Here is a 71763-nt window from a genome sequence, read left to right on the forward strand (position 1 = left end):
CAGAAGTCTCTGATGTTAAAGATGTGGAAGTTGTGGAAGATGTTCAGTCCCCAGACTCCCTTAACAAATGTGTCAGTTTAGTGAGTTGTTGAGTTGGAGACACTTTATAAACTCTGTGAAACTCTGTCTCTGACTCATTCTGCATTATTTGGACCTTCTTGTTAATTCGGCATTAAATTTAATACATGAAGCCGACTATTTACCACAGCAGCACCAGACTCCCTTAACAAATGTAGTGATTTTAAGAGTTGTTGAGTTAAAACACACTTTATAACGTAGTGAAACTGTGTGTGTGACAGATTGTAAGTCATTGTGTCCTTGTTGTAAATTCAGCATTAAATCTTTCAGCTGAAGTTGTTTGTCTCCTTGTAAAAAGTGTCAGTTTGTGGCAGCATGTCTGTACCAGCCTGTCTGCTTCTGTGTCTAAAGTGCTAAAGTCTTACCTGCCAACATTGATCAGCTGTTTGAACACACTGTTTACACTGATTTCACCATTTACACTCCATTCATGAAAGAAGAAACATGTTATTGATCTAAACATGTCACATGTTACAAAGACACTAAACAGTAACAATATAGGCTACTTCTTTGTCCCCGTGGAGAAAGTCCCCAGACTCCCTTAACAAATGTGTCAGTTTAGTGAGTTGTTGAGTTGGAGACACTTTATAAACTCTGTGAAACTCTGTCTCTCACTCATTCTGCATTATTTGGACCTTCTTGTTCATTCAGCAAATGTTCTACACGAACTTCTTTCTGTCTTTGTGTTAAAAACAGCGTCAGTCAGTCCCAGTTGGTTCTCTCAGGAGATGGTTGAGACCAAAATCAGAACATTTTATTTTGAAGAAGGTGTTTAAAATCCTCCAGCTGAACCGAACAGACCGATAACTGCATTGTAGATTCAACACGGCTCATCTGATAGAAATCACCGGTCTTCAGGAGAACATTTATGGACGAGCTGCTCAGAATAAATATCCATCGGGAAGGCAAACAGGGAGGATTCCCACAGATGACGAGCGGCTGATGTGGACGGACGCGGCTGCTCTCGGCAGTAAATACATTCAGAGCTGAACGCTTCCTGAGGGAAGTCTGAGGTCTGAGAGCAAACACATCTCCTCATTCACATCATTCCATCCCAGCAGTTTCTCATGCATCTCTAAAGGAGACTATTACTGCCATGTGACCTCTGACCTCTTCACCACAACGACAAACATGTTGCTGAGAGTCCTGCACTGATTCATCACCACAGCCGGAGGAGCAGCAGAACCAGAGACCGCGTCTTTCAAATCATTAAAACGCATTAACTGATCAGCAGGCGAGCAGCATGTTTGTGCTACATGCTAACGTGAGCGTGATGATGTGACACCGCTAACATGTTCAGCAGATGTTCAGCATCAGCTGATGTTTTCTGTCAAGGCTCTGCTGGAGATTTTCTTCAAGTTTCTGCGTGTGTTGGTCACAAATTTGACTGGCAGCATATTAATTTAATACATTTGTCGGCTGATTTTGATTAATTTGATACTTTCACAGATGATTCAGTCACATTTAAAGGGATATTCCGGTGTAAATTTAATCCATGGTCTAAATCACCGTGAAACTGTGTTAGACTCCCTCTCGAGAGTTTTATCAACCTCAGAAACGACCGCACGACAACAATACACTGCAGTAAATGGATCCAAATATAAACCGCCACCAAAAAGCCACAAATAATGCTCAGAACAGCACCAAACTTCAGCAACAGTACAAATAGGGTCTCAGCACATAGTCCGGGGCATCTAACCTCCGCTAGCTTAGCTGGATTTCTACTGAAAAGCTGACTAAATTTACCACTCTTCTGCAGCAGCTTCCTGTTGACGGGAAGTCCCGACGAGTCGATTACCGAGTGCAGTAGAGTTCCGCGGCTCATGGATGAAAATGTATGATTATGACTCCATGGAAAAGCAATCAAAGTTCATATGTGTCTTACCTGCCAGTTTATAACAGTTATTATCGAGAGCGGACAGGGAAAAGAACGGAATTGAGCATTTCTAACCACACTCGGTAATCGTCGCGTCGGGACTTCCCCGACCCGGAAGCTGATGGAGGAGAGTTGAAATCTGTTTTTAGCTTCACAATAGTTTCCCTAGCTAAGTCATTTCACTTTGTCAGGAGACAGATTGTTTGCAGATTTTTTGAAATCGACTGAATATGAAGCGAAACTTGACAGTTTTGTGCAAGCAGCTTTCATTTTTTTTGACTCTTAAACATTTCACCTCATCATGAAAACGTGAGTCTCACCTTCTCACCGTGTTCACAGCTGGAGTGGATCGTCGTGCTAAATGCTAACGTCATGTCATCGTCTGTAACCGCTTTATCGCAGGTCGCAGGGTTTTTGTTGCTGGAGCCAATCACAGCTGTCTCTGGGCGAGGGCGAGCTGGGATTTGAACCAGCGAGCTTCCGATCACTCTAACGTGATCTGCTAATGTGAGCATGATAATTCAGATGTCACAGACTGACACTGTCTTCTGCAGATGTTCTGGAGATTTGGTTTAAACTGCTCGTTTTACTGCTGAGACATTTTGTCCCCTGATTGTGATTAACTTCATAATTTTGCAGCTGATCCGGTCTCATGTTAGTCATCAGATCCAGTCGCTCGGCCGCGTGGCGACTGTTTTGGCGTCGGCCTCGCCGAGACAAACGACGGCTCTGTCACTGACTTCAGATATAAAGTGATTTCGGCTCCCGACAGCTTGGAAACACACGCTGCTGTTCAATCCATCCTCACATGCAAACGGACGCTAAATCACCACCCTTGTGTTTAGCATTTTGATGAGCCCTATATCTTTAATCAGGCCCGCGTGTCACGGGGAGAAACACCGGCTGGAATAAAGCGTGCAGGCCGCGGCGCTCTAAATCTGACAAATGAGGCGCCTGTAACTTCCCCGCCTTCATAAAGCTGCCATTCACGCCTAATCTACAGAGCCATCGACACACGCAGCATTACCTCGCATAATTGACAGCCCACACATTACGCCAATGTCACAGAAATCATTTTAATTTTCTCAGCGAGGGGCTGGAGGTTGTCGCCAGATCTTAATTGTTCCTTTGGTCTGACGCCCAAACGTCCAGGAGGATTAAGACGTGTTAGCGGACGTGACAGAGAGAACGAGACAGGACGCGGAGGCCATGTTGGCGCCACGACTGTGAGGGTTGGTATCGCTCACATCTGACACAGCACCAGCGCCTGGTGTTCATTATCAGAACACGGCGGTGTGCTTTCACTCTCTGTGCTGATCTCCTCGGATGTACGCTGCACATCGAGTCTTTGTTGGGTCTGATGTCTGCAGAGGCCTTCAGATGAAGCGACCCGCCCTGTGGGAGCCGTGCTGGAGGTCTGGCTTCACTTCATCTTCCAGTCTCACTGCCAACATTAGCGGAGCTGCAGCTGCTGTCAGACGCTGCAGGGTTTTTTTCAGATTTCCTGCTTGAACCGACCTTCATTTTAAAAACACACAGTGAACTTAAAGATGGTGCTGATGCTCACAGAGTCGGTGGAGGGACGTGACCAGCAGGCGAGAGAGTTCAGGTCCAACTCGCCTGCTGCAGCTGCAAATGTTTTAGGCTTCACGACTCGTAAGTTGCACCACATCGCAACGCAGAGACGAGGGAGTAGAGAGAAGTGAAAACACACACACACACACACACACGCACACACACACGTTTGTTGTGTTTGGCCTCCGAAAGCAGAGCAGAAGAGAAACACAGCACAGATGAGATGAAACCTGTCAGAACAGAACCGTCCCTGGAGTTCATCACTATATATAATCTACTCTGAGACCAGTCAGCTGATCATCAGACTCACTACGAGGGAGGAACCAGCACCAGAACCAGCGTCGGACCCGACCAGCAGTCGTAGAGGTCCAGGTCTACGCTGCAACGTGGCTCCCGACGTCACTAACGTAGGAGCGATGTGGGAGCAGAGATCATCTCCAGACTCATGTCGGATTTCCTGAACCGGACCAGACTTCTTCCTCCTAACGACTGCTAATCACGTTAGCATGTGGGTCACTGCAGACACATGTTCTGCTTTTGTAATGTTTATGCTTTTATTTTGTCGGCTGCTGCAGTCTGAGTACTGGAAGGACTTTCAGAATTAAAGAGAAGCCGTGTGAAGGGATATCTGTCGCTGAGACACAACCAGATCATTCTGTATTCAAACTGTTGAATACAGGAACGAGTGGCTGTTAATAAGCTGTGGGAAAAATAATAATCACATAATTTAACAGACTGGTGTTGGTTCAGTTCAGGTATCAGAATCAGAACTGGGACGTAACATGGCATCATTAGTAACAGTAGCAGGAAACTTTCTGTTTCAGGTCTTCATAAACTGAATGTTTCTGACGGTTTTGGTTGTACAAGACACTTTTTTTATTCAAATCTTTAATGTAGAGACCCGTCGCTGCACACACAAGAACAGTTCAACTCAAAGTTATTTGATCACTTCTTTACTCGACTGATTGATCAACTGTTCACGTCCTTCAGTATTTTATCAGAAAGACTTTCCGGTCTCAACACATCAGAGCCGTCGACCTCTGACGCGTCTCTGAGCAGAGAAGTGATGCTGTTCTGCAGCCGACCCCGACCTTTGACCTCTGACCTCTGACCTCTGACCCCTGCCCTCCCGGTGGAGGAGGTGATGAGGGGAGAGAAGAGGAAGTGAGGTGTCACGTTCCTCCAGCAGAATCGCCCTGAAAACGATCTGAGGTGAGATCAAAGACAGCGAAGTGTTCACACCTGCAGCTGCTCCGCGGCGCCTGCTGAGCGCCATCAGCCCGTTTGAAGTGCAAACATCAGCGTGTGGCGGCGGCAGAGAGCCGGCGCTGCAGAGAGCCGGCGCTGCAGGGCGACGGAGGGGCGCGTTGGAGGACGGCGGGGGTGTCGGCGGCGGGCGGGTGCACCTGAGGGCCTGCAGGGTGCGACACACCTGTAGAGCCGCCGGATCACCTTACTGTGAGTCATCGCGCACGCCGACGGACGTCCTGTGTTTCCTCTGACAGCGCCGGCCTCAGATATCAAGGACAGGAGGCTTCGTGGTTTTTGTATTTCTCATGTTACTTTTTCTTTCTGAACATGACTGCAGGAGATTTTCCCTCCTCGTCACAGTGGAAGCACCACGAAACACGAGCCGTCTCAACGCCTACACAACCTGCCAACATGATGACAGGAAAAACATCTGCTCTCCAAAAAGTTTTGGACTCAATGTTTATTCAGTTTATTCAACTTATTAAACAGCAAATCAATGAATGACTGTCTCAGAGGAGCCTCTCAGGAGGGAAACGCTTCAGAGACGAGCTTAACCGCTGATTTTAATTCCAAATGATGGACGGGGTCGAGTCTGCAGGCGCACACAGCAGGCGGCTGTGGCTGAAGGTAGAGCCAGCATCTTGTTATCAGAAGGCTGCTGGTTCGATTCCCCTGATGTGCATGTCTGTACGATACTGAACCTTAAACTGCTCCAGATGTGCTGGTCGGCCACAGACAGGTCAGCGACTTCACGCGACTTTGGCAGTTTTTAAATGTGTAAATATCTTCAGGATCTGCCGTGAAATTAAAGCTGAAAACTGAATTTTAATCACAGAACATTACGGAGGTTTGACGAGATCGTTCTTCAGGTTTTTGGGTCCCTGCTGTCAGAATATTACATTTCTTTTTAAACCTGCGGTGTCTCTTCTGAAATGTGATCTCATTTTGGGAACAAATTGAAAAAGACCCGTCTGCCTTTTTCTGAAATTGCCACATTCTTTAATACTCGCACTCACAGATTAACTGTAGTGACTGTAATTGCAGAGACTCGACCTGCCGACCTTCAGTCCAACAACAACACACAGTTTGGACCTCGACAGACTCGCCGCCGACAGACACAGAGAGCACCTTGACTTTACGCCGCGCTTCATCCTCGAGGCTTAATTAAACTCCGAGAAGCGCCGCAGATTTAGAAAGTCCACATCCAGCCGGTTGACAAACACCTTTTATGGCCTCATGAAAGACAATTAAAAGCGCCTGTCACCCCGCGGCGCTGCAGATAATTGCTTTGCCAAAACTGATCGGTGGATAATTCCTTCTCAGCCGGAGACGAGCGGCGCCGCGACAAACCGAGCCGGCATCAGCGGGAAAACAAGCCGGCGAGTTCATCCGATGTGGCCTTGAAAATATAATCTGTTACACACACTTGCGTCCTGGCATTTCAGTGCTGAGACGCTCCGACTCTAAATGAGCCAGCAGGTGGTGAAAGTGTTTTTCATAAATTGAAAGAGCAGCTCGAGCTTCTGTGAAACCTCAAGGACCAGCCGAGGATCCTGAAACCCACGACTCCTCAAAACTCATCTGTCTCTCTTCATACAAACCTTCACATCTCGTTAAGACTGAAACTCTTCAGCTCAGACACATAAACACAACCCAAGACGAGACACATTCAAGGGACAGTTCATCCAAAACAGAAAAGGTTTCTCCCGTCTGAAGCTAAACTGAAGGTTTCTGCTTCAAAAAGGGTGTAAATGATGTTTTTTCACATCAGTTTTGGGATCTCGGGACACGGACGAGCTGTGCAGAGACACTTTACGTGTGTTTGGTTGTTATTCATGTTTTAAATCAAGTCGCAGAAATGTTTGGTGGACTATAAAAATCTCCCTCAGCATGAGGGTGAGGAGATAATGACCCGCGGTCCTCACAGGTGCAGAACTTGCCTGAGGAAAACCACATTTTTAAGTTTTCTCCAGTTTCAAACTCCTCCAGCGACGACCGTCTGTGCGTCCATGAGAACAGTGTAAACAGGAACTACTGATGGCTGATTCGGCCGAGTTTGAATGTTTTTTACATCATGATATCAGGATGTTTAGTGAGATGATTGTCTTGTAATGTATCGATCATCACAGAACCACCGTGTCATGATAACATCTTCATCCTGAGTCGTATCGTGAGCTACTCGGGCAGATAACGACTCGTTTCCATGTCGGGGTGACTCATCTTCTTTTAATTTGCTCTCTCTCAACCTATACAAAAGGTTGTATAAAGAAGCTGTGTGTCTCATTAATCATCATCTGTGGAACAATACAAGGAACAAAATGAAACCAGTTACATTTTTACTGCAAAACAAATAAGTGGCAACAAATCTCAGTCTCAATCTCATCACAGTCATGATGATAAAAATCCCTGAGAGGCAACAGACGATTTCAACTGCTGCTGTCATGAAAATCCCCCAAAAATCAGATTGTGAAACACCAGAAATGTTTGAATGTCTCAATATTCAAAACTAGAGTGTAAAAAATCTCCTTCAGACACAAACTTTAATTTTGTTCTGGGAGGATCTGACGTGAAGAAATGAGAAACGAGCTCGGCTCGTCGCTCTGACGTCCACAAACAGAAATACAAATCAAATGGTGTTTGTAATAACGGAGAGACGCCCACCGCAGCACGGCCTCGTCTTTAATAAAGGAAGACGTGCCATCAATCAGCAGCATCTGCATGGAAAACACTCAGAGGAGCTGATGTGTAGAAACCTGGGGGTGGAATCAGGTCTGAGCCAGAAACATGATGAATGTGTTCTCTGCTGCGCTGAGAACAAACTCTCATCGCGGTTGTTGTTTCTGCAGGAAGCAGAGAGAACATTGTGTCAGCTCTCATCTGTTTGTTTCTGCTTCATTACCGCGTATAAAACGCTTGTTAACCAGCGTCCAAACACACGACTTCACCCACAATCCACACAGACTCGTCCTGCCGGCAGACTGCAGACCGAGCTGGTTAGAAAATACAACACGGTGAAGATAAAACGTAGTCCTGTGTTTTATAACTTCATACTGGTGCAGGACAGGGATCAAGGTCTCTGACGAAGAAGAAGAAGAAGAAGAAGAAGAAGGAGAAGAAGAAGAAGAAGAAGAAGGAGAAGAAGAAGAAGAAGAAGAAGGAGATAACGAAGAGGTGGGAGACAAAGAAGAAGAACATGCTTGTTTCGTTCTTCTTCTTCACGTGTTCTTGTAAACGCGCTCCACCTGCTCCGTCACCTCCGTGTTTCCGGCCTCACCGCAGCAGCTGATCAGTGTTCTTCTCCGTCAGCTGCTGGCTGAGCGCGTCAGCAGGGTGTAAACTGTAAACGGCGTCGACATCACATCAATATTCATCTGTTAATGTCGCCGCGTCTGCTGACATCTTAATCACGCCTGTTGCTGAGTGTTTGTCGAGCGGGTGAGTTTCTCTCCGCTCCGCGTCACGATGACGGGTTTGAGGAAAACGTGTGAGCGCCGAGCAAACAGGAAGTGCTCTGAGAGGATCTGCAGGAGCAGAACGTGTTGTAAAGTCAGCAGGATTTCAGTTCTCTTTCGTCCCGACTGTCCTGGAACACAACCTGACCGCTCGGCAGACAGTCTGCAGGCGACACCGCCGCAGAAACAACACTGAAGCTGAACTCCTTCACTTCATAACGGCACGCCGTACCTGCCGGGCTCATCCGGGCTCGCCGCCAACTTCTGCTATTTTATTACTGAAAGTGAAGCAGTGGGGCCGAGACGATCCAGTGAAGGGAAACATCGACGTTAGACGAGCCTGAGCTTGTTTTTCACTGTCATCCACTTTGTTTTTTATCTCATGTTCGATGAACGAGCTGCTTGTTGCAGTCGAGGACGCCTGAACTGAGACCGAGTCAGGACCAGGACCAAAACCAGTCCCAGTACCACACCTCAAACTCCTGAAACTGATCTGAAACATGAAGACAAATTCATCCTCATATTGTCGAACATTAGAGGCCGACTGATAAACTGGTCTGATATCAGTGGATGAGAAACTCTCTGGTTTTTATGTAACATGATGCAGAAGAAGATGCTCGGGCTGATTTATCATTCTTACATTTCCAGTGAAGTTTACTGTTTTATTTCAGTCTCAAGTGTTTATTGTTACACTGTAAAAATATCTGACCCGTCAGCTTCATGACAACAGGAGCCAAACCAGTCCAATGATCCAACATCCAGACTGAGATAAACAAAAAGCCGGCGAGAGAGAATCCAGACAGCTTCACTGTGACACAAACACAGAGAGGAGACAGAAACACAGGACGGAGGCAGGACAGACGTAACTGAAAAACAATCAGCTTTCAGTTCCATTGCTCCACTGAACGTTTCATCAGAACCGCGTCTCAGATCCGGAGACGTCGCGTGGAGGACGCAGCAGAAGCAGCTGACGGCTGAACACCATCGCGTTAATGTCACAGATTCAAACTCATCGATCTCGTTTGCTCTCGCCGTGTTTCCACCAGCAGCCGACAGGACGTCGATAACCGACCGCTTCCCGCCGAACATGACGTCTCGTGTCCGGACGGAGGCGGTCCACTAATGATTGTTTGTCCTCTTTGTGCCGCTGGTGATGATTTAACCTCTGACAGGACCCGCTGTGAGGACGCCTCGGGGCCTCGGGGAGGTTTGATCCGGCTCGTTCTATTTTAAACTCATCTGACACAGTTTATGTTCAACAGGACGTAAAATCAAGAGGAAGATAAACACCTCTCTGATTCTGTTTCACTCAAAACTCATTTAAACATCTCCGAACAAAATGTTGACTTCTCTCAAGACTCGTCAACGAGCCGCTCGTCTGGACGCAGCAGCACATCGTCAGATTCAGTGTTTTCATATCATGCTCTGAACCACGTCCTCCTGTTTGGTTGACAGAAACTACAGCTGCTGTTTCAACATGAACTTCATATTTCTCAGGAGTTCTCAAAGATATTTTCATCTCCAGCGGGACCGTGATCCACCACAGGCAGGAAGTGTGACGGTGGAGTGAACAGGAACCACAGAACAGAACCCGGCTCTCTCTGTACGTTAGCTGGTGCCTTCAGGGATCCACAGCTGACGTCAGGAACGCTCCGCTCTGCCCGACCGCTCCACACGCTACGTTTTACAGCGCAGTCATAATAGCGGAGAATAACGGCGTGCTATGAATGCTCGATGCTTCTCCGGGGCTCTATTTTCCCGTCAGACCCTGAACACAGCACCCTGCTGCGCCCTACAAAGTGCCACATGCCATTTTGTTCTGACTCTCTAAAAGCCTTTTCTTCTGTTTTCTGTGAGAGCAGCACAGTCAATTATCTGCCATCGAGTGCAACGCGGTGATTGCTGAGCTGAGAACTGTGTGAATTAAACTCTCCGTGCTGAAAATGGAGGTGTTGGGTTTGGTTAGTGACTCGGAACATTTCCATTTTTGCCTCTGCAGAATGTTTGCATTGTGCTCCGGCGTGTCGGAGAGCACGGATCAGCACCGCCGAGCTCGTCTGCCTGGAAAACTGCTTCATTCGTCGATGCAAACAAATGTGAGCAGAGCAGAGGAGGAGTTCATTAATAAAACAGCAGCGAGGCGGGTTCATCCAGACGCCCCGGAGTGACAGCTAACACATCGACATGACTGCTGTTTTTATCTTCTGCATATTTAATAAAAGCTGAAGAGGAAGAACTCCATAATGAATTCATGAGTCGTCGATACTCAGGATGAACATCGATCGACTCTCTGAGCAGTGACAGTGAGCGGACGGTGTGACGGGCTGAACGGTCGCTGGTGTTTTTGGGGGAATATTATGACGATCTTTCAAAAAGAGTTTCCTCGTTCTTTAAGTTGCTCCTGAGGAAACGTTCACATTTATGACCATATTTATCAGAAAACAAACATTTTCCTGTAACCTCTCATTTCACATTTTATGGTCATTTGTGATTCTGGTTTCTGCGTGTCCGTGTGAGACGACGGTGACGCTGACGTTACACCTCAGTGTCCATCCACACAAATTCATCAGCTTCCTCTTCTGGTTTGTCCATTTTTTTAAAACACAGGGTGAAAATATCAGTAATTCGTTTGGACGAGGCCTTAAAGTGACGACTACATCAGTCAGCTCGGCGTCTCCCGAGCTGATTCCAGTCGCTGGTCGTCACCTGGTCGTTTTGGAGGATTTTTAAAACTGAACTAACGTGAACAGGAACACAAACCACGTGTGCCGAGTGAGTCTCGTGTCCTGAGGTGACATTTGCTTCTCTTGGTGGCCTTAGCTAGCTTGGTAGCATCCAGCTAGGTGAGCTTGATTAACTACCTAGGTGGCTCGCTTCAGCTCCGCCACTTTGCATGCTGGGAGTTAGACAGAGTCAGGAACCGCCAAGATGGCGACGCCCGCTACCAACCTGCCTGAGCTTCGTCCAGGTGATGTCACGGTCGAAAATGTATCATAAATCAATATTTTCAAAGTTCAACATCGAGGCACCAACATACAGACATTTATAATATCACACAACACACATTAAAAGGTCTTTTTATCATTTAAGGAAGCTGCAGGCGCCACAACTTCTAATACTCGACATGATAAACATGAAAAGATTGTTTACCAAAAAAAAGCTGATTGATTCCTTCAAGTTAAATCAGAATCTATACAAATCACTTCTGAGGCCTGAGCAACATGATAATAACATGCAATAAATAATCATTCACACAGCTGCATTATCACAGTGAACTCCCACTACAGCAGATGAAAAGCCTCCTGTACGTCCGACTGCTCGTGTCATCGATATAATATTGATTTCAAGGCAACATGCAGGAATATTAATGTGACTTCTGTCACCGCTCAGTCGGCAGGAAACTAATGATGGAGCACAAACAGCCGACGTCTGAGAGCAGGCTGAAGCTTCTCCGTGTGGACGAACGTCTGCAGCAGAGTTCAGATCTGATTTTAAGAGGCGGGGCCTACGAGCACGATTAGTGACATCACAGACAGTCTTGAAGCCGGTCCTGGTCCAAAAACCAGCAAACACAAGTGAGACGTGGACAGCTGAATCCTCCAGTGAACAAACACCTCGAGGAGACATTTTGTGTCAATGAGCTCGAGTTGTGAAATAAGAAAAACTAAATCAGATCATTTCTTTATGTCTTAGTGAATGTGTGGAGGAGAGTGTGATCAATAACACCATCGGTACTCTGGGAACCTCTCAGGGGAAGATTTGAGTTGGATTATAGTTTAACAGATTCAAGTCTTTATGTGTCAATAAAATTATGTTGAACGTGACGTTTTCAGACTTCGTGTTTCGTCCCAGAACAGATGCATCGTATTTTTCAGCCGATACGATAACTGGTGATTACCGATAAAATAATCAATAATAGAAACATTTTGACCTTTTTCCTGCACGGCTGCGTGTCAGCGAGCCTCACAGGTCCAGTGACCTGCGTGGCTCAGGTCTACGTTGCGCGACATCAGCGTGTTTGTTGTTCTTCTTCTCTGTTTTAATTGGCTGCTCACGAAACAACATTAAAGGTGCATACCGCCAGCTAACCAGGGCTGAGGGCGGCTTGAAACAACGGGATTATCAGACTGCGGGATGCACGTCTGACCCGCGTTCTGCCACGCTCACCAATCAGACCAGTGCGACTGCCTATACGCCCGACAACAACAACAACAACACGTGAAACACAAGTATTAAATTTGTGGAGCAGAAAAGAGACGTTACGGTGTGCGACCTGTGGAGGAACAGTCGCTCCATCAGCCAACAACACAAACTTTACCAGCTCTTAAAAACACGTCACAGACACGACATGACCAGCGTGCATCACAGAAATCAAACTCGCTGCATTAAACCATCTGACTTTGTGTTATCGGCTGTAATAATCACTATCTGCAGAATACCGATGATGGAACTTTGTCAGTTATCGGCCGATAGTTAATCGGTCTGATATATATCGAGCAGATATCGCTGCAACATCACAATAAACTCTGGCTGTAGCAGATGAGAAGCCTCCTCCAGGTCACAGACTGGAATATTAATGTGGTTTCTTTCAAACAAACAGTCCTGAGAGGACAGCAGAGTGATGGAGGAGCAGCAGGAGCAGCAGGAGCAGCTGGAGGCTCTGATATCACTACAGGCTGTGATGTGGGGCTCCTGTGAGGAGGTGATGGAGGTGATGGAGGTGCAGCAGCAGTTCCTACCTGTGCAGTCCTTCTTCCCTTTGCACTCTCCGCTCTGAGGGTAATAAGACGCCCGAGCCTCCGGCAGGTGGAGCAGCGCGGACAGCAGGCAGGCGGACACCAGGTACGGGACGACCCCGCCGGGACACCTCCCTCCAGCCGTGGGGCCCGACACCATGATGAAGAGGAGGATGAAGGAGGACGGAATCACTCAAATCTCGATTCAGGTGGAGGAAGAAAAAAAAGGAGGCGTGCAAACAATGTGGTGTAATCCGACAGCGAGCAGCCCGGCTGCCTCCCGCAGGAGAGACGCGCAGTGTGCGGGGAAGATGGAGGAATGTGCGGGGAGCTGCTTCAGGAGGCGGTCCGGTGAGTCCAGAGAGGGAGCCGAGGAGGCAGCGGCTGCATTCTCCCGTCCCGTCCGCCCTCCGCACCGAACCTCCGCACAGAACCTCCGCGTCTTCTCCTTTTTTTTTTTTTTTTTTAGCTCGATGTGAGCCACGCAGCGTGTCTGTGGCGGGTGTCGCGCCTCGCAGCTGCCCGCTTCGTCCTCACTGCCGGTCGGGCTGGTTCTCGCGGAGCTCCGGCGGTGCGGTGCGGTGCGGTGCGGTGAAGAGGCGCGTCAGAGAGCCGCGGTGCGTAAAAAGAAGAGCAGCAGCTGCAACCACAACAAAGACCCGGACCAGGAGCGGACAGACAGGCTGGTCACGTGAGGGGACGCAACACTCCCCTCCACCTCCACGCCCCCGCCGCACACGCACGCACGCACGCTCACGCACGCACACCTTTAAAAAATAAATGCAATATGGAATCAAAATGTCAGAGAGAGAAGAGTTTAATGCAAACATGCATTTTATAGTTATTAACATCTTCTTTATCTTCACTTCATTAACATTCATTCAAAGATGAAGTTCACCAGGCGGCACCAGAATATCAAAGGGGCTCTGTGGACCCTCATGTGTTGGAAGCCGGTCCTTAGTTTCTGTTAGTGGACTCTCTGGACTCTGACCCGGGTCCTTCAGAGAGAACTCTGGTCCAGCCGCAGTGTTTCCCTCACAGGCCCGTCCAGGTCTAATCTGAGACCCGCCCAGAAAGAATCTGAATTCATCACGCAGCATCGGTTCTGGCATCAGCAGTGTTTCCCACACATTCATTTATTATCCAAAAATACCAACATGAGCCGCCACATATAGATTTTCTACAGTGGATTTAGTAAAACCAACGAAGAAGAGAAGCAGAAGCATTTAACACGGTCGGCTTTGACCAGAACTTCCTCTTTAAAGAAAGCTCTCGGGAGCTGTTAGCCCTGGGCTACGAGAGCTGTTAGCCCCGGGCTAGGAGAGCTGTTAGCCCCGGGCTACGAGAGCTGTTAGCCCCTGGCTAGGAGAGCTGTTAGGGGAGCTATTAGCCCCGGGCTAGGGGAGCTGTTAGCCCCGGGCTACGAGAGCTGTTAGCCCCTGGCTAGGAGAGCTGTTAGGGGAGCTATTAGCCCCGGGCTAGGAGAGCTGTTAGCCCCAGGCTAGGGGAGCTGTTAGCCCCAGGCTGGGGGAGCTGTTAGCCCCGGCTGTTAGCCCCAGGCTAGGGGAGCTGTTAGCCCCGGCTGTTAGCCCCAGGCTAGGGGAGCTGTTAGCCCCAGGCTAGGGGAGCTGTTAGCCCCAGGTTAGGGGAGCTGTTAGCCCAGGGCTAGGGGAGCTGTTAGCTAGGGCTGTTAGCCCCAGGCTAGGGAAGCTGTTAGCCCCAGGCTAGGGGAGCTGTTAGCCCCAGGTTAGGGGAGCTGTTAGCCCAGGGCTAGGGGAGCTGTTAGCTAGGGCTGTTAGCCCCAGGCTAGGAGAGCTGTTAGCCCCAGGCTAGGGGAGCTGTTAGCCCCAGGCTGGGGGAGCTGTTAGCCCCGGCTGTTAGCCCCAGGCTAGGAGAGCTGTTAGCCCTGGCTGTTAGCCCCAGGCTAGTGGAGCTGTTAGCCCTGGCTGTTGGCCCCAGGCTAGTGGAGCTGTTAGCCCCAGGCTAGTGGAGCTGTTAGCCCTGGACTGTCCTCAGGAAATCCACTCCGCCCGGGGCTCAGAGGTGCCAGTGTGAAACAGGGCTGAAGATAACAGGAGCAGTACGACATCTTGTGTCCTGAATATAAAATCGTGAAGTGAAACATATTTCCCTGTTCTGGTGCTTGAGGGAGAAAACAGAAGAGCCATTTCAAAGATTTTAAATCAGTGATTATTCTTCTCTTTCTGTAAAAAGGGAGATGTCATCATGCATTAATGCGCGTGCATCAGTACAGTCACGGTTGGACCGGGAGCCTCTCAGGGGAACTCTGTCGATGGTTTATAGTTTATAGAAAGATTAAAGTCTTCATGTATTAACTCTTCTTTACATAAAAACCTGCAACTGTTTCAGAGTTTGTGTTTCGTCCCAGAAGTCAAACAGAGGATTTCATCAGCACTGTATCATCATGTGCAGGTTCCTGAGCTGGTTGTTCAAACAGGACCTAACACGACTCATTAAACTCTCCACGTCCACTGGATTAATATTTACACAGCTCAGATTGGCTCTCAGATCCATTTTGGACGCCGTTGGCGCTCCACCAAGACGGACTAGTGGACTAATCTGTCCCGCCACCTCTCAGTCCAGCTGCTGAGTGTGTCGTAGATGTGGGCCTTCTGCGGTGCTGTTGGACACGGTTGGTTCCACGCCGGCGGCTCTAACAGCTCTCCGGGGCGCTATCACCGCCTGCCAGACAGCAGAGCGGAGCGGGCCGGTTCTAAATCACTCACAACGCCGCTGATTAGCTTCCTGGACGAGGTTAAAGACCTTCCAGAAGGTGTGGAGGGAGCGACCGCCACAGAAATAAAGAAGTAGTCCCTGATTTATTTGACCTGACTGACACTGAGCCAGAGATCAGAGACGCAGACGGAGGCTGGCAGTTTAAAACCCCGATGACCAACCCTCATAATGAGCACGGTGCCTCTGAGCAAGGCACTGTGGTGCAGAGGTTCATCATGATGACCGTGTCCTGAAGAGAAAACAGACTTTTATTATGGATTTCAACATTTTTATTAGAATCTGTCTATTGATTGATTTGTTTTTCTGACTATTGATTGCTTTTGTTGTTATTTGTTGTTTTTTAATTATCTTATATTCATTTTTATTGTTTTGGTCGTGACACATCATTTATACATGAGTCACCAGATTTTATCTCATCTAATGTTTGTACAAATAAAATACACAAAGAAAAGAAATAAAACAAAAATACTGACATATATAAAACATTAAAACAGGATATATAGATATATTATTAAAGTGTAGTGTAATGTTATATATTTAAGTATTATATAATAATAAATAAATAAATAAATAAATAAATACAATTAATGTTTATGTAATATAAAACAGTATAGTGTGTTTAAATATATGTTTAATGTGTATAAATATGAATAAAAAGGATATAAACATTATATATGTATAATATTGTGTATACTGTATATATACACACACACATATAGTATATATATGCTATATATGCTTATAAATATATATATGTATATGTATATATATATATATATATATATATATAATACAGTATAGAACCGTGTTGTATGTCTTAAACATATACATATTTATACAAGTGAATAAATATGATATTTACCGTATATATAATATATTGTATAATTTATATATATGTAAAATTGTGTTTTTATATAAATATGCATTTTTCTGATTACCAGAACTTTTTTATCTGGTTGAAAATAAATATATTCTCATTAAAAGTCTCTGAGCAGCAGGTAATCTGTTACATGCAGTCAGTTACTACCAGCTAAAGTAATCAGATTAATGCAGACGAGTAAAAAGTATAAATATGCAGTAACAGATTATTTAAATACTCCAGTACAGTACAAGTACCTCGAGCAGGAGTTTAACAGGAGCTAATAAAACCCTCGCTGCTCAGTGAATTACTAATGAAGATTCGTTTTGTTGTGCCGGAGACGGTTTTGTCTTAATTTCTCACTAAGCTTCATCCACTTTGCTGGAAGTGTTTTGGGGGTTTTAACTGAAGCCTGACGGTCGTCCGGCCGTCGCTGTCAGATTATTCGTCCCACCATATGTCTCAGCTTACTGCGGCGCCGAGCGGCCCGGTTACATATTCCTTAACGGGTTATTAACGGGGCTGACGGGTCTGAATCGTTCCCAGGACAGATTTAGGAAAGGGATCTTTTCGTATGTTTTCAGGTTAATTTCTCTTTTCCATCAACAGGAAAGTTACTGTTTCTTTACTTCAACACATCTCAGAGAGAAACACTGAACTCTGTACTCGATTACATTTGTCTGACAGCTTTAGTTACCTGATGCCTTCCAAACACCAGCAGAACATATTCTTGTCATGTTTTGGGTTTTTGGTTCAGTCATTTCCTGTTTTATTTTGTAGGATCTCTCCTCACGTGCCACGTGTTGCTCTACACTTCCTGTCTTCGTCTGTTTCCTGTTCACCTGTGTGTTATCATTCACTCGGTGCTCGTCGGTGGTTCCCCTCGCTCTCTGTTGGATCGTCTGTTTCCGGTCATCACAATTAATCAGAACCAGAATCATAAATTCCTTTATTAATCCTGCAAACAGTGAAATGTGTGCATCACAGCAGCCAAACCACAGTTCAATATGACAATAAACAATAATAGTAAGAAATAAATAATATAATAAGAAAGTAAGAAGAAGAGCCGGAGCAGAAATAGAATCCTATAAACACAATATGTACAAGTTTATCTTACTTTAGTCTTTTGCTCTTGATTTCTTGTGGCCTGACTTTGTTTTGTGGACACCCTGCGTTACATTTTGATAGAATTATTTCAGTTCTGGTGATTGGGTTCGACTGCAATGCTCTATTTACTTGCATGAAGTGTTTCACAATATTTATTAGACTTCTAATATAGTGCTTGCTGACAAACATCTCACAATATCACACAGTAAAGGTACGGTTAGGCTGCTGCTTGGAAACTATCTTATATTACAAAAATAGCTCAGTGAAATGTGTTTCTGCAGACATTCAGGATAAAAATAACCAATCTAGTTATAGAATCTGTCTTCTTTTTAACTCGATGTGGTTTTAGTTTTTCAGAGGCGTCGTCACGCTGGACGCCTCGTCGTCCATCCACACAAGTGAGGACATTTGTGTCAAAAAAACTAATAAATAAAATATTAATAAACAACTAATGTTTATGCAAAAAGAAAAAAAAATGTACAGTGTATGATATTTGACTTCATCGCCACCTGTTGGTGTTTTAGCCTTCTAATGCGTACTGAGATGTTTTGTTGGACAGGATTTATAATTTGTATAAAGAAGTGGGAGAATATCTGCTTTGAAAAATATGTATTAAAGTGTGGACGAGGCCAAAGACTCGAATCTCAGTCTTGATCCGTAACAACTGCGTCACTCAGGCTGAGCGAGAACAGATGCTGATGACGGAGGACCAGCCAGTCTGAACGGAGGTGATGCTGATACTTGAATTATTCTTACATTCACTGATGACAGATGCTTTTTTTCTGATTTATTGTCCCGGTGGAGACGCGTGAGAGGAAGGACGGTCGCTGTTTCATGTCTTTGTGATTCTGGACTCTCGGCTCTGACGGCTGTTTCCACCTCAGCTCCATCAACGCACCTCTTCCTGAATACTAAGCTTCCGAGCAGGAGCACAGACGGGTTTTTCTACCGTCTGTGTTTTGGTTTTTTTCCCTCGTACATTAAGACACAAAGCCTTTGTTGGTGGGCTGCCTGCCTGCTGTAGTGGAGCGTATATGAGGGGACGGAGGGGAGGAGAGAGGGGATGTTGTGGGGATTGCAGGGCCTAAATGGAAAAGAGAGGGGACGGCAAATCAGCGATACTAATTTGATTAAGTTCCATGATAGTTATCTCTAATTGGCTTACTGCGTTTGTTGCGGATTGGCAGACGCTGGGAGTCTGTCGTCTCGCTGCAAGGACGAGCAGGAAATCGTTCTGCAACCAGACGAGGAAGAAAAACTCACATGTTTTACATACGTAGAAAAATACAGTCCTTCATTTAAAACACTACTGAAATGTAATTAAATTCGCCCTGATTTGAATTAATATCCAGAACATGAAACAACTAAAATATACAGACTCAATTAGTCTGAAAAAGAAACGTCATGGAAGCAAAATAGCCTAAAACCTCAACATTGTAGTAAAATATTAAAATCAATATGCACAATTGACTTTATATCATCGGGAGGAAGAGAGGAGGACTTTATATCATCAGGAGGAGGAGAGGAGGACTTTATATCATCAGGAAGAGGAGAGGAGGAGAGGAGGACTTTATATCATCAGGAGGAGGAGAGGAGGACTTTATATCATCAGAGGAGGAGGAGGAACTTATAGTATAAGGAGGACTTTATATATCAGGCAGGAGGAGAGGAGGACGTTATATCATCAGTGAGGAGGGAGGACTTATAATCATCAGGGATGGAGGAGAGGAGGAACTTTATATCATCAGGGAGGAGGAGAGAGAGGACTTTAATATCATAAAGGAATCAGGGAGGAGGGGTGAGAGGAGGGACTTTATAAATCATGCAGGAGGAGGAGNNNAGGACTTTATATCATCAGGAGGAGGAGAGGAGGACTTTATATCATCAGGAGGAGAGGAGGACTTTATATCATCAGGAGGAGAGGAGGACTTTATATCATCAGGAGGAGGAGAGGAGGACTTTATATCATCAGGAGGAGAGGAGGACTTTATATCATCAGGAGGAGAGGAGGACTTTATATCATCAGGAGGAGGAGAGGAGGACTTTATATCATCAGGAGGAGAGGAGGACTTTAATCATCAGGAGGAGAGGAGGACTTTATATCATCAGGAGGAGGAGGAGAGGAGGACTTTATATCATCAGGAGGAGAGGAGGGGACTTTATATCATCAGGAGGAGGAGAGGAGGACTTTATATCATCAGGAGAGAGGAGGAGGACTTTATTCATCAGGAGGAGAGGAGGAGGAGGAGGATTATATCATCAGGAGGAGAGGAGGACTTTATATCATCAGGAGGAGGAGAGGAGGACTTTATATCATCAGGAGGAGAGAGGAGGACTTTATATCATCAGGAGGAGAGGAGGACTTTATCTCCTCAGGAGGAGGAGATGAGACTTTATATCATCAGGAGAGGAGAGGAGACTTTATATCATCAGGAGGAGGAGATGAGGACTTTATATCCTCAGGAGGAGAGAGAGGACTTTATATCATCAGGAGGAGAGGAGGACTTTATATCATCAGGAGGAGAGAGGAGGACTTTATATCATCAGGAGGAGGAGAGGAGGACTTATATCATAAGGAGGAGGAGGGGACTTATATCATCAGGAGGAGGAGAGGAGGACTTTATATCATCAGAGGAGGAGAGGAGGACTTTATATCATCAGGAGGAGGGAGGAGGACTTTATATCATCAGGAGGAGGAGGGAGGACTTTATATCATCAGGAGGAGAGAGGAGGACTTTATATCATCAGGAGGAGAGGAGGACTTTATATCATCAGGAGGAAGAGAGGAGGAATTTATATCATCAGGAGGAGAGGAGGATTTATATCATCGGAGGAGGAGAGGAGGACTTTATATCATCAGGAGGAGAGGAGGACTTTATATCATCAGGAGGAGGAGAGGAGGACTTTATATCATCAGGAGGAGAGGAGGACTTTATATCATCAGGAGGACTTTATATCATCAGGAGGAGGAGAGGAGGACTTTATATCATCAGGAGGAGAAGAGGAGGACTTTATATCATCAGGAGGAGGAGAGGAGGGCTTTATATCATCAGGAGGAGGAGAGGAGGACTTTATATCATCGGGAGGAGGAGAGGAGGACTTTATATCATCGGGAGGAGGAGGACTGGATTCACGTGTTTGGCTGAGCTGTTCCCTCGGTGAAGAAGAAATAATATTGCAGTAACTTCGTCGCTGGACTACTTGAGCTAATATTCAATCAGTGACTGTATGAAGTCCTGCAGCTGAAGAGAAATGAATCATTCATGAGCAGCAGAGTCTCCCTGACGATCAGAGACCTCCACCTGAGACGGCTGTTTTCGGGGGTTTTAGCTGTGATCCTGATCGTGGCGTGCAGACTCTAATTTCCTCCGCCATCTGTAGCCCGGGCTCTTCTGCAGGCGAGGGTCGACCCCCTCCGTCGCTGATAACACGGGAGGGAGGAGGAGAGATAATCCAAACCATCCTGCAGGGCCGGAGAGAGGAGGGGAGGTTTAACCCTTCGCTAATCACCACACAACCCTTTAACTGCTGGAGAAAGAGTCTTAACGAGCCATTTAATCTGACAGTCCTCGGCGATCCGGCCGAAGTGACGCTCGGCTGAAAGTCCAACAACAAGAGACACACAGAGGGTCAGGGAGGTCGTGTCCTCAGTGTCACGGGACGCTTTAATTCACTTAGCAGGAGACTGAGAGGTTTTTAACAATTGAGATTTGAGTAACTGTACTGAGACGAGCTGTGTCTGATTCAGATCAACATGGTTGTTTTTCTAAGCTTTTGCAACTGAACCGGATCTTTTCTCGACCGTCACCAAGTTGATTTTCTGCCTCACCACAGCGAGAGTTGCAGCTTAAAGAAATTTAAAGCATCAAAATATCCGACGTCTGCAAATTAACCCAATCTCCAGAATAAATGTCGCCATGTTGGTTCCTGTTAAACCTGAATGTTTCTTCTTCTTCCTGTTGCATCTTCACAAAGATCTTTTTTATTTCTCTCTCTTGTCACAACTGTGTTTCTTCTCCGGTTAGATTAAGGCACAAAAAACACCTGGTTATGGATTAAACTACCTGTTTTAGTCCTGGGTGGGTCGACTTCCTGTTAGAATAGCTGGTTTTCTCACTGCAACAGCAGCTGGAAACGTCTCAAGGTGTCCTCAAAAACATCCAGTGGTGAGACTGGAGCTGCGGTCGGCCTTTAGGCAGCCATGTTGGACCCTTCACTCCTCGTCCCGTTCAAACAACAAGGAGTCGTCACAGTCGTCCTCCTGCGCTGCTTTACATAATTAACGACTGCAATAACATTTTAATAAGATGAGAGATATTAAAGAAAGACCGTAAACTGTGAAAAATGACCCGTGAGTTCACAACATGAGTCAGTGATAAAAATGCAGGAGAGATTGCGAGTCACGAGCCTGTTGGAGAGAAGAGGTTCATCAGAATCAGTGTTGTTATCGCCAACGATGACGATCACAAAATTATTTCGTTGACGCCCCTTTTTTTCATGACGATAACGAGACGGTGACGAGATAAACATGGCTCTTTCATGACTAAAACTTGACGAGAATGGACGTAAATGTTAGTGGGTCTTTCAGAAATTCAAAATGCACAACATTTCTGCTGTCTTCGTTGTCCGCTTGTTGTTGTAGCAGCAAGCTAGGAACGGTCGCTACTTTCAAATTAAAAGCCCCCCACTAAGAACCCAGTTCTAAACTCCAATGGGGTGCAATGTAAAGCTCTTATTTTGAAGACGAATTTGTTGTCACTGTTCACAGCCCAACTTCGAGCTTCACGTCACGTCACATGTTTACACCTACCCTGAGATATATGGACGTATTTTAAATATAATTCATAAGTACTGGAGAGTGCTGTTAGAGAGAAACCTTTTATCTCCATATTTCAACTGTTTTTTCATGAATTGATGCCCTACTTCATCATCAAGAGTGTCACACATGAGTTGTGAAAATAGCAGATCTGCAAGTTCAACACATTGTGAGCTTGTAGATCTTATTGACTTAAATTAATTTGATAAAAGACTATACTCCTTCTTTTGTTTTTTAACTAAAACTGACTAAAACTAGACTAAAACCTGTTTGAGTTTTCGTCGACTAGAACTGGACTAAAACTATCACATGTAGAAAAGACTAAAATTTGACTAAAACTAAAAAGCTTTTTATTCCAAAAGATTAAGACTAAATCTAAATTTGCTGCCAAAAACAACACTGATCAGAACACATGAGATGAGGAAGTGAGCGAGTCCAGTTTAATACATTCACACTGAGAGCTGAGGTTAGAATAATGGCCGTCACGTTTTTCATTAGAACGCGTCTCCAGATGTTTCAGAGTGAAGACTGGAGATAAAATGGCGCTCGGATCGTCTTTTTGGAGAACCTGACTCTCTCATCCTTCCCCGTCAACATCCGCCTGAACCGTCTCGGGATTTAAACACAGACGATTCGACTTCAGCTGGGATTCATTCGCCCCGCGGCCTCGTTTTTCTTTTGACTCGCACGGCGCCTGAAAAAGGAAATGACTCCTTCCTCCATCTGTCAGCGAGCTAATTGAAAGTTGAAAGCGTGAATCCGTTCAAAAGAAGACACGCTTCCGTCTGCAGACAACCTGTCCGATCACGACAGTCGACGAATCTCATTAAAACAGAGAAAATTAAACGGAGACGAGTCGCAGAGGACGCTCGTTTGTAACCTTTGATTTGATCCTGAGATCTAATTACAGGATGTGATGATGAACAAATGAAACTCCTCTGTAACATTCAGACTCTATAATGACTCTGATTACTGTCAGCGCCTGACGGATCGTTCTGCAGAGAACATTTACCTGGTGAGCAGGTGAGAAAACAGTCAGTGAAGCTTAAAGTCAAACATTTTGGTTTTATTGACGTCACTTTCACAATAACTGTCTTTGTGTTTTACTCGAGTAACTTTCTCCTCCTCACAGCTTCAGAACAGCCTCGTTACTTTAGTTTGATGCATCTGAGGTGAATTCTGGATTCTTGTTATTTCCCACCATCAGCAGACTGATGTGGACCTATCAGACGCAGCGAGACGAGACAAAGACGTAAAAGCCGTAAGAAGGCGTAAACAGACAGAGAGGGAGACTGGAATGTTGCTCGGGACGCTTTACCAACCCAACATGTGTCTATTTGACGTCCTGGGAATGACACTCAACAATCAACTGTCTTTGTGGTGCGTTCAGGAACAGCTGGGACAAATCCTACTGATTCTACCTTTAACTTTAATAGTCTTTGAATTCTATTAATATGACGTGAGCTTCAGTTAGCTTTGACCACAAATGTCCTTCAGAGGGAGACTTTTTACTCTGATACTCTGAGTACATGTCAGAGCCTGTAATCTATTACTTTACTGGAGTAAACAAGCTGAATCAGTACTTCTACTTTTACCAGAGTCTGTTTCATGAAGTGTCCAGAAGAAAAAAACTTATGTGGACTTCTGACACCTCAGGAAAACATTAGAGGTAATATTTAATATTTCTATGGAGAACAGTGATCGTATGTTCATTCTGCAGTTATGTTAAATCCAAGCGTTCATATTAAAATAAGTCTAAAGCTGTTATTTAAGACCCTCTCTCTCTGTTTGATGAGAAAATACACTGAGTATTAAGAGATAAAGCCGTTGAGTGGACTCTGTTTGCTCTTCTGATCCAGTGAATGAAAAGCTGCGTCTGTATTCTCGGCACAAAGTCAAACACGTCTTGGACTCCGACAGGGTCGTCACCTCGTCACTCCTTCTGCGACAGCCGAGGGGAAAACCAGAGGAGCGCCCGGTTTGTGAACCTGAGAAATGCATCCTTGCTTTGAGGAGTCGACGTGGTTCTGTTGGCTTCATCGGACCCTGATCTGACGGTTTGAAGCTGCCGGGATGAGTCAGCACCTCAGAGTCCGAGGCCGTGGTGGTCTGCCTGAGAACAGTCGATGGCTCCCTGCGGGTCGGGAGTGAGTTACTGCCCCCAGCGACGCAGCTCGAGTGTCTCGGGGTTTTAATCATGAGTGAGGGCTGATGGGCCGCTGGGTGCAGCGTCAGCTGTAATGCAGCCGTGTGGTTCACAGAGAGCTGAGCTGGAAGACAAAGCTCTCGATTTACCAGTCGATGTTCTATCCAACGCTCGCCCTCGGTCCTGAGCTGTGGAGACGAACTCGTGTTTGTATTCAGATGCGTCCCAGAAGTGTTTCTCAGCACATAGTTGCATCCGAACAGAATAAAAACACCCCGTCACCAAAGCTCAGGACACATTTCATTTTATAGAAACTCACTTAAACTCACTGGGAGGCGTCAGAGCGACCTCTGACATCTGAAGGGAGGTCGACGGGGTTCTGATCGGGCATCTGATGAGGACGCCTCCTCAGGGCCTTCCCTCGGAGGTTTCCCTTCTTGTCTGTCTGGGAGTGAACCTCAGGATGGAGCAGGAAACCACTGGAGGGAGTTTATATATTTCATCTGACCTGGAATTCCCTCAGGATGTTTCTTGGGAGAGGCGGAGCGATCTCTGCTCCAGCTTGCTGAGATTGACGATTGTCGTTACGTCGTTCCACAGCAACGTATTTAGCATCTCATTACCCCAACACAACACACACCTCTAATGTGTGTTTCTGTTTCCTCTGTCCACCTCGGCTGTCTGTCCTCCAACGCACCCGACCTAGCGCAGGCTGTTTCCCATCATCCTCTGCTGTCCCTCCCCGTGGGGGTGTACAGTGCTCTCCGCTGCGCTTCATTGATCATCATTCGGACTCCGGCTCAATCAGCCTGTCGATCTGTTAATGAAGAGGACTGATTTGAAACCAGCAGATTTAATCCTTCAATCACACCAGCAGCGGCCGAACCTACACACACACACACACACACACACACACACACACACACACACACACACACACACACCAGCACCACCCAAAACCTCCTCCACCCCGCAGCTCCCTCTGGATCCTCCTCCTGGTGACAATCGATTTAGCTGAGCCACGGATCAGGGAGCAGCCTTACCAAAGCCACTCTTATTGATTGAACCCCCCCGACGTGCTCCGAAGTCAATTCAGCGTTGACCTATAAGAAACAAGTCGCCCACGTCGTAATCACGGATCAGAGAAATATATATTGCCTGGTGATGACACGGTTGGAGCGCTGCACCAGCGGCTCAGAGAAACACCGAGTGCTGCAGCTCGGTGATAACGGCCCCTCGAAAAATATTCAACAACACTGTCTCTGAATGTGTCGGGCCCTCGGGGATGTTTAGTTTGGTAAACTGAATCAGAACCAGACTCACTCTGGGTTTGAGAAAAGCCCCGTCAGAGTCTGATGGATGACGACGTGTCAGAGAACAGAACAGAAACACAATCAGGTTCCTTTATGATCCTCAGACAGCCTGTAAACACCGTCATCACACTGCAGCGTGGAGCGCCGGGCCCGTCCGGGTAGTACAGCCGCTCGGCGGTGAATGCAGATTCTTGAAGATATTTTATTTGGCTGTTTTCTAAGCTGCCCACTGCGGCTGCTGTGCTGCTTGTGTTTAATTACTCGACTGTTGACTCTGAGCTGAGCGGAGGTGAACGCAGCTCCACTTCCATCGTCACTTTACTTTGTTTACGAGGTTCATTATTAGAAGGCAGGTCAGCTCAGTTTTAAGTGTCTTGTCAACATGACAGCAGCCTCGACTCCTGCAGGTCCGTCCAGTCCACAGGCTGGGAAACCAAACTCCATTCTGAAAGCAGGTGTTTTAAGGCCGGGCAGTAAGATCTGTAGTTGCAACTTTACAACGGCTCTTTTCTGATTCGCTCTATTCTCCAGGCACATGTGTTATTTACTCAGTGACATCATTACCTCACCTGTGATGAGGTGTTCTGTCACAGTCGGACAGGAAGTGACTGGTCGGGTCTTCTCATTTTCATATTTTCAATTCAAGAGAAGCTAACACTGACGTTGGAGAAGCTAATACAGATGATATCCTGCTTTAGAGGCTTACGCTTAGTTAGCCTGCAGGAGAAGCTAACACTGGCGTTTGCCTACAAACGAAGCTAAAACTGTTGTTAGCATCTTTAACAGGCTAAAACCAATATTAGCTTGTTTGAGAAGCTAACACTTGCCTGCTGGAGAGGCAAACACTGTAGTTAGCTTGTTTGAGGAGCTAACGCTGACATTAACCTGTTTGAGAAGCTAACATTAGTGCTGTAGAAACTAAAGCCTCTGGCTCAGTGATGCTAAATTTAAACGTGTGTCTCTATAGGTCCACTTTAGCATGCTAACCAGCCAATGACAAGAGACGTGAGACAGCTGCTGAAGGAGACGTTGAAGTGTCACTTTAAAGCACAGATGTGTCCTGATTAAATAAACGTTCAAACACTCAGAGCGCAGTGACGTCGACTCGCTCGTCAGGCCGTCAGTCGTGTATCTGGTGTCTGACGGTGATCAGAGGGGTTGATGAGAATCTGCTCATCTCAGATCAGCAGACTTAACGACACTGACAGCTGCAGAGTCACCGCTTATCTGCCAGTCAAGGACTTTAGTGTGTGACTGCTCGCTCTGACAACATGTTCAAACTGAAAACTTTGAGGAAACATGAAGTCAGGTCAGAGACACAGTGTGTTTGTTCAGCAGTTGTTGAGAAAACAGAACATTTCAAAACAGAAATGGAGCAACACAGTGAAAGGTGTTTAAATGTCACAGCGCGACAACTTTGCAGAGTTTATCACGTCTGCCTCCGTCCTCATCAGAAGAAACAACCAGGTACCACACATATTTATGTATCTCGCTAGATGGCGACCTCTAGTGGACGTAGTTATTATTGACAGCAAAGGAGGAAGACGGGCGACATTGTGTAAAGTACATCAAAGTCTCTGCAGGGAGCTGGGTGGGGATAAATGTGGATAAGTTAAACCACGTACTGCACTAACAAGGCCTGTTGGAGACGCTAACACGGCAGTTAGCCTGTTGGAGAAGCTAACACGGCAGGTAGCCTGTTGGAGACGCTAACACGGCAGTTAGCCTGTTGGAGAAGCTAACACTGCAGTTAGCCTGTTGGAGAAGCTAACACGGCAGTTTGCCTGTTGGAGAAGCTAACACTGCAGTTAGCCTGTTGGAGAAGCTAACACGGCAGTTTGCCTGTTGGAGAAGCTAACACTGCAGTTAGCCTGTTGCAGAAGCTAACACGGCAGTTAGCCTGTTGGAGAAGCTAACACGGCAGTTTGCCTGTTGCAGAAGCTAACACGGCAGTTAGCCTGTTGGAGAAGCTAACACGGCAGGTAGCCTGTTGGAGAAGCTAACACGGCAGTTAGCCTGTTGGAGAAGCTAACACGGCAGGTAGCCTGTTGGAGAAGCTAACACAGCAGTTAGCCTGTTGGAGAAGCTAACACGTCAGTTTGCCTGTTGGAGAAGCTAACACGGCAGGTAGCCTGTTGGAGAAGCTAACACGGCAGGTAGCCTGTTGGAGAAGCTAACACGGTCGTGACATAACATAACTGAAGTCACGTACATGACGTAGGTACACGTCTAGTCGTAGTTACACAAGCAACTTCGCTTTTTTAACCCAAACTTTGGTGTTTCTAACATAACTTCTATATTTCGTCTGCATGGCCGCTGCAAAGCTGCACTGCGACTCACCTGGAGCTCCATCTAAGATTACCTAGCTCACCTGTCTTGCTCCCCCAGTAGTTTTTAACAGGTGACACCAGGATGTGTTTTGTTCACGACAGGTTCCCTTTGAATAATGAATCCCAGGAACCTAAACCCCAGTTCATGTGCTCCTCCTCAGCTCCCCCGATCACTGCATTTTAATTAATTTAAGTGTAAACGTGAATTAAACAACAGAACCACACACTGTGAGCGGACTTGAGGTTCTGACATTTGGTGTGTTTTGAGCCCGTTTGCAGGACACGTGAAGCACTCAGTGATCTCAGGAACGATTCTCCATCCGTCTCCAATCTCTCTCTCACTTTGTCTCGACTCTGATGATCCGTCTTGGTGACGAGCTGCCCGTTAAAATAACAGACGTGTTTCACAGAGAAACATTTTACTGTGTGTCTGAGAGTTTCATCAACTTTCCTTTTAAGGCCTCTAATATGATGTATGTGATGAAATGTGCATGACAGGATGTGATGAAACTCCTGCTCCAGATGTCTGTTTAGAATATTCTTCCCTCTGTAGGAGACGGGTCGAACACTCCCTCCTGATGTTCAACACGACAGCCGAGTGTGTTGCTGCTTTTTGTTTCTCGCTGGTTTTATTAATGTGAATAATAAACCTCATGGTGAAGCTTCAAAAGCTTCAAAGACGAGAGAAATCTGTCAGAAGTTTCTTCATCAGCTGCTGAGAAAAAAAATCACTTTGTTAAAAGCTAAAATGTCTCAATATGAAACCTTGAAGCAGGTTTGTGTTTGTGCTTTCACAGTTGGGCTGCCGGGCCTCAGTTTAAATGTGCAGTCATGTCATACGTCAGGAAGCTTAGATTCTACTGATTCTGTCCGGGAGGTTCTGTTCCATTTCAAGATAAAACCACATCAGAAAGGTTCAACCAACAAACACACAAGCTAACAAACTAGCATGTCTGCAGCGTGCGTCACACTCCGTCCACTGGACCTGTTTCAGTCCAGAACACAGTGGACCCGGTTTTATTCCTCCAGCTGGTTCAGACTGTGACATGTTGTGCATTTCAAGGATAAACAACATAAAGAACAAGTTTCATTCTTCCTCTGATCCAGCTTTAAAAAGGATTAAAAAGCTTTTCGTTAAACTTCTAATTTCAGCTCTTCATGTCCGACTGCCACCATCCAGAACCGTCCAGAACCATCCAGACGCCCGTGAGTTTGTAACATTCAGCGATTATTATTCACACTTCACTGAAACAGTTACATATTCCTCAGAAGTCGACAACTTGTGCAAACAAAGAGAAGAAATCTAATAAAGAAAAAGAGTTTTTCTGGGTCTGATTGGATCTGCGGCTCGGTGCAGGAGGAGGAGGAGGGGTAGTGAAAATAAATAGCTTATACGACAGAGATTTTGTTAAGTAGAATTAAAAGAAATCCACCTTCTGCTATTTATTTCAGTGATCACTGGGGAGCTGGAAGCTGAGCCTGATCCTTCAGCATCGACTTCGACTTTGACTTATTTCTCGTCTTCACGAATTCACGAAGCCTCGAAAACAAGAGATTCAAAAAGAAGACAAAGTCAGAAAGAGTGAGAAAGTTGAATCTCACACCAGAACACGACTGGTTCTGTTTGGTTTCAGCTCCACCACGTCGTTCATCCTCTCATTGTTCATTGATGATTATAAAAGTTCTGACCCGCCTCTGTTCTGTGACCAGTGTGTGTGGTGCAGAGCAGTTGCCGTGGTTACCGCGGCTTGCACAGCTGCCGTTCTGATTCTGGCTCGGTCCGTTTTCCTGTTTTCCTGCGATTAGCTGCTCGTTGTTGTCTCTTTATATTTAGTGTATTTCCCCTCAGAGTTCCTGTCCTGCATCTGATGAAGAGTTTTTGTTTTATGGCTTTTTCCTCTCATGACTGTGAGAATTTATTGTTTTCAGGTATTTAAAAGAACATTTCCACGTTTCAGTCGCAGTCTGTTCAGATTTAAGGAACACATTTGTTTTTAAACTGCAGATCAGAGTGAACCAGCTGCAGTTGTTTCATGTTCAGACTTTTGGGAACACGATGGCGTCACATCGTGCAAAATACAGTCGTGAAACTTTAACTAAATGACAGCTGAGAGGGTCTGAAGATGTTATTTTAACCTGCTAGTGAACACAACTGTCTGAAGGTTGTCATCTGTACAACACTTTGGTTTAGAATCAAAACCTGTGGACAACTGACTCATAAATATAATTTCTTTACACATTTCAATCACACATCATGTTGTGTTTTTGCACATTTCTGTCATGGTGAGTCTTCAAAGTCTGCAGAATAAAGTTCATTTGCTTGCATAAACTCAATATAAGTTATTATAATGTCTTTCTGCATTGTGTCCTCCGCTGTCCTGGAGAGCGAGGACGAGTGTTCGGAGTGAGAGAAGCTGAGACGAGGAGGATGGAAGGATGGACTTTTTGAGACGATATCAAACATCGCCTCGACAGACGACCTGATGTGGACGAACCTGGTCTTGGTTTCATCGTGTGTTTCATGCTGGTCTCTTGTGCTCCTCACCGACCTGATTTTCCCTCCACACCGGTGTCCAATCAGATTAATCAGCCCCGCCCTTCACCTGCACTGCACCTCCTTCACTGGACTTTCCAGCTCATCATCCATGTCTCTGCTTCTGGTGTTTTTCTGTTCCTTTCCCTCACCTGTGTCTCTCCACCTGCACTCATCTCCCTCGTGAGGTTTGTTTGTGTGTCAGCTTGCGTTGTTGGCTCGCTCTTTGTCGGTCCGTCTGTTCAGCTCTCATCCTCTCGTTCCTCCTGTTATCCTGCAGCCTTCGTGTGTTCCCCTGTTTGTTCTCTGTTTTTGTTGTACAGTTTGTCTAAACTCCCTTCACCTGTCGGCCTTTTGTGACCCGTCTGCTTATCTACTTTTGGATTTTGCATCGTTTTGATTACATACAAACGACACGAGGACACACACATCCTTTCTGTCCTTGCATTTGGCTCCTGTGTGAATGTAGACTTGGGCAGCTCCTCTTACTGGATTTGATGGACCAGAAGAGACGACTTCATTCTCGACATTTCGACTTTTTTTCTTGACATGCATAATAATAAAAAAAAGACTTCATTTTCAAACCCCCGGCCCTCAAACTTTCCTGTAGGCATTGAATCAAAAACCTGAGCAACAGATAAAACCCAGAGGTTTCTGTGTGGACGCTGGTTCTGATCCAGGAAACATCAGTTAACATGTCCGTCAGTCGGTCGCTCCGTGGGGGCGGATGTGGACGGATGATCTGCTCTTCAGCTCAGCACGCAGCTAAACAAACCAATCATCACCGACAGGAAAACAACGTGTGTTCGGCAACACATTCATCAGACCGGTTGAGCTGTCGCAGACCAAACTCTGTTCAAAAAACAGCTCATTTTAAGATGCAGTCAGACCTGCTGTCTACACCACCTCTCACCTCACTGACTGGACTGATGTGCAGGTGAGTGGGCGCTCTGTCAGACCGCCGTGTCAACGACTGCATTATTATTCAGATATTCAGCTTTCCTGCGCTGTTTGTTCAGAGGAACAACAGGTTTTATGCATGTGAGTGACATCACGCTGGCTTTTAGCTGAAATTGTTCACCCACACGTTTCTTTTTTACATATTTCTTTCCAGTCATATTCTCAAGAAATGCGCTCAATGTGTAAACAACCCCGACACTGAGATAACCTCAATAAACTCAGTCAATGCTGCTCCATCCTTCCATATTCCTTTTCCACGACCTCTCAGAGGAGAGTAATCGACTCTGATCTGACAGCTTTAGTTACTCATTACTTCTCTCTGCTCCCCGTCTGTTTAACAAGCTTCCTGGTGTCTGATCTAAAATATCCACCTCTCCCAGAAATGTCCATCATGCCTCAGTGAGGCGTTGTGTTGTAAGGCGTCGCCCCCTTGTGGACGTTTAAAGAACCACTGCAGTCACCAGGCGGGACAGACAGCCGAGGACGGACAGACTCGTCACACTAGATGGAGATTATTAGAGACTCTTGGTGTCATCCTGCTCCCATGTGATGAATGTGATTCTGTGATTCTGTCAGAACACCTGGCAGCTCCGTTTTTACTTAAAGACGACATGAAATGAAGCCTTTTAGATCAAATCCCCCGTCAAACTACATGTCATATCCCTGCTGGAGAAACCAGCAGAGACCAGCATATGTTGTGTTTTGGTGCTGGTATGCTGGTCACCAGCATTGGATGTGTCAACAACTTATTTCATATTGCAGAGTATGAGGAGGAGTGAATTTGGCTGTGAAAATCCAATACAGGGCACAGAGTCAGTGAGGTCGTCACAGAACACCAAGTTTATTGAATACAAGCTTCAAACCTGCAAGATTTTGGGCTCATTTGAGGGCACCTGAAACAAACTGCACTATAAATGCAACACTTTGTTTGTTGCTTCCATTTCTCTCACAGGTTTAAGTTAACACAGGTTTTTCTTTTGTATGTACACAAAATAATTTCTTCTTTCAGATGTTGAGCACACATTTGTTAAACTCCATCCAGCTGACAGGTGTGCTAAATCAAGATGCTGATTCAACAGGACTCAGGCACAGGTGTTCCCTGCCAGCATGGGCAGGGAACACCTGTGCCTGAGCATGGGATGCTGGTAATTGGATGCTGGTCACCAGCTTCCTCAGCAAGATCACCAGCAAGACTATGCTGGTAGGCCATCATAATTAATGGGACCTTGCTGGCGGACCAGCTTCTTCATGCTGGTCCGCCAGCTAAACCAGCATCAAACCAGCATCAAAGCAGCATATGCCAGCATAGACCAGCATGGAAATCGTGCTGGTCTATGCTGGTTTTTTCAGCAGGGATGATGTTAAACTATTTAAAGAAATACAAAAATACATTTCCAATCATGTTTTTCTTCCTGTGAACCAATTAAGGGGCAATCTTACATGTAAAGCCTCGAACCAGCGACTTCAGCCAGCAAATATCAACTGAAGAACAGTGACAAAGTATTTTCTTTTTGTATTTTTTTTACTTTGTAAAAGTCCTTACTGGAGTAATGTTCAATCTTCCTCAGTCTCAGCTGCTGTAAATAATCTTTAGTTTGTGGAAGTGTCGGTGTTGGACGAGCTCAGAGACTCGACCATCATCCTCCAGAACTGAAGACATTAAAAAAACAATAGAGGATCAATAAATTAGACGATCTCATCAGTGATGACTGAGAGGAATTATCTTAGTTTGAGTTTATACAATGTTTGTTTTCAGTTCTCCATATTTTACATTTTCAAAGTGTCACATTTATTCTATATATTTATTATCGTAACTTTATTTCGGATTTATTTCCACAATCATGATAATAATAAAAATAATCAGCATCTGGATAATTTAAAGCTGGTTTAACATCTGCATATACTTGGCTGTGAAATATTGGTTTAATGTAATGCTCTGCAAACAGTCGGTTATAAAAGTAGTTTTTAAACAAATATTGGATGTGGTTGTCGTTTTTTCACATCATTTTGATGCCTCTTGAATTATCACTTAAAAAGACTTAAAAGAAAAAGAAAAACAGAAGGTCAAAAACATCTGACGGTCGACTCAAAAAAATGAATCATCCCCATTTTAATCAAAGAACCTCAGAGAACAGAAGCATCAGCAAGCATTCAGATGTTTAAAGGCTAAAATACCACATTTTATAACATGCTGCATATTTAAGTATTATGAAAGAATGTGTTTAAATATCAAAATAAAAGAGTTAATTCATTAATTTGAGCGGCGACGCTGTTTTATAGTCAGCACAGCACTTTGAGCTACATGATCTACTGCTGATGTTTTATTTAATCTGTACTATAACATTTAATGAATTAATTAATTCTCCTTCACCTCAGAAATCAATTAAAGTGCAGTACTCGAGTAAATTAGTTGTGTTTTAAGCCTGATACATTTTTTAAAGCAGTAACATGTCGAGAGACGACGACGCTGCTGTGTGAAGATTCAGCCTGAAGTTAAGCTGCAGTTCACACCTTCCAGGAGCAGAGACACGCCCGACCAGCAGCCCAGCTGAGCCAAAACCAATATTGTTCTTGAGGGCTGGGTGAGATGAGCCCTCGGCTTCTTTTGAACATCAGAGAGGGGAGATGGAGAACTCTCCAGGGGGGCCTTGACCTCCAGGTTCAACCTGTATGTCCAGCAGCTTTACTCCTCTCAGGAGTAAAGCTGCTGTCGAGCCGATTCTTTACAGATCACATCATCACAAGAAGTCCCGCTAGAAGAAGTGCTTCATAAAACATTTATCAAGCTTTCATAAAGGATACAACTCTCTGTTGGTTTATTAATGAACTACACAGTTTTTATCAACCATTTACATTTAAGTTTTATGGACATTAACTGCAACTTTCCAATAAACACTCGTTTATAAAGCCTGTCATTGCTTTTAACAGTGAATTAACTATTAACTCAAGTTTAATTGACTAAAAATGTGTATTAATTATATATCATTGTTTATTTTAATGACATGATAGATATTATAAAGTGTTACCAAATGTATATATATTTAGATATCAAAACTTCGATCTCAGATGTGGTTTTATATTATCGGCCGAGAAACATTTTGAAATAATTGAATCATGTTCGCTTACTTTCTATGAGCTCTGTAGATTCTTTATTTAAATGATTTGTCTAATAATTCCGATATGACCTTTAACAAACAACCGCTGTGAGGGTGACGTTACGACGCCGTTGACTTACACAGTCTATATGTAGAGAGATTAAACTGTGAACAAGCTTGAGTCTAAACAAAACGTGTTGTGTTGTCTGTGAATAAAAACAGCAGACTGATCCTTTAGCCCAGCTTCACCTGGTCTGGTCCGGTCTGTGTGTTTGGCCTTGAGGCCCGTCAGTGTGAACATGTCACCCAGCCCAGGTTGGTCATTAACACAAATCCTGGTAAACATTAGCTGAGTCCAGTGTTGATGCAGCGAGAAGCTCCCGAGGGGACGACGAGCACCTGATCGCTGACGAGAACACATCGCTCACCTCGTGTAACTCTCACATTCAGTATCAACATCGACAACAACACATTTAAAACTTCTGCTGAGGCGAATTAAGTGGTTTAATTCCTTTTTGCTGAGAGCAAAATATGATCTAATCCTCCCATGTTGACTGAGCCGCTGTTTGTTTTGGAGGCGCGTCTGATTACAGATCTGGTGGCAGCTGATTTTAGGCTCAGTGTTTTTATCACAGCTGAGGCATCCAGCTGACTCCAGTGCAGTTACTGTCAGTGCAGTACATGATATACTGGACCAGAAGTATTTTTACACTTAAAGACGTGAAATATGTACAAATGATACGTTTAAAGCCTTCAAAATCAACAGATTATGAAGAATTCTCTGTTTTGATCATGGTTGTGTGTTGTGTTGCAGATTTATCTGCTGAAGTTAGCATGCTAACTAGCTAGCACTTAGCCATTTTGTACCTCAAGAATTGAAAGCCCGATATCGGACGACACCATTACTCCTCCGATGCTTCTAGCATCCAGTCTGGTGACAATCAGCTAAACCAACCACTATCTGCACAGTTAACTGAGCTTTCTAGCTAGCAGCAGTTAGCGGCTACATTTGGAGATATTCAACAGGTGGCCAGTTCTCACGTTTCCTGTCATATGTTCAGCTGTACTGCCAATAAAGCCGATAAAAGGCAAAAAAAAACCCAAAACAAGTGAAGAAATCATATTAAAATTAGCAAATTTTTGTCCTAAAGCTGCAGAGACGGAGCAGGAAACAGAACCGGGTCTGACTCAGGTGTGCAAAATGTCTGCGGGCTGTATGACCAGATGTTTACTCTGCGGAATAAAAGTGCAGCTCAAACACACCATGTCGATTCCCTCCGGTCTGAAACTACAATTAAAATGACTTTACAACTTTGCTTCCATCTTTCTTTGTAAAACAAAGCCTCGTTTCAGACTGTAAAGTTATAGAGCCAGTTAAAGACAAAAAAAGTAATCATGTTGAAAAAAATCTAAATTATTAAATAAAAAGTCATAATTTATATAACTATTATGACTTTTTCCCTTTCATTTTGTCTCTTTGTCTCATAATAATGTCTTACTGTGGGAAGGATAAACTTTCATCATCTCTTTTTTCTTGAAGTGGCAGAACTGGGCCTCCAGAACCGTCGTCCCTATCCGAACAGCCCAAGTTCTTCATGAAAACGTGTTTCTTTGAGCTTATTTCAAATAATTAACACAAATAAAACTCATTTCATCAAAAACGCCTGTGATTTCAGTAATGGTTGCTGGTGATGTCAGCTCCTCTGACTCCATCAGAACTGGACCCTGGTTCTTCCTCCTCACCTTTTTAACAGACAGGTGATCTGAGGGCTCAAACTATTAACCAGAGGGAGTCATGGATCTTTCCCAGGACTCTAAACTAATTCTGAGTTTCGACATCCTTCTGAATTAATCCCCTTCCCCTCTTCTTTCCCACAGACCTGGACACTGGCGGTGCCGTCACATGCTACCAAAGCCCAGTCACATGTTCTGTTCTGCATCACTGTCATCCTGCACAGCAGCAGCAGCATCCCAGTCCTCCCGTGCTGCCTTCAGGCACTGCTGGGACAAAACATCCTCCCACCTTCTCTGGTGGTTGCTCTGCATCAGTGATGATGATGACTGTATCGAACATATATTTCATATATCTTGACCTAATTTATACATTTTTTAAAAAAGAAAGACAAAACAATCGTCTCTCGTTCACTTGAAGGAGTCGTCTCACAGATCTACCTGAGAAGAAGTCCTACAACCTGCAAATATGTTCCGGTCCCCTCGTCTCCAACTCAGTGTATCTCTCTTGTATTTGTTTTTGCTTAAATGGCTGAAATACGGATCACGTCTTGTTCTTCGACATGATATACATCAGTAAATACCCCATGTGTAAATTAGAAAGCTTTTCCGTGTCTAAGGGAACCAGGAAGATGCTATCTTCTGGTTTTACCTTTAAAAGAAGGTCTTCAAATAAGAACCAAAATCGTGTCCCCGGCCTACAGATCCAACGTGTACGTGCAGAAATGTGTTTGAAGAGATCAGGCAGCTGTTAATAGAGGATCCCTGAAGATGAGTCGACAAATTAAGGAAGAATTAGTACATGTCTGAGTGATGTGAAGTCAGTAATAAAATACTCTTTTATTCTAAGAGAGGCTGAGTAAAGGTTATTTTAAATGTGGCTCTTGTACTTCAGATTTTAATCTCCTCTACCTTCAGTTTTTCTAAACATGGCACTTACAGGACTCGCATAACACAAAGTCTGTTTTGCCAACATGAGTTAAAAATAACATAATAACAATACAAAAATAGACACACCTGTTTCACGTGTTGGTTTAAAGTATGCGCTGGAGGCCTAACAAAGCTTTTATTCCGCCCTCCCCTCCTCCCCCCCCTGAGGGCTTTGAGAAGCTTTACATCCTCCCTTCTTACACACCCGGCAGAGCGTCTCTCAGAATTCCGACGGGCCTTGGAGGCAGCACACAAACCACATCCATCCTTCTTCACTACCGGAGCGGACCGAGCGGCACCGTGAAGCCTTCACACAGCACCCGGAGCGGATCCGAACAGCACTTACGTCCACAGTGAGTTGTGTTCCAGGCGTGTAGCAGCGGGTGTTGTTGGTGTGTGTGTCCGGGCGGAGGTGCAGCGTGTCGGCTCCGCACGGCGGCGGCAGCGGCTGGCGGCAGTTTCCGGGTTTCCGTCTTTGTGCACACGGCACCGGGCTGGTGCAGAGCGCAGAAACCCAACGTGTTACTGTTTACCTCCAGCGAGTGTGTGTGTGTGTGTTTCTGGGGGAAGACGGACACACATGGCCGGTACTGACCGACTGGATGTTTGTGTGGCGGCCGTGAGCTGAGGTCGAGTCCCGGCAGCAGCACGAGGCCCGAGTCGCGAGCCGGGCCGCAGCCACCTGACCGGAGCCATCTGTCAGCATCCGCCGAAAAACCTGACGATTAACAGCGGCTAGCAGCGCTGCTAACGCGGCTAAAACACTGTCAGACCCCGGGGAGGCGACGGAGCATCGACCCTGTCAGTATCACCGGCAGCTGCTCTTTAACAGCGTCTCTGTTCCCGCTGAAAGATGAGCTCCTCGTTTAGTTAAAATAGCTGTTTCCAGACACCCACAAACATGCGTCTGTATGAGCCGTGCGCCAGACCCCATTCAGAAAACCTCTAAGTTTAATACAATGTCACGTCACATGATGACAGCCGTCTCAACGTAACTGAATTTTTTCATAATCCAGTTAATCAGACTCGTGTCTTTAATTCGGCTCAACATCCAACAAACTAGACAACAACTTTAACCGTTTCCTCACCCAGCTAACTGGGTCCATCTGTCTTCTCACAACACCGCCGTCTGTGGGTTGTAATTTGGTTTATGTGGCGGATAATGAGATCAGCTTCTTGTGATCACACCGGATTTGATTAATAATTGATGTTTTATAGTAATCCCACATCCAGAATTAGCCATAATCCGTCATTCACACGTCGTCTGGTTAAAGTTTTCCATTGTGTAACAGCGTGAAGTCCCTGAAAGCAACGTCAGACCTGTGAGTGTGTGTGTGTCAACTTAAACCACAGTGTTTACTTCAGATGATTCATTATAATCTATATTACCGTAGACAGAAGACATTTGATCTGCAGAGAGTAGTTTAGTTTATACTTTAAAGTTCATGATCATCAGGCGTGTGTGCAAATGTTGTGATGCTTGTGTTTAATTATCAATTTCTTATTTTAGTTACACTTGTTTGTAGTGAGTAGGTGTAAATTACCACAATAATTACTAATTCCTTCTGTGCTCCCCGCTACATGAGGGCAGTGTTGTGCTTTTGGTTGTAACGCTGCAGATAAAGATTCTAAACAAACATGAACACGAGGAGTTGTTATAAAGGAAGTGGTAGTAGGTGTTAGTTCAACGTATCATCACAACACTGTAATATCTCCAGCCCTGCTTGAGTTATCTGACTCCCAAACCCTGAAACTGAACCCGGTCAATGTTTTTGTACGTTTGCTTAAATCTTTGCATGATTGTGATGACTGTACTCGTCAGTTTAGTGTTTTTATCTTTTGTATTATTGCAAAAAGTCTTGTTTTTAATGTTCAGTTGGGAATAATTGATAGAAAAAACAACAGACGTGATGCACAGTAATTCAGACGTGAGTGTGAAACGTCTTGTGACTGTTTCTGAACTTCCCTTTTTTTTTTTTTTATTCTCAGAGACGATGGAGGAGAAGAAGAGTCGACACATCGCGGTCGTGATGTTTCTCCTCGCCGTGAGTTTGTCCAGCGGCGGCGGGTCGACCGGTTCCGACTGCAGCACGACCACCGCGGAGACCAACAGGGCGAAGCGTTTACTGTCGGCCGTGGTGGACACGCAGAGAGCCAAGGAGAGTCAGAAACAACACCTGGAGGCTCTGTTCAACAGGTGAGCTCCTCACAGTTTAACACTCAGTCACCCTGACGCTGCGATCACATGAAGCTTTCTGACGGTTCAACACCGAACTGGAGAAAATATCATGGAAACAATTCTGATTTGTTGCTTTAAATCCAATACAGATATATAGATATCAATACCAACATCAATTCTGCTGATCGGTGCCATTCTTTATCCACTTATTGACTCCTGATTATCTTCTGTGTGGAGGGAAAGAAAAACAGGGGGGCGTCACTACAGCTGTGTTATTGTTTCTCAGTGTGAGCACATTGAAGGAACAGCAGGAAGAAGCTGCCTCAGGTGTGCAAACGTCCCGTGTTTAACCGCTGCGAGCTGTAGCAACAGTAAGTTAGTCACCATCATAAAGTAATGAAATGAAGAAAAACAATTCACTGTTATTCAGGTTTTTTTTGTTGTCAGACGAGCCCTGCTGAGCCTGCTGGGCGATGACGTCATTATAACGCCATGTTGACCTTCAGTAACGGTCGCAGGTCGTCAAACACAGCTGAGGGAGAATCCGGCTGGTGGCAGGCTGGATGTCAGAGTGAACGTGTGGTTTATAGGGAACCGATCTAAACATGGATGATATAGAGAGTCATCCGTCTGCAAGCGAGCGGCGGTGACACCTCACGCCTGCAGCCAATCCGTAATCAGCATCCGTCTCCTCCTCAAACACGTGTGTGTTGTTGCAGATCAATACTCAGCTCACGTCTGTGCAGGAAACCTGAGAGAGTGTTCAGCTCTCAGGACTTCTGTAGCTTCTAACTGAATCTTTTTAGTTTCTCTCGTCCATCTGCTGCGTTTCACTGATTCACTGCGTTCAGGGACTGCTGCTGAAAACATTTCCTGTAATGCTGCTTCAAAATAAAAGACAGTAGTAAAAAGTGATAGTCAGTGAGACGTGTTTGTAACTGAATTAGCGCAGCCTCTTTGCTAGCGGTGACACTTCGAGATATAAACTGTTTCCTTCATGTAAATGTTTTATATTTAAAGTCTTTGTTGGTGAGTTTGTGCATTAACAGCAGGGACGTCTCCTCTGGACGTTTGCTTGAATACATAATGACGTTTAACTGTTTCAGATACGGTGAAAACGGCACCATCTCTCTGGCCGGGTTAAAGCGTCTCTTGGAGAACGTGGGGCTGGACCGCATCAGGAACGTCATGGTGCAACATCACGAGCAAGCCGGTCACCACGCCCACCATCATTATCAACATCATCATCATCACCACCACGAAGACCCCCATCAAAACCATCCTCACGACGACTCGCATCACCACAAACACGTCCACGCCGAACCATCACCGGCCAAAAAGTTCCCAAAGAGCCCTGAAGCCGCCAAAGACCAGGACATCCATGACGGCCTGGACGACAAGAAGACGGCGGCTCAGGAGGTGGGCGCCACGGCGGCGTACAGCGCCCAGCTGGTGGTGAAACCTGAAGTAAATAAGAGCCAAGATGGCAGCACAGAAACTGCCAACCTAGTTGTCAGCCGGGAGAGTCGCCACGTCCACGACCACGACCACGATGAACATGAACGTGAACACCAGGATCTCCCTGACAACGACAGTGTGGACAGCACAGAGGTAGGACACAAACGTCTTACGTCCAGCTGTGAGTTTCAGTATCAAATGTACAAAAAAACTGGAACATTTTAATCAGGGAACCAGATTAAATTAACAACATCCTGTAAAAGCCTGACTGTCTCTCCGTGTGTGTGTCATTGCTCAGTATTTGTGTTTCGCCTGCAGTGTCTGAGCGCCTCCAGCATCCTCTCCTCACACGGGATGTCTCAGGAGGCGGGAATGTCTGTCAGCGACTTCAGCTTCCTCTGCCCCGCCCTCCTCCACCAGATCGATGGCGAAGCGTGCATCCTGCATGTTCGCACCACAGAACGCGCCGAGAGAGGTAGGAGAATATCAGTGGAAGGAGTCTACTCATTCTTTAATAAATAAATACAAACGTGTCGGTCCAGTAGGGAAATGTTCCAGTAAGACAACAGCCGGCGGTGGAGACGATCAGGAGACTCTGCAGAAACACTCAGTTCGTCCAGTTAGATCCGTAAACTCGTCGCTTAAACGTGGATACAGCCGATCACACAAGACTCATGATATAAAAAGTAAAAAAGTGATGCGTCGTTATCGAGCCAGCGTCTGTGTGTCGGTGCCATGAGCAGCCACAGGAAGTATTTCTTCAAAATAAAAGAGGAATCAAGTGATGGTTCAAAGCACCTTATTCTGAAAAGTCAAGCTCAAGAATTCATCGAATAAATACCATGAAGTAAAACATAAAACAGGATAAAATAATGAAGTTGTGACATTTGCTTCAGGTTTAAGGTCAGAGGTTAAACACACTGTGACCTCACAATATTCTGTAGAAAATGTTTCTATTCTAGTTCTTAACTGTTACGTGTCTGCTGACTGACACACCTGTCAGAGTATTCAGGTGCACTTCAACAGTCCAGATCCTCCAGTTTATACAGGTAACGACCAGGCAGACTGTCTACACAAAGTGTTACGTGTGTGTTTGTGTGTCAGCCTCTTATTTGTATAAATAAAAGCCGGTCAGGCTGCAAGTTTGGATTTCTGAGAGTGACTGAAGCTCGTGTTTGACCCAAAACACATTTTATCATCAGAACACTTTTATGGTAGTTTTGTATTTTGATGTGGCAAAACAAAGATGGATCAAAGTCTTTTTTATTTTGATTTCCAGACCATAAACACGATCACGGTCACCACGGTGACCACAACAGCTCGCACCACGACCACGGCGAGCGCTCCGGTGGAGAAAGTGGCAAAAGCATCACAACAGGTGAGCTGACATCACATCACTGTTAAGGATTCATGTAGGTGTTTCTGGAGGACGTCTCGGGGAGCTGAAGTGTTTTTTCTGACGGCTCTGTTGCAGCGTGGGTCGGCGGCTTCGTCTCCATCACCATCATCAGCCTGCTCTCCCTGCTCGGCGTCATCCTCATCCCGCTCATGAACAAAGTTTTCTTCAACTTCCTCCTCAGCTTCCTGGTGGCGCTGGCTGTCGGCACGCTGAGCGGCGACGCCTTCCTTCATCTCATCCCCCACGTGAGTCGACTGGACGACCAGATGTTTGCAACTGGAAGTTCTAGTTTGCAGAAAGCTCACACCAGATGTCTTGTAGCTGCCTCAGGTTGTCGCTCCTCTCGGGTTGAATTTAAATTTAGCTCCGATCAGAAATGCAAATAATTCTTCTGCATCTGTTCGGCCTTTCTCAGTACAGGAACCTGAAGATCTGTAGGTTTTGGGTCTTTTGATGTGTAGTTGTGAAGAGGTTCTTATATCTTAGTCAGTGTGTTACCTGCAGTAGGTCTCCTCATGTCAGACCAAACTTAGAGAAAAGGAGGCGTTTAAAGACCTGGTTCTGACTCGGTGTAAACTTAAGTGTCAGTTTGTTCTCCAGCTGCCTTCTGTCGTCCGCCTCGTCTCATCCATGCCTTTCTGTGTTTCTGTGCCGGTGCTTCAGTCTCAGAGAGGCGTCTCTCAGCACCACGAGGTTCCAATGATGAACTTCACTGAGGGACATCACCATCACCATGACGACGGGGAGGAGGAGGACCTGGACGGGGTCTGGAAAGGCCTGACGGCTCTGAGCGGAGTCTACTTCATGTTTCTGATCGAACACTTCCTGACGCTGGGAAAAATGTACAAAGACAAGAAACAGAAGGTCAGAGTCGGATCCGATTTCTTTTCATGTTTGCTTCTTTACACTGTCATCTGTACTAATTGATCTAAACTAATCGATCTACTGTGTTTTATTATATTTACTGGTGTGATATTTATTATTAGGTGGAAACAAGTGGCGCTGATTGTTGTTTTTTCAGTTGTATGAAATAAAAGTGTTCCTGCCGTCCTCACAGATCCAGAAGAAGTGGGATCAGAACGACAAAGCGGATCCAGAGAAGCAGCCGGCTCTGGAGGAGAGCGACCTGAAGCCGACTGAAGGTGAGACAAAACATCCAGTGGTGGTCCGATTTAATGTAGGAACAGTAAAGTTGTGTCGCGACATGACGGATGTTCATCTTCAGTCAAACGTACCTGTTGGAGACCAAAATCAAAGTATCTATTATTGTCTTTCTTTCTCCAGATGTGGAGACGAACGGCGCCGGTATGTACGGCGACCACTCGAGCAGCCTGCACGCCGGCGGGTTGGCGGAGGAGGAGCAGTCGATGCTGGCGCCGCAGGTGTCCGTCGTGTCTTCGCAGGGTTACGCCGAAGCGTCGGGGGCGGCGGCCTACACCGACGAGGACTGCGAGAACAAATGCCACTCGCACTTCCACGACACGGTGGGCCAGGCCGACGACATGCACCACCACCACCACGACTACCACCACATCCTGCACCACCACCACTCCCAGAACCACCACCCTCACAGCCACTCGCACTCCTACTCGGAGGAGCACTTCCAGCAGGCCGGCGTGGCCGCGCTCGCCTGGATGGTCATCATGGGAGACGGACTGCACAACTTCAGCGACGGCCTTGCGATCGGTCAGTGGGTGTTACTGGTGGTCTCAGAGCGGAGCTGGGCGACAGTTTCATTATTTAAAAATGTGAAACTGTTTTAAGCCTGAGTTGGTTGAATCATGATGTTGTTGCCATGATGAGAATGTTTCCGTGCTCATGACTGTTTGAATGTTTGCCGTCGTCCTGCAGGAGCCGCCTTCACTGAGGGTCTGTCCAGCGGTCTCAGCACCTCTGTGGCTGTTTTCTGTCACGAGCTGCCTCATGAGTTAGGTAAGACCTTCAGCGGAACATTCATCTGCAGGAGTTACTGCATATAAAACCTATGAATACTTTCTCACAGCGTTCTCTTGATATTTATGTGTCTTATTGATTATTTTTCCTCTTTGGATGGAACCAGGCTGGCCGTTACCAACTGTTTCCAGTCTTTATGCTAAGCTAAGCTAACCAGCTGCTGCTCTAGCTTCCTATTACCACAAGGACACAAAGTCAAATCAGTGTTAATAGGACTCTGTTCAAATGTCTTCACAGTGTCTGAAATGTCAAACTATTCCTTTAATAAAAACACAAACTTTATTTCTAATAAAGGGACTTTTTAATCCCAGAAGTTAAAGATGAATCTCTGAGCTCTGGATCAGAATCAGAATCTGGTGAGACTCTGATGAGGTGTTGATTCCTCCAGGACTCTCTTCTCCTCGACAACTTCTTCTGTTGTGTTTTATTGACCTCTAGTGGCAGAAGTGACATATTGCGCGTTTATTAAAGTGAGGAAAGAAATATGAAGTCATGAGGAAATGTTTTGCTTCATGTTGTGATCATCAGATCTCTGCTCTGTCTGCCAGGTGACTTTGCGGTGCTCCTGAAGGCCGGTATGACGGTGCGTCAGGCCATTCTGTATAACGTGTTGTCGGCCATGATGGCCTACCTGGGCATGGTGACCGGGATCTTGATCGGACACTACGCAGACAACATCTGCATGTGGATATTCGCCCTGACAGCCGGGCTCTTCCTGTATGTGGCGCTGGTGGACATGGTGAGTCAACGGCAAACACAAACATGCACGTCAGGACGCTGTTTCCCTCGAGCAAAGTTTAGTTTCTGCAGTTATTTAGGAGAGCAAGTGGTTGCTGCAGGGTTTTTGTCACCTGAACAGCAGTTTGAGAATACTTTTCTTCTCCGGGGAAGTTTCAAAACAACACAGCTTCTCTTCTGCGTCTCAATAGATCGGAATGTCGCCACTGATTTTCACAAATTGATCCGATTCAGTTAATTAAATTGAGGATGTTTCTGAGCAAACTAAAACTGGAAGTTGTACAAAGAACCTTCTCACAAATATCACATTTTATCAACGACTTTTGTTTAAAGGCTGCCAACGAATAAATAAAAGTGATATTGATGTGCATCATGAGCTTATGCTTAATTAGATGATGCATAAGGACCTTATTTTCCTCTGAGAACAGTTTGTTTACTGACTTATTGAAACAGTTTGTATTGTTACCTTATTAATATTGTCAAAATTATAATTCAGAGGTTGATTTTCGTCTACAGACCTACACGGTGCTGCTTTAATGCATCTTTTTTTATATCATTTTTTGTCTTTTTTTCTCAAGAAGAGTTGTGTAGTTTACTGCAGCGCGAAGCTTAATATCAACAACCACAACAATAATAGCTAATAATAGCTCTAGCGTAAGAATCATCAGAATCACCTGTGAAAACATGTAAAAGTCCCAAATTACAAACGATGGAGGGTTATGAAGTGAAAGCAGTGAAAAATAACTATTCAGAGGTTTTGAACAAACAGAGATTGTGTGTGTGAACGCTGACGGAGTGAATCAGGTGAGAGAGGAGAAGTGAAACCGCTCTGGTCCAGTCAGCAGCATCTGTTCTGTCCACTCAACACGTCTCACCGACTCACTGTGTGACTCTCAGCGGTGCTTCAGCTCAGAGAGCAGCAGCCTTCAGGAGCAGCTGACCTCTTCACACACACACACACACACACACACACACACACACACACACACACACACACACACACACACACACACACACACACACACACACACACACACTGAGCTGTCACAAAGCGCTGCTGTCTCGTCTTGTGTTGCTCTCCGCTGCCCTCTGGTGGCCGCCGCTCTGCGCTGCGCTCTGATGCTTCAGCTTTCAGTTTGTTTCAGTGTCAGAGCACATTTTGATCGTCTCCCTTCTTTCCTTCATGACGGCGGCACTCGAGCTGCAAGTTAGTGCAAAACCTGCTGACTCATGTTGTCCCAGCTTGATTTAGAAGTTTTCCTTCAAAGCCTCGATTTTAAAAGCAGCTGATATTACTGCCTGTAATGACCAACACAAAGCAAAACTGAAGGATTCTGACTCTGACTGTTACACCCTCCTGTACAAGGAGCACCATCCTGTAGAGGTGTGACGGAGCTCAAACCAACAACCTCACGATGAGTTCGGAGACGCTGCGGCCCTGCAGGATTTCTGAGACTCTTTTTGTGGATTGTTTCACGCTAAAATGTCTCATTTCACAGCAGCTTCTCTAAACAACATACAATGCATGTTGTGATGTTTGAAGGCATCGTGCTTCTGCACCGGAGATAGTTGTCGTGTTTCCGGGTTTTCCGTGATATCTCAGAGACGTCCAACGGTCTCAAAAACATCTGAGTGGTCAAATGTCTCTGTGACCTCATTAAACACATTTTCTTGACCATTACTCAGTGTAATTGTTGGTCAACTGATGCTGCTGAAGCCAAAAACTGAACAATCAATAAGATCAAACCTGTAGTTGCGACCAGAGCGGGGAACCCTGGCTCAGTGTATTCATGACACTCCCTTCTTCACATCTCCCGATCACCAGCAGCAGCAAAGTGTTTTAAAGGTTTAATTTAAAACACAAACAGAAGTGCTGCCAGTCTGCCGGACGCAGAGCGAGGAGAACACACAGGAAGTGGGAGGAGCCAGCCTCTAAACTTCTGGTTGGAGGCTGGAACCAATCAGCTCCCTCAGACAACCTGCAGTCATAATTCACTCAGCCAATCGCACAGTAACACAGGGAACAAGACAGAGGGGTTAAATCAGAGGAAATATTAAACATTCATGTAAAATGATCATGTGACCTCGGGGAGTGTTACACCTGCAGATCAGAGAGCTTTATGGAGCCAGGCTAGCAGTTTCCCTCTGCTTCCAGTCTTTGTGCTAAGCTACGTCTTCTTAAATCGTGTTCTGACCACATTTGATGCGCTACACTCGCTGTCTGCGCTGAATCTGTTGCATCGGACCACGTACCCGCCAGCTGTGCACCAGAGACCAAATGAAAGACCTAAACACTCACATAAAAGATTAGAAGAGTTTCAAATTGTGATGTTTAGATGATTTTTAGTGGAAGAGTCAAACAGCAGGTAGTCGTGGCCTCAGCGATGGTGATCTTCTTCCTGTCAGCTGACATGTTATTAAAGTATTTGGAGTAAAAAGAAATGTATTGTTAGACAGCTCTTGATTTCAGCCCGGTGGATCAACCGCTCACCGTCACGTGTCGTTTTCTTCTTCAGGTGCCGGAGATGTTGCATAACGATGCCGGGGATCACGGCTTCAGCCACTGCGGCTTCTTCCTCCTGCAGAACGCCGGCATCCTGCTGGGCTTCTGCATAATGCTGCTAATCGCCTTGTTCGAGCACAAAATCCAGCTGGACCTGGGCTACTGAAGGAGAGGAGCTGCATCTCAGCGGCTCCTTCAGACGTGTAACATACTTTTATTTCTTGTAGACAGAGCAGTTACTTCAGTTTAGTTTGTATTTACACAGGAAGTTGAAACAGGAATGTTCTGTAGGAAGTTACATATTTAATTCCATATTTTTTTTAACCGTTACGTCTGATTTCTTTTTCTCTTATTAATCTGCTGAGTTGAAGTGTTTCTGCTGCTGAGTCGAACCACGTTAGTATTCCAGTCCATACTCAAAGTGCCATAACAGCGACTGGACTGAGTAACAAGTTACACTTTAAAATCCTCCTGCAAGTTCTGTTAGGTCAACATTTTTATACCATGAGCTAATTAATAAGTATGAGAAACCACCAAATATTCACATTTTAGAGGCTGGAACCACAAAAGTGTTGTCGTTTTTGTTTGGCGATGAAGCCATTAAAGGAGCAGTTCACCCAAAAAGTAAAACCCAGTCATCATCTCCTCCCTCAGAGTTGTCGGATGTCAGATGAAGTGTCGTAGTTCACAAAACATTCCTGAAGCGTCGCAGCGTTCTGCTGAACAACTGAAGCGGCTGGTGAACCAAAAACAGCTCGTCCACTGTAATCCAGTGTCCTGTTTAACACACTGTTTACACTCACTCACACTTTATTGATCTAAACATGTCACATATTACAAATACAGCTGCTCGTGGAGAAAGTCACCAGACTCCCTTAACAAATGTCTCAATTTAGTGAGTTGTTGAGTTGGAGACACTTTATAAACTCTGTCCATCATGTTGGGAGCTTAAAACTCCTCACATAATAATAACAACTATAATAATGTGAAGGTTCAGTTAAACGAGCAGGAAGTCTGTCCGATTAGTCGACCAGCCTGATTAGCTGAAAATGAACTTTCACGATTCATGTTCTAAATAAAAGACTTCTTTTGATTGGCAGTTTAAAAATGATAAAAGGAAAAATATCCATGATGGTGAGAGGACAGAGAGACGCAGCTGTGGAACAGTTACAGTGATGAGATCTCTGCTGCTTGTTCAGGGAGCGCATTAAAGCCCAGATTTGTTTCATCTTTCTAGATGTTAAATCTGTTAATAACATCATGCAGAGACGATATTTAATTTCATCGTGCATTATAGTTTAAACGACAAACTTCTTCTGACTTTTAGCGACTACCTCGACGCACAAACTGGTTCTTCTGGCCGTCAGCAGCAGCGGTGACTGTCTGCACTGTGACGTCACCGTGTGTAAAGACAAATACACTGTTCAACATCTGAAAGCAAATCAAAAAGACTCAGCAGGGAAACAGTTAGCTGTGTTTTTAAAAGTGTTTTTAATTTATTTCATTGTTAGCTGAAGGGTTGATGTGGCAGCTCAACGCTGATTCAGAGAAAACTAATATTTTTGTTTAATAACTTTGTGTAATCTTTGTTACAATATTTCTTCTGTTGGGTTACAAACACACAGATGTCAATATGTCTTTCTTTTGTTTTTTTTACGAGGCTGCTCTGATGTCGAAGGTCAAATAACAAGTTTCCCTCACAGGTCGAGAAAAAGTTATTTTCTGACCTTTAGAAAAAAAAGTCATGAACTTCACTGTGTATATGACGTGTACAATATTCTGCTGTATGTATATATTTATGTAACATGCTGTTAAAGTATGTGTTTCATTGACTTCAGTTGTTGACTGTGGTTTGACTCCATGTGCTGTTTGTTGTGAAGAGTGTCGGTTTCATCAGATTCAACTAGAACCAAAAGAATCACATGACAGGGTGGGAACCTGCTGACGGAGGTGGATTAAATCAATAAAACAGCTCACAATACAATCACACAGCTCTGCAGGGAACGTTCACCGTCTGAATGTTGTCGTGGAGCTGCTGGTTTGACTCTCTGGTCGTCTTTGAGGCTGCAACTTGTGTGAAAACTAAAAAAAAAGATCTCATCGAACAGAATCATCAGGCTCCAACTGAGATGATGTAATAAGACAGGAGGAAGTCTAAAAACATCAGGACAACATCTGTGTTAAAGTGGAAGAGGGGCACATTTCAGACGTTAAATTAAAGCCTTTATTTATTCTAATTCATTGTAAAGCTCCTCCCTCTCAGTTCCAGACTTCCTGGGATGTGAAATGGAGCTAAAGACAGTTTGTCACTCGTGTTGTCATGATGATAAAATGCAGGAAAAAGAAAAATGTGTTAAAACATTAAACCAAGTTGCGAGTTGAAGCGCTTGAATGTTGAGAATATTTTATATTCCGCTCCGTGAGTAACATGTGAAAACATCTCAAGCCTCATTTTGTTCATATTGTCGTGTACTTGCACACATGTGTGTTACAAAATATTTGTTTTATTTAAATCACTTAAATGTTTCCCTCTATAAAAAAGGTCACCTTCAGGGACCAACACCGACTCTCGACGCTGCAGTTTCTGATCTTTACAAACTTTTTGTGGCCTCAGAATTGACCGTCGAGTTCAAACTGTAAAAACAGTGTTTCTGTTATTTTGTCCACCCCTGTATTGATCCGCTGACAGCAGTGACCTTCAGGCAGCTGTGATGTCGACTCACTTTGCTCTTTGACATTCCTGAACACAAATAAAGTCGCACAGTGAAAGATGGTTTCATGTTTCCTTGCTCATCCTGAACAACGCAGAGCTGAAAACTTCCAATTGTCAGTTCAACTTTAATACACATATTTGTGGATTATATTCAAAACTCTGCTGAATGTTGAACAGCTGAGAATGAACTGAATAAGTTTGGTCATTAGACACGTTAACCGTTAAGTGTTGTGAATATATTTACCTGTATGTTTATTCTGAAAAGTACTTCAAGAGCTCATATGGCAATAATGTTCATAAAAAGTCACTTTTTCAGATGTGGAAAGTATTTAAACTTATATATAAAATCTTTACATGGCCTGGAAATATAAACATTACCTCTAATAAATGGTGTGAGCCAATAATAACAAAGGATGATTGAGACTTAAGAGAGAAAAAGACAAATATGAATCCAACAAAAACAATTTATTATCAGTTGTCAGTTACAAAACACTACAATAATCATGCAAACACTGAAAGCAAACATCTGTACAACCACAAACTTCACTGAGATTATTCAATATGTTCATTCCTTTTATGAAGTACAACTGAGCAACAACACGCAATAAAAAAAAAAAAAAATGAAAATACACAAAATTATTCGTGGGCTAAAATACAGAATACATGTTGAAGCTGAATTGACTGATAATGTGTATAATGACTGTTTTAATCTCAGACAGTAGAGATTCGTGCCTCTCTGACTATAAAAACAGTTCTTCACTGTTTCCAGAGGTGATGTGACTGAACCACAGCTGCAGTTAGTTCAGTTCAGACCACTTTATTTATCCCAAATGGGCAATTTAGTTGAAGCTTTCCAGACATCAAAAATAAAATCATTACAATGATCATTCATTCAGTCAGTCAGAAAACAATTTAAGCGGCACATGGGTACGTCATAAATAAATGAATGAGTAAATAATTAAATAGGTTAAATTCTTCTAAAATTAGTGGGTTCTGAGTTTAGGAGTTTGATGGCAGATGGAATAAAAGACTTTGCAAATTGATTGGATTTGCTCCTGGGCACATTATAGCGTCGACCAGAGGGCAACAAGAAAAACTTGGTCGACATAATGTGGTCTGGTTGGCTGATCATTATTTTTGCTTTCTCAGCTGCTTGTTTTTTTACAGATAGAGCCCAAGTTCCTCTGCTGAATGCCAATAATCTTCGAACATACTTTGCATAAGTTGCACAAAATAGTATCGTAGACATTAAAAGAACTTAGCTTTTGCATTAAGTGGATTCTTTGTTGACCCCGTTTGACAATCAGCTCAGTGTTTTCTTTAAAATTGAGCTGTAAATCAAACAGTGGCAAGGTATTTGCAAGAGTAAATGTAATTATAATCCCTTTCTATAAATGCTGGTAAATACTGGAGCTCAGCTGTACTGGTTAACATTTCCAGAGAGAACAAGAACAAGTTTAAACACAACAAACTGCACATTAATCACTCAACGTACAGTTTGTACAGGCTGAACATCAAGTTAGCAGTGTTAACCTTACAAAAACTGAATCAAACCTATAATTTGATCATGTAAAATGAAAAGCAATTCTGTTACAATCTTTGTTTTTTGTTAACATCATCTTCTAAAACACACAAAAAGTTACTGAACCTGTCAAACCCCAAACAGATTGTCTTTAATCAGCAGCATAAAATAAGACCAATTCTAATCACTAAATATAAATCATAATACAAAAGAGAAATGTGTGACAAGTATTAATGGCACCAGTGGCCCAGCTGACAGATCAATAAATTACATCATGTGTCAGATTAAAAGCAATTTTCCGTATTTAACAAACAACCAGGTCAGTGTGATTCCTAGACAATTGAAACACTGAGTGAGTTTATTCAAAGGTGCAGTTTGTAGTTTTGGGGTAATGATTTTTAATCAGAAGAGAAAAACTTCATTGACTGAAATAAATAAACAAACTGTCCTCAGAGGACAACACAGTTTCATACTGTTCGACTTTGCTCGCGTCAAAACGTGTTCTGGTTACTTAACTTCCTCTGCTGATGCTTTGTTTTTCTCAGTTACGCAAATAAATAATTTTGAATTATTAACTTTTTAATCTTGTAAATATTACCTTTCTGAGTTTTAATTTCTTTACCAAACCTATATAATGTCTCTTTAACGTAGCACCCCTGCTGGTCAAAGTTTCCAAAAGTCTAACAAAGCTTCTTGATGACAAGGAGATAAAACAGAATTCGTATGAAGACAAACAGAAGAGTTATTGTACATGGGAAAACATTTCCACTTATTTTGTGGAACCAATGATTGAATTTGATTGGGGAATTAATTAAATGACGGTACCCTGTTTTCCCCCTAACATTGTTGTACATATATGTGTTAATATATGGAGATCTGCAAGCTATTCATGTTGTGGAGAACACTCCTGCAGGTTGGCGGTTGTTGGGATGGTGCGGTGGTGTTTACACTACAATGATGACCTCATATCCCTAATATCCAAAGAAGTTTGTGATTTTCTTCAAAAAACCTTTCTTTTCTTGCTTCTTCTGTTTTTCTTCAGACAATTCCTCCTCCGTTTTTGTAAGTTTGGCTCGTTCAGCTACTTTGGAGATGATTTTCGCTCTCTCTTTCATTGCCTCCAAAGACTGTATTCGGGCGAGATAACCTGTTTTGGCCTCTGACTTTTCCCCTTCGATCAGCATGTCGATGTACTCTGGAGTGGTCAGAGGGTTTGGTCTCAGGGCGATCTCTTGCAGACGAGTTATACAGTTAGCAGACTGATCAATCAGAGACACTAGCTTGTTTTGAAGGTGAACAATCTCTTCCTCTTGCCTCTCGATCAAGTCCTGAATAGTCAGTTTCTCTTTTGTGGCTTTTTCATATTTGTCTTTCAATTCTCGCAGCGTCCGCTTCTCTTTTACCTGAACATAGTCCCACCTGTATGTCTGGTTGAAATGCACACTCCAAATGCATTTTCCCGGGCAGACTGTGCACATCCCGCTCTGATCCATTGATGCACATCCGCATTTTTCATCATCTTCTGCTATCATACACGGGTAGTGGCATGTGATAAAACACTTCTGGCAGTTGGTAATGTACTCTCCTTTCTTTGTGAGCGGTATTTTGACTGACTTGATAACATCCACCTCAATCTCAAAGTTTTCATTTGAAGTCATGGCTGCTTCATGCTCTTTAATCTTTTCTTTGGTTCTCCTGATTTCTTCCAGTTTTGCTAATCCAGCTTTAACTTGTGGTTGCAAACCTTCAACTGCTGTTTCAAGATGCTTTCGCTCTTGGAGAACCTCTTTTGTCATTAGCAAGCTTTTGGTTGTCATTTTGCCCAAAGCGGTGAAGAATTTCTTCAGACTTTTGGCACCCATGTTCCAAAACATTTGATTAAAGTTGTCATCATCCTCATCAGAATCCCCATCACAGTTCCTGTCACTGCAGCTTCTGTTGTCTGCAAACAATGCAGAGTTGTTGAATTTGAAGTGAACTGGAAGCCCAATGTCATTTTTGGGACATGGAACCTCGGATACATTTATTGCCTCAAGAACTGGTGGCTGCTTGCCATCCGCAAAAGTCACCAACATCGCAATGTTCTCTGCCACATCTTTCCCAAAAATGGACAGCACCGAGTCAAACACATATCGTTGTGTTGCTGTTAGTCGTGCAAGAGAGGCCTGAGTGACGAAACACACTGCATCAATCTCACTGACTCCATTCACAGAGCTGAAAAGCCTCCGAATTTGCTCTGTGATCTCCCTGTCTCTACCTACTCCTCTGGTATCCCCGAACCCTGGTGTGTCCACAATGGTCAGGGAGAAGGGGATTTTAAAGCCCTCCTGGTGGTTGAGTTTGTACACAGTTACTTCAGAGGTCTGGCTTTCAGCTTGTGATCTTGACTGATCCTCATCAACTAACTTGAATCTGAAATTGTCCTTCCACTCTGTGCCAACGATGTAGTTGATCATTCCATTGATCAGAGTGGACTTTCCTGATCCGGTCGCTCCAAGAAGCATTATTGTGCGATTTTGCCTCATGCTTTCTTTGCCAAAGTTATACCCCCGACATCCATCGATGTCCATATCCTCTTCTTCCAGAGGCAGCTTGTAAACTGACGGGGAATCAGAATTTATCTTCTTGCTAACAACTTGGAGGTATTCAGCAAGACGCTCAAATTTACATTTTGTTGTGCTGACATTAACAGAGATGCTTTCTCTGCTCTGTCCAGCTTCACCACAATCACATCTGACCTTGACGACATATTCTGTCTCTGACTGAAGCCCTGAAATTATCGTCTTTTCAGCTATTAACATAATTTGGGTCCACTGGAGATCTTCCTCTTTCTCTCTGCTGTCTGTTTTGGTGTACTCCACGATGTAGCTCAGGATCTGGACATCCTGTCCGAGTTCAACAGGTTTGTCCCAGCTAACTGATATCTCACTTGAGTTTGCTTCAACTTGAGGTTTTCCAGGAGGGCTGCAAGGTGAAGTTTTAATGGAACCACTGACTTCATAAGCTGGTCCAACACCTACTGAGGTCACTGCTCTGCATTTGAACTTGTACTCTGTGTTTGGACTCAGATTGCTCACTGTGACTTCTTCAGCTTCTGCTGCCGTCTTTTCTTTCCATCCATCCTGTCCACTGACACAGTACTCAACAGAGTAGGAGGTGATGTTCTCTGCTCCAAACTTTGCTGGAGAAATCTTCAGCGTCACACTGTTGTGTTTTATGTCTCTGACTGTTAATGTTTCAGGCTTTGAAGGAGGCTCAAAGTTCTTAGTGACAGAAGAGCCGTCTTTATAAAGGTAGATGCTTGAACCTTTCTGTGTCTCATCTGTTAAACCAACTGCCAAATACTTAGTGTTCTTGTTCTCCTTGTTGACCTCTGCGAAGTCACTGAAGAGTGTTGCTTTACTCCTCATTGTATCTGCTACTTCTTTTAGAAGGTACCATTGTTCCTTCTCTACATCATGAGTACGAGACCCTCGACCTTCGTCTGGTTTGGTTGTTTGTCTTAAGTAGTTTGATAAAGTTGAGAGGTACGGTTCATCACTACCCAGTGAGGTGAAAACAAAACAAACAGCATAATTTGCACTAAGAATTTCCTCATGAAGACTGCTGTCAGATTGGATGATTTTGGTGTTCTTCATCATGTTGGTGAAAGACTTTAAAATGCAGAGTTCTCTCTCTTTACAGTCCATCCACTTGTTGAGGTCTTTGCTGTTGAAAGGAGAAGAATGTCTCTTCTTCAGGATCTCTGTGAGCCCAGCCTCTTCTTCTCCTCCTCCTCGGATTGATGGAAGTTTCTTTGCCAACATTTGTTGGAATTCCAGCTTGAACTCAGAGCACATCTCTTTAAAGGTTTTAATCTTTGTGCCAATCTGTGGGAACTGCTGTGCAGTGGTGGTTTTCATTGCATCATTGCACCTCATCTCCAGCTCACTGAAGTCCTCCAGGACTCTCTGTGATTCCTGGACTAACCATACGCTTATCTGACGGACGAGTTTCGCAGCAGAAGAATCTAAACTTGTCAGTGGCAACAGCCAAACCTTCACTGGTACAGCATTTTCTCCGTTGGCTCCCAGCAGATTTGGCAAACTTTGATAGACTTGTATTGCATCGTCAAAAGAGACGGGACTTTGATTAAGACGAAAGTCTCCATAGAATTTGCAGGAGAACTCATTAGCAGTTGCTCTGACTTTGTCCTCCATTTTCAGTGAACCTTTACCCTCTATAGCAATACAGGGGATTTTCTGTATCATCACCCTCAAGCTACCCTCAATGTCTTGATGATCTTCCTTTTCTGACACCTCACGGTCAAAGACAAAGAAGGCTTGTGCTCCATAAAGGATCCCTGTGACCACATGTGTAGCTAACCCTTTATCAAAGACATATGGATGCTTCACATTGCCTCTTCCAAGATGATCCATTGACAGTTCCTCAAACTTTGTGGTAGCTTTGTACTTCAGTGTTACTTTGGCCTGTTTTTTAGATGTTTTTTGATCATTCAGGTATTTTGCAGATCCTTCAACCTCAACCAGTCCACCCAAGAAACTTGCTTTAAGAGAAGCTTCAACCGTTAGTGCTGAAGATTTGTCTTCAATTGATTCAGATGCAACTATTTCAAACTCGCTGTTAGGTTTTGGTCTTCCTCTTGTATCTTTTTCCAGCTCATTGCTATCCCACAGTGTCATGCCTGCCAAAAAGAAGAGATCATGTGAACTGAATGTTATTGCATGTCAGTAAGGCATGGTGAAGTAATTTTCTAAACAACTATCTGTTTGATAAGGTTTCATAAAATTTCTGTAAAGTCCTGTTCAGACAGATTCACAAGCTTGGAATGTGCCACTCTGCAATGTTTTGAAAACCTGCCCACACACACTAATGCAACTAAAAGACGTATCATCTCTGCTTCAACAGCTCTGTACTTCTGCGCTAACTGCTGGCTTTTTCAGGCTTTTAAAAGCAGAACTAGTAATTATTAAATTGCAAAATACAAAAGGCACCTGTGTCGCAAAGCAAGTTGATTGTGTGCACTGTGTCCTAAAACCAGCCGCCGGGCAACTTGACAAGCCGAGTCGCAGACAACACCATCAGCCAGTTCTAAAATGGCTCTGTTGCATCGCCAGAACCAGAATTTGATAACTGCAGCATATAAAATATGTTGTTCCCATCAGGGTGATGGGGAAAATAATGAAGAGAACAATAATAATTGTAATGGCAATATATCCAAAATATTGCCACTTTAGGGAATTTGAGGTAATTTTAATGTGTTGGTGTGCAAAAAGTGAGTGACTAAACTGAAACATGTCAATATTACGGAAAACCAAAAAGGCTAACGTTATAACAGAAAAACATCTAGGAGGAACACACGAACGAACGAACGAACGGGTGAAAAACTGTGTGCCTCTGTGATCCCAATTCCCTCCACCTTTGCACTGGTGACTCCCATATCTAGACATCATCACCGTGATTCCCTGTCTGTGCCCCCTGGTGCGCATGTGGACGAGCAACTGTTACTATTTACGTGACTTACCAAACCCACACACAACATACCATAATTATACATAAAAATCGGCTACAACAATAATGATTATTAATAATTATTATTTTTCAGGGATGTTGAGATTAAATGTAGGTGTGCTTGACCAGCCTTAAAAATGTTCACTTCAAGTAAGAGGAAAAACATGTATTTTTGTCCCTTTCAGATATTTTCAAAACACTGGCTGCCTTCAACTCACAAGTTCAGACCAGCCGCCACCATCTTGTTGTGATAACATGTCAGTACTTACCAGGAACAAGTGTATCACTGCGGCAGTCGTACAGCATCCCCAGGCTGAACGGCCGGCCGAGCGCTGCCACCTCCACGGTTCTGCTCCCTTCAGGGTCCATCTCTCAGTCTAGACCAGAAACAACACAAAGTATGTTACTTCACTTCTGTGCCCTGCTGTGCCATCCTCATAATGCTAATTTCAGTGATTTGTATGTTTTCCTGTTTAAAGACTTGATACTTTGATTTGCTCTGTATTAAAAAGGTTTCTTAACATTTTGGCCCAACAAACTGACATAAATCCAAACTAGAAAAAATAAAAGCCTCTTTTTCATCTTTTATGAAAAGTCACTTGTTTGTTTTTACCTGATGATAATTATTTTTGAATTTACTGCTGCAACAATACAATACATCCAGCAGATGGAGCAATAGTTAATAATCCCACTTGAAATGTAAAACCTAAGACGGTGAGTGTGGTGCTGCAGAGGCGGTGATGAATCTCTTCATACACTCATCAGAGCTCGAGTTACATGTAAGCCAATGGAAGCTGTGAGGAGTCTTTAATCTATCACCAACAACCAGCGTTTAATCACATATAATGAAATATGTTTGTTTTTTTTATAGACCGCTTCTTTGGAGAAAGTGGAGAAAGTCTTCAGACTCTCATTAAGAAAACTCAGTTTTGAGACGCTTTGCGTAACTGAAACTTAATGGACTTTGTGAAACAGTGTCTTCAACACATTCTTACTTGTTTATTCTGCAAACATTATACATGAAGATATTTTGTCCTTTGTGTCAAATGTGTCTGTTTCAGTGATGTGGGTGTTTATGTGTCTCTGTCTGTCTCTGTCTCTCTCTTGGGGCTGTGCCAGAAAGTAAATGGAATAATGAAGAAGTAGGATTATCTCCAATTTCTCCAGGAAAACCTAAAATGATCAGCAGAAGATTAGCTCTTGGATGCAGTTGGGTGGTCCAACAGAATAATGATCCCAAACAGACATCAAAAGTGGGAAAGAAATGGTTAAATCTGGCTAGAATTGAGGTTTGGGATGACCTTCCGAAAGGAGGTTAAATGAGTGCTCTGATAGTCAGATTGCTCATTACAGATATGATCTTTATGGTGGTTATCAAGGCATGGTGCAATGTAGCAACTATTTTATATGTGTATTTATATATAATAGCCTATATATATAACTTTTGGAGATGCACCTGTATATGTAGAGTCTCACCTCTGTGTTGTGCATTAGCCTCACTGCCACAATTTACAAGAGTGTATTTGTTATACTTGTACTAAAATGTAATCATACAATAATGTTTATAAGACTAATATCCTTATTATCACATAAACACCAAAACATATATATATAAAAAAAATAACAGCTGTTCAGCAACTTACCCCTCAGATTGTATGTGATTCTGGGAAGGAGGATGAGTTCTGCCTCAGTTAGTCTGCTGCTCCTTTATATACAGGAAATACACATGCCTGTGTGTGTGTGTGTGGTGGTGGTGGTGGTGGGGGTGGACTAGGTTTACATCATTTCCCAGAAACCCTCCCCTTCACAATTGCACCATGCCTTGGTAACTACCATAAAGGTGCTACCACCAGCAACTGTGTTAGAGACACAAACTGGGACCACAGTCCAGCAATACAAAAATACCGGTCACCTTAGTTACCTTTTAAGAGCATAATGTATCACAGTGCTGAGGCAAAGCAAGGACACCACAAATATCAAATATAGTACAGTGTCAGCTTGCCATGCCTTGATAACAGTGACTTATTTGCTGCCCTAGGCAAGATCTTAGCCGGTGCATCACAGTCTTGACTGAGACTCTGTTACAAAAGTCATGTTGACACTCTCCCATCTTAGCTTTTGGTCCTCTGTGACCTAACTCTGCCAGTCAGCAGGTCTGTTGGTGCAGCCTTTAGTCCTGATGCTGTGTCACTGAGCTGGTGTTGAAATATGTTAAAAGTGCATCTGAAGAGAAAAGAGAAGTAATGGTAAATGGTCTGCGTTTTTAAATGGTCTCCAGTCTAATGACAGCGCAAAGCTTTACCACATTCACCCATTCACACACACATCACAGTAGTAGTAGTTGGTGGCGGCAGTAGCTCAGTCGGTAGAGACTTGGTTGGGGACGGGAGGGTGGCTGGTTCAAATCTCACTGCAGACCACAATATGGAAGTGGACTGGTAGCCGGAGAGATGCCAGTTCACTTCCTTGACTACTGCAGAGGTGCCTTTGAGCAGCAGTCACAGCAGCCCACTGCTCCTAGCTTGCAGGGTGTGTGTGTATTTGTGTATACTTACAATAAATGCAGATAGTGATGGGTCAAATGCAGAGAATTTCAGGTGTGTTTGCATGTAGCATGTATTATCTGGTAAAATGATTTCCCCCCCAGGGATTAATGAAGTATAAGAAAAAAAAAAAATAAATAAGAGGGCAGGTACAGTAGAACAAGCCAGGAACCCACCTCTCCATTATTTAATAGTCTTTGCTATGAAGTTTTGTTGCTGTGCTGAAAGTTCGTGAAAGTTTTTTCTGACAAAGTAGTTTGTGTTGCACTCGTTCCTTCACAGAAGTGAGAGCTATAGAAATCACTGGAACTGAAATCTGTCATGCTGTACATGTTCTTTAAAAGTGGATGTACGTGTGACCGCCACTGTAGATGATGAGTCCTTGTTGACAAGCTGACACTGTACTATATTTGGCATGTGTGGTGTCCTTGCTTGGCCTCAGCAGTGTAATACATTATGTTCTTATAAGGTAACAGAGACTGACCCGTGTTTTTGTATTTATATACTGGCATGGTGCAATGCAGCAACTTTTTCTTTCACTTTCACATTTGTGAAGGGAAGGGTTTCCAGGATATGGTCCCACTGTTAGGAAGGCATCAATGATGTAAACCTAGTCGTGCCCCCCCCCCCCACACACACACACACAGGCATGTGTGTTTCCTGTATATAGAGCAGCAGACTAACTGAGGCAGAACTCGCCCTCCTTCCCTGAATCACAGACAATCTGAGCGGTAAGTTGCTGAACAGCTGTTAGTTCATTCTTTTATATGTTTTGGTGTTAATGTAATAATGAGGATATTATTCTTATAAACATTATTGTATGATTCAATTTTAGTTTTAGAATGTATGTTTGTGTTTATTGTTTTTGTACAAGTATAACAAATACACTCTTGTAAATTGTGGCAGTGAGGCTAATGCACAACACAGAGGTGAGACTCCTAATTTATCTTAAAATTACAGAAAAAAAAAACTTTTTCATGATATTCAAAAAATGTTAAATGCGTGTGTGTTTATATGTATAAATGCTGCACTGTGACAGCAGACCCTCGTGTACAGCCAGCTGAAGTGTGTGAGACGCAGCCCACGCTTGGTACCTCCATATCATCCATTTCATTTTATATAATGTGTTATATGTGTGTGTGTGTGTACAGTATATCAGCATCATAATCAATGATTTCTACAATTCTAATTTTATAATTCTATTTTTTCTGTGATGGAATGAGTGGAACACAGACTACTTTGTCTAAAAAACTGTTAATGGCATTTGGGTCAATTCAATAAATCTTCCATCCCGAAAAGCGTTGCGGGTGGTTGTTATAAAAGTAATGCGTTACAGCAGTGTATTATTTTTAGTAGCAATAAAGTAATAAACACACACACACACACACACAGAGACACACACACACGTATATGTATATATACATATGCACATACTCACACACAGATAAAAGAGAATAGTGGCATTAGTGAACAATAGTATAGCCATAGAACCTGCAACTGAGAGTCAAAGTCTGTACACATTATTATGTTTCCTCTTTTACAGATTTGGACCAGTGAGCACTTCACTCACTCCAACAGAAGAAGACGTTCACTTTTACTGCACAGACTGCCAGTCTGACATTTTCTGACTTTAACTAGTCTGCTTCTTCAGAGAGCTGGTCCTGGTAACACCTGATTATAAAGTTAGAACTTTGAATACAAAATGCAAACTATGATGAATTATTTGTCCATAAGCCCCAAGCGGCTGGCTGATGCTGTGAAAGCAAAGAGCTCACTGCTCAAACAACAGACAGGGTGTCTCCCTGTTTATAAAGTTAAACTGAAGGATGAAATAAGTAAGGTTGATGGCTGCAGGCGTTTCAGTTTTGGGAAAGACTCCACTAAACACAATCGCACCATCATGGTTCTCGGAGCAACTGGCGCTGGGAAGTCAACTCTCATCAATGGGATGATCAATTACATTCTGGGTGTTGAATGGGAGGATTCATATCGGTTTAAGTTAGTCGATGAGGATCAATTGAAATCACAAGCTCACAGCCAGACTTCTGAAGTCACCGTGTACAAGATCAACCACCAGGAAGGGTTTAAAATAGAATACTCACTGACCATCGTTGACACTCCAGGATTTGGAGATACAAGAGGCATAGAGAGAGACAGGATGATCACAGAACAGCTGCGTAATGTCTTTTCTTCTACACAAGGTGTCAGTGAAATTGATGCTATATGTTTCGTAGCTCAGGCTTCTTTAGCTCGACTCACACCAACACAGAAATATGTGTTTGACTCTGTGCTAGCCATCTTTGGCAAAGATGTGGCAGAAAACATCAGAATTCTGGTGACGTTTGCAGACGGTAAAGTCCCTCCAGTTCTAGAGGCGATCAAAGCTTCAGGTGTCCCATGTCCTACAACAAAAAACGGGCTGCCAATTCACTTTAAATTCAACAATTCAGTGTTGTTTGCAGGAAATGAACCATCTGAAGCAGGCAGCATGAGGGATGAGGATGAAGATGAATCAGACAATGAAGATGGAAGCTTTGATAAGATGTTTTGGGACATGGGAATAAAAAGCATGAAGAAGTTCTTTGTTGCTTTGAATACGATTAAAACCAAAAGCTTGACAATGACAAAGGAGGTGCTCAGAGAGAGAAAGCAGCTCGAGAATTCAGTTGAGAATTTGCAGAAGCAGGTTAAACTTGGGTTAGCCACGCTTGAGGAGATAAAGGAGACAACTAAACAGCTGAAAATGTTTGAAGCAGAGATCACTGCAAATAAGAATTTTGAGTTCGAAGTCACTGTCATGAAGCCTTTCCAACAAAATATTGCTGGTACGGGAATTTTCCTCACCAACTGTACTCAGTGTGATTATACCTGTCATGATAATTGTGCCTATGCAAGTGATGCAGATAAAATCAACTGCTGCGCAATGGAATCAGATGGCTACTGCGGAGAGTGTAGAAAAAGAAACAAAAGCTGTATCTGGAGCGTACACAGCAATCAAAAGTACAAATGGGAGTACAGGGAAGTTAAAGAAAAACGCACTATAGAGGCGCTGCAAAAAAAGTTCAATCAAGCCAAAAATGATAAGAAACCTGTTGAAGCAATGATTTCAACATTGAAGGCTGAATATGATCGTGTGCAGGCTGAGGTGGTGAAACTGATGGAGACTTCTGGCAAGTGTTTAAACAGACTTAAAGAGATCGCACTGAAGCCAGATCCACTCTCCACTACAGAGTACATCGACATGCTTATTGAGGGAGAGAAATCTGAGGGCAAGTCAGGCTGGAAGCAACGAGTTCAGAGCCTGATGACTATCAGAGACAGAGCAGAGACATTGGCTAAAATAGGCAGAGGAGAGAAACTCCTCCATCGCCAGGAGTCTACCATCTAGAAAAATCAAAACACAATGTCAACCATGAGAAGACCTAAACAAATGTCACTGGGACTAAGACCCATTCTGAGATGTATATAAAGATAAAGGACTACAGCCTTGACAAGATTGAGACCTGAAATCTCAAGAGAAATTAGAGAAAGAAAATTTAGTCATGTGACAGAAATCTTGTCAAAGCATGTTTTTCTTTATTTGAGTTTGTATTGTCTTATGACTGATTTATCTTCTAACTATAAACATGTTAAAGATGCTCTTATCAACACTTATATACTCTCATGTTAATAAGCATCTATCAAGGACTCATCAGTTGATGATTATTCCAAATATCTTATCATAAAGTGTTACCCTGTTATATCTGCTTCTTGCAAAGTTTGATTTTGAGTTTTAAAAACATATTTGTTGTGAATAATGTTTCTGTTTGATGTTGATGTGTACTGATGACGTGTTCTTGTCCTGTAGTAATAAGGAGGCTTCTGCTGAATGATGAATATGACCAGAGGTCCATTTTACAGCCCATGCTGAGAAGAGAATCTGTGGCCTGTTTGCTCAAACTGAAAGCGTCTTTGGTTTTTTCACCTTGCTGATATTTTATCCTTCTAAATTGAAAACAGAGAAGGTCACAGTTGATGTTAAGCTTTACAATTCAGAGAAGTTAGTTCATGTTTTCTAAAAACTAGCTATATCTTGTAACGAGAAGGAGTTGTGTCATTCGTGTTGTCCTAGTTTTCTTTATTATCTTTTCAACTTATTTTTGCTTATTATTGCTTTTCGTTTGTAATTTTGTGAGCACCACACAAAAAAAATTATAATGTTGAAAAGTAAATAAAACTGGAGCGTATTTTGTACATTCCAACCAAAATTCTGGACTTTGCTCATTTTTCTCTGAGGACATCTGATCACCTCTCCAGGTAACGAGCCCTTTAAACACCTTGTGAAAAACAAATTAAAACTACACAAGATTGTTTTATATAAGAAGAGAAATTGCTATATCTAAAATTGGATTATGGAACGAATTTATTTGGCATGTTCAATACAGTTTCTTGTGATGTGTATGTGTGTATGTCATAGACGTGTAAAAAAAAAAGAAGAACCCATTTCAAATCATCAACATTAATCAATCATCATAATTTTTTTCATGTAGCTCAACATTGTCTAAGTCAGTGTGCTTGGAGTGTTAGACCAAGCAGTGAATAAGTTATTATATAATACAATTCCTGAAATTACTGTAAATGTCAAGAATCTGTGTGGCCAGGGCCGGTAGAAGACCCCAAACTTAAACTGACCGATTCCAACCACTGATAACGCCACAAACACTTAATGGAAACATGTGACTTTGCAAATTATGAACTGAGATAAAAGGATTAGTTCAAAACAAAACAGAATTTATTGATTTAACACAATATGTTAAAAACAGTCTAAAAATGTATTAAACCACAAGACAAACTGTAGCAAGAGGACGAACATGCAAATAGGTTAAAAGGTCAAGGATAATGCTGCAGGACAAGTGGCCGGGGTCGCAGACATTTACAATTACTGCACATATCAAGTTTATGCAACAGAGTTGATCGTATGTTCACAATGTAACCAGACATATCTTTCGAAGAAGATCACAATAATTGTTGTTATACAAATTATGTAAATAACAAAAAACTCTGTTGTGCATTGGGAGCAGGTGGATACTATGACGTATGTCCATATAAATGTTACTGAATCAACATTATAATCAGAGGTACAGATGAGATGATGAGCAAGTTAAAGAAAAACAAACAATCAAAGAGCTGCTTGAAATGTACCAACGAGCGAAAGATGCCGAGACGCCGTCGATGCAACAACTGTAACATTGACTGCTGATTGTGATCTTGTGCAGGCTGAGGTGGAGAAACTGAGGGAACGTTACTGTGAGTGAGTATCAATATTTCACTTTTAAATTTTATGTGTCATCTACCAAATGGTTTAAAAGTGTGTATGGAGAGTTAAAGCCTTACAGTGAAATACACCGTACACAATCATTGATGTTTCACTTTTAACTACTTTAACTTTATGGCTGTGAGTGAGCTTCAGTTGTGTGTTCTCACATGTGAAAGACAAAAACCTTCACAGGTCAGAAACTAATATTATGCTTTTTTGTTGAAGTATATGTCAAGCTTGTTACTATCATCTTATGTTTCTGTATACATACATATATACAGTAGGCTGCTCTGGTAAGTTAAAACATGTTTGTCCCTCCCCCAGCGCAGAAGTCAAACTCCACCTCTGTTGTGGTCACGAGATGGAAGCTTTGCTTGGGAGCAAACTACTGAACAAATGCTCTGCCTCTCAATTTGAATATAAAGAGCAACAACAAATAAAAACTAAAACATGTACGTTGGCAAAATAGGTGTGAAATAAAAACCACTACAAATACAATACAAAACAGAAGACATGTGTTCTCTTTCTCCCTCTTCTCGTTTATTTTACTGTCTGTCCACACTCCTCCTCTACCACTCTGTATAATAATCTGGGCCCGTATTCACAAAGACTTTTATCTTAACGTTAGGAGTACTCCTAAATCGGACTAAAAGTTTTTATGTAGGAGTCGTTTCTTAAAAGTAATTCACAAAGCCGCTGAGACCTACTTTTAGTTATGAAAACAGTGAACTCCTAAACTAGAAGTAACTCTCTGTTGCTATGGATGACGTCATTTTATAAGGACGCACTTAGAAGCGGTGACAACGGTGATTGGCTGTTGAGTGACAGGGCAGCCCATTGAAAAGTCATTTAGGCTAAGCAATGCATGAAGTGAAAGTAAGGAAGTTGCCTGCAAGCCCATGACAAAGCCTATGGAAAGATATTGGATAAAGAAATGTGTTTATGATGAGAATTAAGTGCCCCCCCCCCCCACAACAAAAACGCTTCGGACAAAAACTACAAATTAGAAGATTCCGATGAAAAACGTGAATTGCCAATAAAAGCGGCATTTGCTCGAAAAGCTGCGTCAAACCACTCTCCATTAAAATTCGGGAATCGTGTGTTGATCCGGGCCATTTCGCAACAATGTCCAGTATATTGTAACATGCATCAAAGACAATTTGTGTATTGATGGAATGCAACTTTTTCCGATTGACAAAAGCCCTATTCACACGGGACTAGTATAACCTGGGGACCTCCAGTAATTTCTAATAATTGCGGTCGTCTGTGATCTTAATCCCGTGTGAATTTGCCATGTCCATAATTTGTAAAGTAAAAATTCCACCGCAAATTACCTATCATATTTCACCAAACACAGAGGTCATGTGATAATATCAGTCCCGTGCGAATCGGCATCTCTGTGATTTGGGATCGTTTTTTGTTTTTCTTAAGGTTTTTTGTGTTTTCCACCTTTTCTGCCTTTTTCCCGGTCGAGAATTATGGAGGCTGCGTTGGGAATTATAAATGAAAGTTTTGACAGCATTTTGGGTGCAAATTCAGGAGGCTCATCAGAAGAGCGAAATTTCGAAAGATGATTAGATGGATTACATGCATGGCAGCATGCGGTAAGGAACATTTTTCCATCTTTCAACAGGCTCACCAGTTATTATATTAAAAATATCCATATATAACAGTTGTGCTGCTCCAGCAAGGGCTTCGGTGCGATCGACCCGGGGATAATGTCAGTAAAACACAGACTTTGCTTATCCTGTGCGAATGCGCCGCACGAAACACGGACGTGGTGGGATAAATTCTAAATCACTTGAGGTCCCCAGGTAATACTAGTCCCGTGTGAAGAGCTGCATTTTCCCCGTAGCCAAATACCGGTGTGTATTTTAACTCTGGCGTTATTGGATTGTTTCGGTTGGTTGGGAACGTTATTGCGTCCCTCACCAACTCAACCACAACTTCAGTCCCTTCACGGTCCATCTGACATCGTTTTAATAATTCCCTGTCATTTAGCGTCTCCAAAACATTTGGCTGTGACCAGGTCTTAGCGAGTTAGGAGTCCTCTGGACTACTTCTAAGGTCTCCCAGACTTAGGTGCTACTTTTAGGCTTAAAATGTTTTGTGAATAACTCTTATTTTCAAAAATTAGGAGTCCTAAAGTTACGACTGACACGCCCATTATTTTTAGGAGTTGCTCCTAAATTCGCCTGTTAGGAGCTACTTTTAGCCTTAAGATTCTTTGTGAATATGGGCCCTGATCCTTACTGACACTGATACCAACATGCCACTTGTTCAACCCAGATAAGAGATCATTACAATACTGTACAAATGCTGCACTTACAATTACTTCCACATAGAGGCGCTGCTTGTGCTATTGTTGACATCTCACAGTTCTCTATATTTTGTTTCTGCAACCTCTGAATGGACATTGTGAAGCATCATTTCTTTTCTTTATCTGTCATAGGACTTGACATCAACCCCAAATCAAATGTTCATCATAATAGTCCAAGTTGTTTTTGCCAGTCTTAATTCATTTAAATAATGATGTGTTGCACACGAGAAGGTTAATTTCAATACAGCAGAGGTGTAGCTTTCATTATGCCAGCTTATTATCATTATTATTATTATTATCATTTTTATTATTTTAAAGCAGCATCTTTGTGTGAAAGGTCCCATCAGCTCAGTTATCCTTCCTGCATTTGGCATTGCATTTGTGTTACTTTCAGCCTGGTTTATGTGTTTTATTTTCTTCTGTATTTCTTTATTAGTTTGCTCTTTTTTTAATATCACAACACCTCCCTTTTATGTGAACACACACGGCTCGATATGAAAAATCTGTAATGACTTACTGAGTTGATAAACCATTTTTCATGTGATCTCGCTTGTTAGTTAGTGACGATAACAGCAACATAATCTGGGTTTGTTGAACTTTCAGCTGCTGAAAGTTGCCTCAAAGTAAATTTCCCTGCTTAATTAATTCCTTTTTATACGTTTCATCAATAAAGAACGAGTTTAGTGAGGTTCTGTATCTACAGTAGGGCTGGGTATCACCAGGTACCTCGCGATACGATACTATCACGATATTTTGCCCACGATAACGATAATATCGCGATACAGCGATTCTGCGATAATCGATATATTGCAAGGAATTTCATCCACCATACATCACGATATCTGTGTAACTGAAGAAATTCTGAATTTATTGACTGCACTGAATCCATTTCACAGGAATTACAAAACATTGTCAATCAATTTCACATGAATGACAGCCAAGTAAACAAAGAGTATATTGTACAGTGTCTCTTCTTAACACACACACTGACTACAACTATCATTAAATATCTATATGTGTGGGTTTCAGAGCTACTTAAACCATTTTTTTATTTTATTTGGTTGTATACCTATGTTTGAATAAAGATAAAGCTGTCCTTCGAAGAGGGGTGGTGGTGGTGGGCCAAAAAGAAAAAAAAAAGAAAAATAAAAAAATATATATATATATATATATATATATATCTATATATATTTTTACATTTTTAAATATCGATATTTGGCACTAGTGTATCGATAACGTACCTCAAGACGAAATATCGCGATATATCGTAGTATTTATATTTTGGCACACCACTAATCTACAGTGTTGCAGTAACTGCACACATGTCAAGAAATAAGTAGCAACCTTTAGATCTCAACCACATGAATCAATCAGCTGTTAATTTATCATTTTTGAATGGTGGTGCCCTGAGGTGAAGTTAACACAGATTAAATTATGTCTATCTTATAAATGCTGATGAATTCTGAAAGCTGGAAATCCATTACTTTCTCGTACCAAAATATATTTACTCATAACCTACTTTTATTTCCTCAGAGTTTAGGTGCTACAGAGTTTAGGTGCTACAGAGGAGTTTAGGTGCTACAGAGGACAATAGACAACAAAAGCGGTATTTATATTTATATATATAGAATTTAATTCATGTTCATCAGTAACATCATTTCTCCATCATTCAGTGATTCAGCCACATTTTCACATCCCGAGCAAACATTTTATTCAGTACACATCAATAAATTAAGATTGTTCACATTAACCATCGTCAATAAATTTGAAAGAAAACAACCTGAAGAGCAGAAAACTTTAAACTTTCATCTTTAAAAACCCGTAAGGAACAACATACAGTTTCTAAATCTCTTGCAAATTTTTAATACATCATGATATATTATTATATATATATAATACTGATATAATAAAATAATAAAATAAAAGGGCTCTTCAACAATGAGATTCTCAGTGCAGTGAAGTCCAAAAGTATCACAGAATATCTCAAATTTCATTGTCAAGAGCTAAATATACACATGTATCTTGTTTAGTTGGATCTACTTGATTTGTAGATGTGCTGTCTTTCTTTGCTTTGTGGAATATAAAAACACTATTTTAACTTAACTTTTAATTTAACTTTCACTGTTCATGTTTGATGAGTTAATAGAGCTGCAGACTTAACATTTACATGGTCTTTGAATGGTTCCAGGACAAACGGTGGTCACACCTAAATATTCAGAAACACACATGGTAAAATTTGCAATTTCCATTTTGGTTAACCTCAGATGCTGCCCTTTGGTGAAGTCTTTCAATCAACCCACTTGGCAGAATAGAGTTATCTAAGTAAGTTTCTGCAAAACAACAGATACTGTAAGTGCAACCTTGACGTTTCTCTGTGTCTGAACTTTATTTTTCTTCGTATTCAGTTTTCCATTTTTCTTTTGTCACAACGCTTTTATTCTGGATAAGATTTTGGAAAGAGTCATGGTTTGGCTTAAAAATACATGTTCTGGTTGTCACAAACATGTCTGGAGATTGTCCAACTTCCCGTGAAAAACAGCCAGATAATAACAAATCAAATCAATGGAGGCCCCACTGTGGAATGGATCCCTTGGGGTCCTATAGGTCCTTTGGGTTTTGAGTTGCGAGTTTGGGTCTCTGTTGATTGGGATTGGAATTCGACTTAGATTGGGATTAAGGGAGTTTGGAGGCGAGGTGGACCAACTGAAATTTTTGTCAAGGTTCTTAGGACATTCCTAAGCAGTTTTTTGTGGGTCGTCGGTGCCAACTAGCATGAAAACAACAAACCCGTGACCTTCATGCTAAATTTCAAAGGGTGAGGGAGATTTGATTGAGCTCAAGTCTCCTAGTATAAGAATCTGTCTCAACACTTTATGGTCCATCTGTTGTTCTTATGTGTGTGGCAATGGATCCCTCTTTGTCTTGGCAGTATCTGTTTAGGTCTTGCTATGGTCTGGATTTTGTCTTTTATTCTAAAACCATTCTTGATCACTATGGATTCTGGAGGAGAATCTCTCCTCTGTCTAATTTAGCCATGATCTCTGCTTTTTCTCTCATGGTTATGAGGTACTGAACTCGTTGCTTCCAGCCTGGCTTGCCCTCAGATTTCTCTTCCTCAACAAGCATGTCGATGTACTCTGGAGTGGAGAGCGGATCTGGATTCAGTGCGATCTCTTTAAGTCTCTTTAAACACTTAGCAGAGCTCTCCATCAGTTTCTCCACCTCAGCCTGCACAAGATCATATTCAGCCCTCAGTTTGTCGATCAATGCCTGAACAAGTGTCTCAGCTTCTGAGGCTTCCAGGTACTTTTCTTTCAGCTTTTTTACAGTTTGTTTTTCCTGAACTTCCTCATACTCCCATTTGTACTTCTGATTGTAATGAACATCCCAATGACATTTGCCTGGACACTTTTTACAGTGACCATTTGGTGCCATTGCAGAGCACTTTCTTTTATCGGCATCATTGGGTATTCCACAGGGAAAGTGGCAGGTGTAATGACACTGCTGACAGTTGGTGAGGTAAAATCCAGAATGTGAAATGGTTACTTTAACAGGCTTCGTGACAGTGACCTCAAACTCAAAGTTCTCATTTCTGCTGATGTCTGCCTCGTGCTCCTTCAGTTTTTCAGCTGTCTCTTTTATCTCCTCAAGCTTGGCTAACCCAAGTTTAACCTGTTTCTGCAGATTTTCCACTGCATCCTCTAGCTCCTGTCTCTCTCTGAGGACCTCCTTAGTTAACATCAAGCTTTTAGTTTCAATCACATTCAAAGCATCAAAGAACTTCTTCATGCTTCTTGTTCCCATGTTCCAAAACATCTGACCAAAGCCTCCATCTTCATCCTCCTCCCTCATGCTGCCTGCAGCAGATGATCTATTGTCTGCAAACAAGGCTGAATTATTGAATTTTAAGTGAACTGGCAGCCCGTCTTCTGTTTTAGGACATGGGACACCTGAAGCTCTGATCGCCTCTAGAACTGGTGGACGCTGACCGTCCGCAAATGTCACCAGAACTCTGATGTTTTCTGCCACATCTTTGCCAAAGATTGAGAGCACAGAGTCAAACACATATTTCTGTGATGGTGT

General features: G+C 43.4%; 4 protein-coding genes across 6 annotated transcripts in view; 1 reads left to right on the forward strand and 3 right to left on the reverse strand.

Annotated features, from left to right (window-relative positions):
* Window positions 1–13688, reverse strand: part of LOC115572769 (tomoregulin-1) — a 64368-nt gene extending 50680 nt beyond the window's left edge. Inside the window, exon 1 of the mRNA XM_030403203.1 lies at window positions 12972–13688. Coding sequence (XP_030259063.1) covers window positions 12972–13128 — 157 coding nt within the window. The 5' untranslated portion in view covers window positions 13129–13688. The remainder of the gene's footprint in view (window positions 1–12971) is intronic.
* A 24056-nt stretch (window positions 13689–37744) lies between these two features.
* Window positions 37745–50548, forward strand: slc39a6 (solute carrier family 39 member 6). 3 transcript variants are annotated; one of them, XM_030403576.1, is made up of 12 exons: window positions 37745–37898; window positions 39535–39742; window positions 40831–41335; window positions 41501–41657; window positions 42462–42560; window positions 42657–42826; window positions 43245–43445; window positions 43639–43723; window positions 43866–44267; window positions 44433–44513; window positions 45083–45273; window positions 47789–50548. In XM_030403576.1, exons 2-12 carry the CDS (start codon window positions 39540–39542, stop codon window positions 47939–47941), a joined length of 2247 nt encoding a protein of 748 aa, XP_030259436.1. In that variant the 5' UTR covers window positions 37745–37898; window positions 39535–39539; the 3' UTR covers window positions 47942–50548. The 3 variants fall into 3 exon arrangements, with proteins under 3 accessions (XP_030259436.1, XP_030259434.1, XP_030259435.1); XM_030403574.1 differs by lacking the exon at window positions 37745–37898 and adding an exon at window positions 37970–38346 and having other exon boundaries at window positions 47789–47941; XM_030403575.1 differs by lacking the exon at window positions 37745–37898 and adding an exon at window positions 38353–38867 and having other exon boundaries at window positions 47789–47941.
* A 386-nt stretch (window positions 50549–50934) lies between these two features.
* On the reverse strand, window positions 50935–59188 carry LOC115571939 (uncharacterized). The gene is made up of 3 exons (XM_030401598.1): window positions 59165–59188; window positions 57791–57898; window positions 50935–56694 (listed from the first exon to the last, which is right to left on the reverse strand). Exons 2-3 carry the CDS (start codon window positions 57888–57890, stop codon window positions 52982–52984), a joined length of 3813 nt encoding a protein of 1270 aa, XP_030257458.1. The 5' UTR covers window positions 57891–57898; window positions 59165–59188; the 3' UTR covers window positions 50935–52981.
* A 10138-nt stretch (window positions 59189–69326) lies between these two features.
* The window catches only part of LOC115572117 (uncharacterized), a 10640-nt gene continuing 8203 nt past the window's right edge, over window positions 69327–71763 (reverse strand). The window contains exon 3 of the mRNA XM_030401934.1: window positions 69327–71763. This exon is cut by the window's right edge and continues 2231 nt beyond it. Within this exon, the coding sequence (XP_030257794.1) occupies window positions 70672–71763 (1092 nt within the window). The 3' untranslated portion in view covers window positions 69327–70671.

Source organism: Sparus aurata, chromosome 21 (genome assembly GCF_900880675.1).
Source record: "Sparus aurata chromosome 21, fSpaAur1.1, whole genome shotgun sequence".
Taxonomy (NCBI): Eukaryota; Metazoa; Chordata; class Actinopteri; order Spariformes; family Sparidae; genus Sparus; species Sparus aurata.

What these genes read in the sequence shown, in the direction of transcription:
- LOC115571939 (XM_030401598.1), bottom strand. Translation starts at nt 57,890, where the DNA reads ATGGACCCTGAAGGGAGCAGAACCGTGGAGGTGGCAGCGCTCGGCCGG. An exon ending in CAGTGATACACTTGTTCCTG is followed by an intron (nt 56,695 to 57,790) that starts GTAAGTACTGAC and finishes TCTTTTTGGCAG; the next exon opens with GCATGACACTGTGGGATAGC.
- slc39a6 (XM_030403576.1), top strand. Translation starts at nt 39,540, where the DNA reads ATGGAGGAGAAGAAGAGTCGACACATCGCGGTCGTGATGTTTCTCCTC. An exon ending in ACAGTGTGGACAGCACAGAG is followed by an intron (nt 41,336 to 41,500) that starts GTAGGACACAAA and finishes TTTCGCCTGCAG; the next exon opens with TGTCTGAGCGCCTCCAGCAT. An exon ending in TCCTTCATCTCATCCCCCAC is followed by an intron (nt 42,827 to 43,244) that starts GTGAGTCGACTG and finishes CCGGTGCTTCAG; the next exon opens with TCTCAGAGAGGCGTCTCTCA.